Here is a 52,601-nt window from a genome sequence, read left to right as displayed (position 1 = left end):
ACAGGCCTATGCTAAGCCATTCTTGTGTTTTGGTTTTTTTTGGGGGGGGGAGGGGTATCTTTAATTTCAATTTAGTTATAAGGACCCAAAGATGGCACAGGGATCAAAAAGGTTTTACTGAATCTATTAACCTTTTTACATTTTCCCAACACCTATTCTCTGTCTCTTACCAATGTGTTCTGTAATAAGGCAATAATGTTGTACACAGGGCATTTCTATTATTTTCATTATCATGAAATGGGATAAAAATTCCGAAAAGGCAGGATCAATAGCAGTTGATAGCAGGAGGTGGTACATTTATTTAGTCTCACAAAGAAAGGTTGTGACACACGTCTTTACAGAAGAATCTGACCAAGATGGGAAGAGGACTGGAGAGTGGAGGACAAAGCAGAGGTGGAGATAGTTTCCCCCTAATGGGCTGCTTAACGCTGCCCCAAAGCCCAACGTGTCAGTATAGAGAAACATCATTCAAGATAATTCTCCTCCAACTTGTGTTCCAACAAGGGCTGAATCGATAAATGTGGACAATAAAAGACTTTTTTTCCATTAATAACACATATTTCTGAATCAATATTGTCAACCTCCAATATCATAGACATGCAGTTTCATGGAACAGATCTGTATTAACCCTTTCCTCTGGCTTTAAGGAAAGCTTATCTAAATAGGGATATGTATGTGTGTGCTGGTTAATTTGATTATTTCAAACTTTAGCACAAATTACTTATTATAAGTAGCTTCAATCCAAGAAATATTTTTATTTGAGAAAGGCCTCCTCCTCCTCCTCCTCCTCCTCCTCCTCCTCCTCCTCCTCTCTGAATGCTCTTTGTCTGAATTTGTTTCAAAAGTTCTCCCCAGTGAAGGAGAGGAGGACCAGGCCACCCTAATGGGCTCTACCAAGTACTCTATGCAGCATTGATGCAGGATAATAGTACTGCATGTCTCAGATTTAAAAAGAAAATGGTAATTTCTTCAGATTTTTCTGTTCTTTTTTCAGAATTTAATAATTCTGGAAACATGTTCAGCAAAAGCAAATAAATGAAGAACATGTTATTCCGGTATTTGACATTCATTCTATTCAACACAGTATTTCTTCATGGACAAATAATGTTCTGCTTCCAGTGAGCCCAGAAAACATTTTTGTTGATTATAGAACATTTTATTATATTTTGGCTTTTTTTAACTTTCCATTCAGTCCCAATTTTACATAAGAAAAGGCATGACTGAATGTCCAGGTATTGGTGATGACTGAGCTGCGTCTGAGCTTTAGAAATCCTTTTAGGCTGAGTGCCTGTGCCTGAATATAGGGATTAATGCAAGAAATAAGCATCAACGTTAGGAATAAGACCATCTCTGTCCATGAAGCTCCATAATTTTCCATCTAACAGCAATCTCACATCCCCCTTTCCTTGATTCATGCACTCAGGTCTCTTCTGTCTTGCCTATTTCCTTCTTTATTTTGATCATACCATCTTCTAGTGATGACTAAATTATGATTAGATTTAAGGATGTGCAGTGCTTTCATCTGTCTAGTGCATTGTTTAATACTGCCCCCTGTAACCCCTCTCGAACCGCCACCCTGACCCCCCAAACACACACAACACAATAGCCATCTACCTCGACTCACTCACCCTCTATTGAAGAGCAGAGTGGCTGCTTGGTTGCCATGGAAACACTGCGCTTGTATGTGTGTGTTTCAGTAAATGTTTCTCCCTCGCTGAGATTAAGTTGTAAATGCATGCACACAAACAAAAGCGCTTGTTTATTTTTAATATGCAAATAATCTGCAACCTGTGTACAGCTGCATTATAAATCTTTATAGAAACAGAGGTTTAACATGGTCAATATTTAAATCACTTTGACACAACTGGGTGTTATGCTATAGATACTTTTTATGAGAAAGAGAGCTGCTTTTATAACTGCTTAAAGGATAGATTCACACATTTCTTAAGTCTGTCTTCAGGCGGGCAACCATTTTGAACAGTGAAATAGGTTTTGTTTGCTCTAATCATTCCTTCCATTAATAGGCCTACTAGCCATTAAAAGATCCCTTCTTAATGCACTTCCAATGTGGAGGAAAATCTACAATTCTGTGAAAAAGTAGGCTGTACATTCCAAAGTTCATCTGAAGTTAATATGAGCCTTCAGCAGTCAAATCAAGTGGATACCTTCCAAAGTTAAAGTCTTTTATCATAAAAGTCCCTCTTTGTGTTTCCATGTTGCGCTCCAGTGGAGGAATAGTAACATAAAGAGGACATTTTGTGGAAGTGAAGCCTTACGTCAGCTTCAGACAAACTTTGGAATACATTTTTGCACACAATGCCGCTCGATCGCCGACAGAGATTTGAGTGTGTTTTGCTAGTAGCAGCTAATGTAGGGGGACCAGATTTCCCGTAACTATAACTGTGACACTTTGCCCGTGACCGTAGTGCTCGTGCACGCAGACGGTTTTTAACATGAACATGTGCCAGCCCAGGTCAGACATAGACACAGACAGATTAGACACATTTTTGCCAACAGCACACGTAGGCCTACTGCTCAAAACATGATGGGGTATCTCAGTTTAATATTCATGAATTGTATTGGTATGTAGCCTACATATCTAAGAAATAAAATTAAAAGACATTGCGTGAGTTTCGTGGGGGACCAACTTCATTTTTCAGAATTAAAGCATTCTTTTGGAAAATGCACCCACTGAACTTGTGAAGTAATTACTATACAAACATTGAACTGGCACAAATAAAAAAATGGACATTTTGAACTGGTGCTGTTGAACAAAAGTTATCGCAAAATTTATGAAGTTTAAAAATTTGAATTAATTACATGAATATATTATGAATCTATCACTATTTTACCTATATATTAAAATAAATAATTAAATTCAATAACCTGTTTTGCTTTACATCACTTTGATTATTTGGAATGTTTTTATAGGGTGCAACAGATCAAAAACTCACAGTTGGATGGATCACGGTTGTAAAAGTAGCCACAAATGGATCATTTTCGGATCAGGAGCCAAAAAGATATTTAAATGATTTATAAATAATAACAATTACTACTTTAACTATAACTTCACTTCACCATATAAATGTGCGGTTAAACGACAAAAAAAAATGAGAAAAGGGTATTTTACAATAGCTGTGAATGTACCACGAGTTTTACCAGTTTTAAGTAAACGCAACCTTTATTCACGTCTGTGTTGTTTTTCCGACAACAGCAGTGACCAAGTGCTAGCTAGTTTGTGTCTTTTAGCTCATAGCTTCAGCGGCAGACTGTTGTATGTCCCGCTGTTGGAATCTTCTAGCCTGACATGGTCATATTCAGATTCCAGAGCCATAGAGATATTATATACACGTCTTTCTCCGTCAGATTCTAGTCAGAATATGAACTTCCCGACCTCGAATGTTGTGGGGGGGGCTAAGTTCGGCTGGCATCCAGGCTAGGAATCTTCTACATTATACAGTCATACTTTTACACCGTTTAGCTGTCAGCATTTTAACCGTTTAACCGGGACAATTCCATAGTGGTTGGTGTAAACCGGGACATTTTAGCGTCCCGACAGGCTTTTGTCGGGACAAGCAACTTAAAATCGGGACTGTTCCGGTCAAACCGGGACGTCTGGTCACCCGTGTGGACACATTAAGCCAAAGGCCGACTGTTGACAGAAAAGCCAGTCGAGATGATCAGTCGCGTCCCCGAAGTCCAAAAAACTGCCTCGGGACACACTGAGGCGACACCAACTTGAGAAACGTACGTCTTCATAGCAGCAGACGGCGTTACTCTGCCGTTGCCCAAGAAATGAAAACCGGCAGCTGATTGGACGAACGCGTCACATGGGTTTGTTTTCTCCAGAAATTCAAAGCCAGACTGTCATGGCGGCCGTTCAGAATACAATCTCATATTGTACTAAAATAGTTCACTGAAACATGTTTCTGAAAACATTTTAAGTGAGAAATAGGCCATGCAGTTGCTGAATCTGTCTTCATTTCAGCTCAACAAAGGTCAGTTTAAAAGATTTTCGTCAGATTTTGAGAGACTCTAGTCACCTCATCCCGCTCGCCATTTCCGGGTGAGTCCCGACTGCCCTGCCTCCGACTGAACATGTCAGGTCGGCCAAAATGAACGCCAACAGCCCCCCAGACTGACGACGGTCGGGGACACACCGAACAGACTCGAGTCAGACTGTCTAACGGCCGATAATCGGCCTAATGTGTCCACACCTTAAGCTAATGTAGCCACGAACAGCTAGCCTCAAGTAGACACCCTGAGTCGCCTTGGGCCATTTATTTCTTTTATAGACCAGGCTCGGGTCAGCCTCGGGCACATTTAACATGAGCATGATTGTCGGTGGCACTGATAGTTACGTTTGAGGCCTATGGGTAGACTGAGTACAGTTGAGACACTTTTTGCGTTTCGATTTTTCACACAAAAATAGACACTGAAAAGAAGTGAATTTCCACATGGCATCACATGACATTTCATTAGCTTGTAGACTAAGATATTATCAATCAATAATACCCATAAGTAGTTTATATTTTACACAATTAGCTTATAAAAATAAGGTGCTTTTTGTCTCAACTTTGTCTCAACTGTAGGCTATATGTGGTACAGTTGAGACAGTACCATGGTACAGTTGAGACACCCATTTTTAATGATGTAAACAAATGGGCAACAGATTTGTTTATTCATCAATTTAAATTAATTCATTTTATTTAAATTAGCACTGATTAAAATGTATAAAACAGGAATAATACATTTAACAAACAGATATTGCAACAGCACAAATGGAAATCACAAATATCTAATTTTATTTTCATTTGCGTCCTATGCTGGCTAATTACGACATTTAACCTGTTATCATAACACTGAACAACTAAACAGCGTGTGACATAATAGAACTCTATCGCGGGTACAGTTGATACAGCTGTGTCTCAACTGTCCCCCGCTGGCCACCTCGCACATTTCTCTAGATTTTGCAATGACCTTGCATGACACAATATCATGAAATATGCCAGTTTTTAGGGCACAGAATAACGTTTGTGATGATATCAGTTACGTTTAACAGTCACATCAGGATAATAAGCTATTCATTGTGGAGAGTGCATGGTGAAGTGAACGTCGTACCTTAGAAAAAAAACTTTTGCTGTCCGTTGTTCAAATTTCCCACGATCGAAGAGGACACTAATACGCATGTGCACAGCAAAAATCACAACTTGTGCTTGCTGCGCACGCAAGGTGTCTCAACTGTACACGTCTCAACTGTACACAGTCTACCCTAATAAATTAATTTCTAGCTCCACACCCACATATTTTTCCATTTTCAAACTTGTCTTCAGCCCCAACCAATGCTGACTCAAGAGACATCACTGTAGGTAGTACACAGTAGGTAGTCACACAGCTCCCTCTGGAGCTACAAAAGGCTTTATATGACTTTTATTTTTTTAAATATATATATATATATATGCAGTAGTACTCCCCAACACCTGTAAACAGACTTTGATGTGTAACATCGGTGGAGTTCCTCTTTAAGATGTAGTGCATTGAGCGCCTTTGGCCATTGTGCAATCAAGACAGAATGACCTACCTGGAATTTCAGGTGTACAAAACACATTCAAACAGAGCTGTAAACTTTCAGATTGCCACAACAGGTAAGTGAAGGGACAAAGGACAACATGCCAATGCACATACAATAAACCCAGGCTATTCCGCTTATGACAGTCTGACAATGGAGAAAGCACTGCAATTAAACAAAGATCAACCTTTAGAGTGATAGACTGTTAAGCCTGTAAACTAATCTGAACAGGACCAGGTTAATTTAGAGGAATAACTTCATGGTGACTTATTTCAGATTTATTTAAACCTGCTTTAAGGAAGTGAGTTTTCTGCACACAAAAATTGGTCAGTAAGTCTGAAGAATCTTTCTTCATGAAATGTTTGAAATGTTGTTTAAATGTCTCAGTGTGGAGGTGAGCTTTTATAAAATCATCTGAAAACACATTTGTAAAGAATTGTGTTTGAAATGAAAAAAGCAAATTCAGTGTGTACATGTGTGTGTATTTCATTGCTGAACAGCATAATACCAATCTGCGTGTGTGTTCATCCCTGGCACCACACACCTCATTCACACCTAATGATCGGAGCCTCTCACTGGCAGCCATCTCTCCTCCCAGACCAAATCCAATTACCAGGGACAATAGAAACCAGCTCCAGGCTCAAGCCTCCATCAGCTCCTCTGTGCTGCTGCTCCCTGCTCCGAGACTCCTGCTGGACCCCTAATCATGTTGAGGGTCCACAAGGGACACAGAGTACACCTGTAGACACACACACACAAACACACACACACACACACTCAAGTACAAAGAGAAGCACAAATACAAACACATATCAAGCATAGATGCAAACAAATAAAACACACAAACATGTACTGTACAAGTGCAACATCAAACAAAAGAACATATAACCGAAACACAGATGTAACTGATGCCACAAGAAAACACAAATAAAGCATAATAAAGTGACACAAGTAAATATAAACAAATAAAACAACCATGCAAATACAAAGAAAAGCAGATGAAACAACACAAGCACAAATGCAAACACAAATATGCACAAACACAGACATGACACTGAATATAGTTAACTAATTTGCAGTACAACACACACAATTCAGTATTTATCAATAGGCCCTACATATTTACCTGTTCTGTGCAACACACACACACACACACACACACACACACACACACACACACACACACACACACACACACACACACACACACACACACACACACACACTTTACAGCTCACTTTTTCACTTGTCAACGGCTCCACCTAGTGGCACAGACATGAAACAACAATGGTTTGCTCAAAATGGACAAGAATAAATGCAGAAATCCTCCTAAAACACAGTTTAAAAATCACAATGAATATCATGATGTTGAGCAGCTGACAGAACTCACAGGTCTATTTGCTCAGGAGCTTTCAGCATAGGTTCAATAAATTGCAAGTGGTGTCGTATTTACTCAATTATATCTTATAATATATCAACTTGAGAAACACTTTTCCCCCCTGAAAAGACTGATGAAAGAACGTCTCAATGAGATTATTGCATTGAGTTTCAAACTATCCAAACGATGCTGGATACTAGCTACATAGGAAGTTGGAATAAGGGCAGAGAGAGAGGTAAATGTAGGAAAGAAGGTGCAGTGCCAGTTTTATAGGTTAAGATTAGGACATACAGGACTCAATGCTACTGTATACATGATGAAAAGGACAGCGTCAGAAAGGCCTACATGCGATAAACTGCAAGGAAACTGTTGAACATGTGCTGATAGGTTGTAAGAAGGTTATTAAGGTAAAAAGGGGAAAGGAGAAAAACAAGTAGGTTAAAAGGATTTCATTAAAATGAAACAGGTCTAATATCAAGAATATAACTTCTTTATAAAGTTTTAGTTTTTTAATAGTTGGTTACACACTCCAGTACAGTAGGTGGCGGCATATGCACCATAAAAGTTAACGAACATTCACACTCGAACATTCGTCGCTGAGGCAACATGGCGAACGCCGGCAGAGTGACCGTTGACGGAGGAGACATGATGCGATATGCTGAATATACTCCTAAAGCAAACGTTAGGAGCGACGCAGATCTAGACAGACGGCTGGTAAGTAGCCGTTTTCACACTAAAGACCTTTGTGAAGTTAATTAAACTAAACCAGGCTGTGTTTTACCTGCTAACGTGTGCGTTGCGTAACCTCAATGACCGCTAACGGAATCCCACGTACTGTACCTGCTGTCAGGTGGATGAACTAGCTAACAAGCTAAAGTAAACACTGGGTAACTTATTGTTTTACCCTCTACAGTGTGCATTTCACCTATAGCCAGTGGCTTGGTATACGTTATCTTGTAGAACAACGTGGTACACACACACACACACACACACACACACACACACACACACACACACACACACACACACACACACACACACACATTACGCCCTCTTATGAATTTTTTTTTTTTCATCTAAGTATACAATGTATTACTGCATTGCAACTCACCTATTGACGTACTAGCTACTCATTCAAATGTACTCAATTTTACTGGAGCAATTATTGTCCTTTCCGCAGAGTAATCACACACAAATCGCTGGCAAACAGATAATCAAATAGACAGTTTTTTTTTTCCATTGGAGATATGCTTGCTGCTCTTTCTACTCTTCTGTTCTTCAAGTACCTGTGTGATGTATGACTCGTCTAACCCAGCGTGGTCACTACTAGATGTTTTATTTTGGCGACAGGGAGGGACTCTGATTGCAGTCGGTCTCGGTGTGGCTGCTGCAGGTTTTGCAGGTAAAAAAAAGTTGGATACAAGATCAGTAATGGACTAAGATAATAGTATCTGGATGTGCATGTGTATTGTGCAGTATACTTTTCAGGTTTTTGTTTACTATCGCTCAGATTGCTAAATTTGTTACACTGACAGCTGTCACTCTAGTGTTTTTTTTTCTTTTTACAGATTTCTGCTTTGCTATTTGTTGATACCTTCTCATTTAGAAATGTGTTTGGTCTGAAACTGTTTCATGCATGTGTTTGATCAACAGGCCGCTATGCATTCCAGCTGTGGAAGCCTCTTGGACAAGTTTTCTCTGAAACTTTCAAAAAAATGCCCACATCCGTGAGTACATTTTTATTTTTTTTTAACCTCCAGTACATCTGCAGTGATGTCCATATCCATAGTCTTATTCTGCTAAATTGTGCATCTCGTGCTATTTTTGTGTGGAAGGTTGTTAGGGTCAAACTAAAGCTGACTTAGAACCACTGCATACAGCCGGCTTTCTGACAGCTCTTGTCTGCAACTCTCATTCTTCATTAGTGCTTTGTCTTTATGCTGTGTTGTGCTCAGGGGCTTTGTTTTTTGTACATGTTGTAGCTGGTGCAAACAAAACAATTGAGATACAGTACCTCCTGATCAAATATACAGTATAGAGAAAACAATTCCATTGTTTCACATTCTCTGATTATGGGGAAAATACAAAAAAAACACTAACAAATAAAACGAAGCCCGTCCTTACGTTTTTGGGATGTTAGATTCAGACTATTGAGAATCAAAGCTCTAATCCTTTTGTCACCACAGGCTTTCTCAGCATATTACAAAGGAGGTTTTGAGCAGAAGATGTCCAAACGAGAGGCCAGCCTCATTCTTGGCATCAGGTATGTGTCGTAGTTAGTTAAAGTGCTCATTTTATGCTCATTTTTATGTTCATAATTGTATTTAGAGGTTGGACCAGAATAGGTTTACATGGTTAAATTTTCAAAAAACACCATATATTTGTTGTACTGCACATTGCTGCAGCTCCTCTTTTCACCCTGTGTGTTGAGCTCTCTGTTTTAGCTACAGAGTGAGACATCTTACTTCTGTACCATCTTTGTTGGGAGTCGCACATGCGCAGTAAGTACTGTTAGCTTGTCAGTTGCAGAGTATGAGGGAGTGCCACGCTAACAGCTAGGCGAGCATTATAAGGCCGGTTACACACTGGAAGCGCCGCGTGAGCGTGTCAGCTGCGTGGCGTGTCCGTTTATATTTCGGCTCCCATATTAACAGGTTAGAGCTTACACACTGCCGGCATGAGACGCGCGGCTCGAGACGCGCATGAGACGCGTGCCTGCTAGAAATAGAACCGACGCCTATTTTTCATGCGAGACGCGAGTGTGTTGGAAGTGTTTCCAGGCAATTTAGAATAGGAAAAGATGTGTATATGTCATTTAGACACAAAGACATATTAATAAATGACATATTGATGTTTGAAAGTCTAGGTTTTGACATCAATGTAGATATAAATGTAATACAAAATTTCAGAGAAAAGATTTTCAAATATTGCACCTGTCATACAGAACGAAATATTCTGTAACATATTTTGCAGTCAATACTGCCGACGTTGTCTTGCTTTAATCAAATCAGTAGGCTATATATAAATGGTAGGATAGGCTACGATAACAACGTAGTGTGTGTGTGTAAGCCCACTTACCCATTTATCAGTTTGAATCTGTCGGCACTATGTCCCGAGATCAGCCCTCCCTGTACCTAGCAGCAGGAGCAGCACCGCGTCAAACACGCTTCTGGTATGTAGGACACAGAAAAATCCACGCAGCTGAGACGCAACAGAAATGCCACGCTCGCGAGACGCGTGCAGTGTGTAACCAGCCTAACGTTACAAAGTGACGCACGTTCGTCACAGAAGTAGAAAGGCTGGACTAGAACAGAGCTGTTCGGAGCAGTTTGTGAACAGTGTTTTCTCTGGAAGATGGTGGACTTTGGGCTTTTCACTTTGTAAACCTATACTGTGCACAAAAAGATATATAACACAATAAATGAAAGGGGAAAAGCCAAAAAGCATAATATGAGCACTTTAATATTTCTTAAATGTTAATCTGTTAAGTACAGTCCTTCAGTGTATATCTCGCTTACTGCTCAGAGAAAGGGGAACTTTGCTCACATGGATGTTATTTGTTTAATGTCCAGCCCAGCCAGCACTAAGGCCAAGGTACGTGATGCCCATCGGAGGATCATGGTCCTGAACCATCCAGATAAAGGTAAGCTTAAACTCTGACAACAGTGACAATGTCAGATGTCTATAAGACTGCAGGTCGAAAAATGAATTAGATTTTTTGTGTTATGTGTAAATGTCAAAATCACTTAAAATCAAGTTGGTAAAACATGCATTAATTTTAGTAAACAATATCACAGATGAAAGTTGTCTATGTTAGCAGTCTTAAGTCACTACATTCACTTAAACTGTGACATGTACACATTAAAGGTCCCATGGCACAAACATTTCACTTTATGAGTTTTTTTAATATTAATATGAGTTCCCCCAGCCTGTCTATGGTCCCCCAGTGGCTAGAAATGGTGATAGGTGTAAACCGAGCCCTGGGTATCCTGCTCTGCCTTTGAGAAAATGAAAACTCAGATGGGCCAATCTGGAATCTTGCTCCTTATGAGCTCATAAGGAGCAAGGTTACCTCCCGTTTCTCTGCTTTGCCCGCCCAGAGAATTTGGCCCACCCATGAGAGAGAGAATTTCGGGAAAGACACTTCATATACAGTATTAGGGGACCACTAAGGTCTATATAAAAGCATCCAAAGAGCACCATGTCATGGGACCTTTAATGGTCTCACATTCTGCCCTGTCTGTGCTGGAACTGATTATTAAAGTAGATTTTTCATCTGATGGCGACAATTCCAAACTGTACAGGATAGCCTTTAGGCTTTATATATACAGTACATAAGAAATGGAAGGCTTGTATCATGTGGACGCGCCAACAGTTTTGTTGTCATTACTTAGAATTCTTCAAGGGGCGCCCCTTGAAGAATTCTAAGTAATGACAACAAAACTGTTGCACTATAGCTTTAATACCCATAGTGAAATGTGCCAAAAGTTGGGTGAGCATTTCTGTGGGGCCCAGCATTAATGTTAAATGATGTTTAAAAAGCTTGTGGATGGTTGAGTGTTAAAGGAGTCATCACCGAATCACACTTGTTTGTGCAGGTGGGTCACCATATCTCGCAGCGAAGATCAACGAGGCCAAAGACTTTTTGGACAAGGAGATCAGACAATGACCTGCACAGTTAAACACTTTAAAGACCTCCATCATGTGCATGGTCTCAGCTCTGTAGTGCTGCTCCATCGACAAAACCAACATCAAGGCATCCACTCTGGCTCCTGGAAGCAAAAAATTATACTTTCATGACATTTCCCTTCATAACATCGTTATTTAACTGAACTTCAACTTAATTTGTCAACACTGTGAACATACATATGTATGTCAACCAAGAGTGAAAGATTGAATGACTTGACTTGTCATTTTGAAAACTAGTTTGTTTTTCATAGATGGCATGGGTGTGTAAGAAGTTGCCTTCTAGTGGTAGCTGTTCAACAAGAAATAGCTTGTATAAAGTTTTATTATGTACAAATGGAGGTATACCAAGGTATTATGTAATCTATTTAATGAACAAGGGAATAATACATTGAAATATTTCCGTGTTTAAACAGTGGAAGTGGTAAAAAGCTTTTTTAAATAAACTTATTTGAAAACATACAGTAGTTGTGTGTTTATTAGAATGAGTGACTGTGGTTGATTGTGCTGCAGAAAAATAAAAAAAAAACCACCTTAGCAACTTCAAAACGCTTCTTTATTTAGAGGATGATGTCATACTGATGTCATGTGTATATATTATTGGACGAAGAGGACAGAAAGCAAGACAGTATTTAGCCGATACACTTACAGCAGCACGTATTGGTCAAAAATACCAACCCATTATAGCAAGGTTTGCTTGAAAAAAGTCAATTACGGTAAGTAGAAAAATGAATTTGTCCTATTCTGATGTGGCAAATGACTACCAGTGCTCCCAGTTTGTACACTGAATTGATTTCCATCATGAAGGCAGAGGGTTTATTTAGAGCAGCCAAGTGGTCGGAGCCTCTGGATCTTTGAAAGATGTTAAGCTTCAATGTTAGAACTGTGTTGACTACAAGTCCCAAAACTATTTTACCAGGAAACATCCAATCAGTCGAACTGAAATTATTATTTTTTGCTACAAATCAATTTCTCTACTAGTTCTGTGTTTCCACTTGAGTATTTCTGGGTCAAATCTGTAATTGCAAAGATAGAGAACCCGGTAGAAAATAATTTGTGCACTGAATTACATATTACATAGTTTGCAGTTTGTGTGTTCCGAGGCCACTTCCTTAGGTCATCCTCATCCCTCAGTAGTAGAGGGCAGAGGTATGATCACATCACCATGTTTACTTTATAAGGTGGATATCTTACACAGAAATTTAGGAGAATTTAACTTTAAGTTAGACTTTGAAGGAAGACTGAACGTGGGAATTTCCCCAGATGACTTGCAAAAAGGATTTCACTAATTATGTAAATCTTTTACTTGATGCTGATAGGATGAGGTTTCTTGTTTCGCGATGCTCTTTGGGACTTGTAGTTGACTTCTCTCCTCTATACTGATGCAACCAGGAGAGTTTTATGTCCACCCCAGAGTTGAAAAGCTCCCAACAGTCTATGGGAGAAATGTAGAGGACTGTTGGTGCAGAAATACTATCAGGTGGCAGCACACCTGATATACAGTAGCTCCGCCCTTCCTGTACAGGCCATGAAGTTCATCTTCTGTTAGGAGGGAAATAAAAGAAGGCAAGGAAGCAAGAAAGGCGAGAAGTCGGAGGAGGCACAGACAAAAACCTTGGTCACCGTGTTAGCACCATGGAAGCTCCACCCACTTAGGTAAACAAGAGGCATGCAGGGAAAGAGGATGTGGTGTTAGCTGTACATTATAAGTATTCTTATCCAAACTTATTTTACAGTTGATCTTAAACCGAGTATCCAGAGATATGAATATTATTTAATACCAGTATTTTACATTTATGAAATCGTCTGGATCATTTAACGGCAGCAAAACAGTTAGAGGGCGCTGTTGTAGAGCAGACAGACAGTCGTTCTCACAGTTCCTGCTGAACGTTGTGAAAGAATCACATTTAACATTTGTATCCTCTTTTAAAGAAGGGTAAGCTGTGAGGCTGGTGGAAGAAGTAGTCTTAATGAAAAAAAAAAAAAGACCAGCACAGCAGTAAGACCTACTGCTGCAGGCTGCTGCAGGGAGACAGAAGCAACCACTTGGAGGTTTCGGTGAAAATGAATCCGCAGCCCTTCGTTAACGATACTTCCGTAATGCTGCTCAGTTTAACGTAATCAGCGATCCATTAGCAGTCCTGCGTCGCCCTCTCTAAGTCTTCATCCTGCTGCCCCGCCTCCTCTTCCTCCTCATCTTGATCCTCTTTCTCGCTCAGTTCCTCTCCGATCACATCAAGCCGTGTCTCCTGCCCCGAACGCACCTCCTCCTCCTCCTCCTCCTCCTCGTCATTATGAAGCCTCATCTCCTGCAGCTGCAGCCGTCGCTCCTCCACCAGCAGGAGGCGCTCCCTGACGCCCTCCGCTGCCGCCGCTGTGTCACTCGGACTCCCAAAGAACTGCTCGGTCCTGAAACAACAACAATTCCTGTTAGGAGTGTGTATTATATAAAGCGTGTGTCACATTATGGGGACTCACCTTACATGTGGGAATAAAAAGCTAGGAATATTTTTAATTTTAGGGTTAGAAGCAGCTATAACCAATATTTTTTTTCCCCTCAGCTCTACAGAGGATTACAGCATGTGTGTGTGTGTTCAAACAATGAGCAAACACTGTCACTTCGTGTTTAATATGCAACTACTTCCTCTTTTACCTCTTTCTATTTCCTCTTTACCAATCAGAGGAAGGTGTGTGTGTGTGTGTGTGTGTGTGTGTGTGTACGTGTGTGTGTGTGTGTGTGTGTGTGTGCGTACCCATCAGGGAAGATAACAGGCATGGTCAGCCTGTCCAGCAGAGGTTTCCCTGAAGAGTCGACTTCATCCAGAGACTCTGGGTCCACACATTCCTGCTGTAACACCTGAAACACAGTAAAAACACATGTACTGAATGCAAATTTATACTTTCAATCTCTCATGTGGCTGCAATAGTGCACCATGGTCCGTGTGAAGTAGATCTTATCAGCTGCTTCTACTGTACATGCCTGCCAACAATGCCCTAACTGCACACGCCAATTTATTTACTGCTGCTGCAACTCCTGACACATAATAAGACTTTCTGGTCTCTCTCTCAGCCTGTCTCACCCTCTCGGCTGCGGTGTGAAAGTTCAGAGCCAGCTCCAGTCTCTGTTGTCTCTCCTCAGCGCTGACGCTGAACTGTTTCCAGACTCGGTTGAGTCGTGGCAGAGTGTCTCCGGACGAGCGCGTCGTACAGCGCAGAGACTGACAGAGGACAACGGTCGCCTGCAGCAGCTGACGGCCATAATCATAGGTGCTCTGAAGGAAGAGACAGAGACAAACAGTCGTTTTGCTATTGTTTTCAGAATTATTTTTGCCCTTTTTCATCTCTTAAAGTTGAAGGTTTTTTAGCAATGCTAGCTGCATGACTATAAGTAGTCTGGAAGTGTCTCACCTGAGCGACGTCCACAAACTTTCTGTGTTTGTCCAACATGGTCCTGGTCTCCTGAGAGTCGTCACCCAGTCTGACATGAGTCTTCAAAAGGGCGTCCAACAGCTCGCCAAGCCACTCTACTGCCTGAACACACACACACACACCTCATCAATACAGGAAGCACTGACGTGACAATCATTTATGTATGTTTGTGTGTTGTTGTGTGTCCTACCTGTAAAGCGTCTTCTTCACATTTGAACAGTTGGACCATCTGTAGCATCTTCAGCCTCCTCACATCTACCATGTCCTCACACCTGCAACACACACACACACACACACACACACACACACACACACACACACACACACACACACACACACACACACACACACACACACACACACACACACACACACACACACACACTTTTTTAAACTTGTAAGAGTCATGGGAGCTGTAGTTGTTGAATGCTAGCAAAATACGTGGGAGTCTCAAGGTGCTAAATCTGATCATCTAGTTCAGTAGTAGATGCACTTCTTTTTATCTTAGACCTCTATATCATGTTTCCAGCTTTTCAGAAAGAATAAAAGAAACCCCATGTGGCTTCCTGCTGTGAAAACAAGAAGAAGAAGAGCGTTACCTCTGCTTGCGGAGCTGCATCTCCTCCATCACAGCCTGGATGTGCTGAACGTTGTCCTGCTGTTCTCCAGGTGGACTCTCCGTTTCCTCCAGAGGCCATGACGGCTGGGTGCACATCTGCTCCATCAACAGCGCACCCTTCTGACGCAGAGAAGCAAGACCTGCCTCTGCATGGATAGATGTAGATGTACATACTTAACACCACAAAAAAAAAAAAATTATTAACAAGCTTTATCATTCAGAGCACGAACCGACAGTCTGCAGCTTCTCCTCCAACAGTTTGAGGTTTTGTTGAATCGAAGCTCCGTCAGCTGGAGCTACGTCAGCACAGAGCATGCCCAGTAGACCGTCCAACAGCTGGGACAACTGCAGAGACAGACACGGAGCTTTGATTGCTCAGAAAAAAAACAAAATCACATACATTTTTATTTTCTTGCCACTTTCCCAAATGCGGCTGTAATGTTCGGGTTTTAGTTTGTGAACAAATCAAAAGTTGATCCATTACTTTACCTCTTGAAGAGCTGCTAAAAGTCCAAGAAATGGTGTTGTGTATCTTATATTCTTTTCTCTTTTGATGGGCAAGGGCTAGCAGTTTCCCCCTGCCCACAGTATTTGTGCTAAGCTAGGCTAAACACATCCTGGACCTATCTCTGTACTGGACACACAAATATGAACTTGTTTTTTTAACACAGGGCTGTTTCCAGTACGAACAGCCAGTACAAATAACAGCTGATACAGTGTGTGTATGTGTGTGTGTGTGTGTGTGTGTGTGTGTGTGTGTTTGTGTTTGTGTTACCTCCTGTGTGGTGCTGTGGAAGCCCTGCGCCGCCTGCAGGACATTCTGTCGGCCCTCCAGCTGAGCTGCCTGTTGGTAGCAGACATCACTCAATTGCTGCTGCAGCGCCTTTAGCTCCACCACCTCTTCCTCCTCCCCGGCACTGAGCAAGGCAGCGATCTGCTGGTTCAACTCCACATACACCGCAAACCACTCCTGTACAAACACACAGGCAAAATCAGTCCACACGACAGTCCTGCATAGTGTTTTTGGTTTTTCTTGAAACCTTTTTTGAGGTGTTGATTTAACTTTTAGTTTTGTGGTGATGTTGAATTGTATGGCAATACACTGAGAAGAGTTTCTAGTCTACTCTGACTGATCGGTAATAAATCAATCATTAAATAAACCATGACAAGAGAAAAGTTTGATTAAAAAGTTTGTTAATTGGCTTTCTTGCTAAGAAGATTGATACCACTCTCATATTTGCACATCAAATATTAAGCTGGAGTCAGGGCACAGTTAGCTTAGCATAAAGACTAGAAACGGGGCGAAACAGCAGTAATTATCACGCTATATCTTGTTTGTTTAATCCAAGTCTTGACTCCAGGGTGTCACTTCTCCTGGCAAAGAAATGGAAATGGGCCGTTCATTTATTTGTCATCTCAAGTTAAGGGTTGTTATTTCTGTAAATGACTCAAACCACAACATGAAAAGCATCACATGAAATGCATTAAGAGTGAATTTGTTTCTCTGCCATTTTCACCGTCCATCTGCAAACAGCAGAGTGAAAGCATCAAAAGACAAACTCAACTCAGATCTGTATTTGACCCCAAATCTGATTCCTCAGTTTGTGCTCGTCACATGTTGACTGTGTGTGTGTGTGTGTGTGTGTGTGTGTGTGTGTGTGTGTGTGTGTGTGTGTGTGTGTGTGTGTGTGTGTGTGTGTGTGTGTGTGTGTGTGTGTGCGATGTGTTGCATTACACTGTGCTGGCTCTCGATCTCCTCATGTTTCTGCTGCAGGGCCTGAGCGGCTCGCATCGAGTCTCCGATCGCCTGCTGAGTCTTCAATAGCTCGGAACCTGGACCCTGCAGCCAGGTGACCACCTGAGATAAAGAGACAGAGGAAACACAAAACACAGACTTAGTGATCTCCTACAGAGGGAGAAAGTGGGAGGAAGTGGGAACAGATGTTCCCATTCATTTTCCTTCACAATAAACACTTACATGTAAGTTGCATTTATATTAAACTATCATATATATATATGTGTTATATGTTATATATATATATTTATATATATATACTAAATAGATATATATATATATATATATATATATAAGTACTACTCCAGGTGCACCTCAATAAAAATTTCCTTAACTGCCCCAAAATCGCTTTCCGAAAACAGACCCTAAAAATTCCAATTCATTCATTCATCTTCCATTCCTTCCACAATTTTATTATTCCTGTCATTCCATATTCTACTATTATTCGTATTCCTGCTTTCATGTGTCTGTACCACCAGCTATCCATTGGCTCCATTATTTTCAAAAATTGCATTGTTTCCATTTCCTTTCCTTCATCCATCCACCTTCCTTTATAATATTTTCCTCTCTCTATCCAATAAAGTTTCTGTCTATCTTCTCATAACTAGTCTGTCATTCCTATCCTCACATTTTCTTGTGTCTATCCATCTCCTTTACATCCTCAAAAAAAAAAATTCTCTCCACTTCATTTATCCACTAAGCTTCCTGTGTGGGTCTCATTTCCTTCCTCTCATTCATATTCCTCAAAAAAAAAAAAATTATGTTCCTTACATATCTCTTAAAAAAAAAAAAAAAAACACACACACATACATACATACACAAATATATATATATATATATATATATACTCAACATACATATATATATATATATATACACACACATATATATATATATATATATATACACACATACATACATATACATACATACATATATATATATATATATATATATACACATACATATATATATACACACACATATACACATATATATATATATACACACATATACACATACATACATACACATACATACACATATATATATATATATATATATATATATATATATATATATATATCTATATACACACACACATATACATATATATATATATATATATATATATATATATATATATATATATATATACAGTGCCTCTTGAAGTATTCGCGCCCCTATGACGCGTTTCGACCTTTTGCCACATTTCAGGCCTCAAACATAAAGATATAAAACTGTAATTTTTTGTGAAGAATCAACAACAAGTGGGTCCCAGTTATGAAGTGGAACGAAATTCATTGGCTATTTCAAACTTTTTTAACAAATAAAAACTGAAAAAGTGGCGTGCAAAATTATTCAGCCCCTTTACTTTCAGTGCAGCAAACTCTCTCAGAAGTTCAGTGAGGATCTCTGAATGATCCAATGTTGACCTAAATGACTAATGATGATAAATAGAATCCAGCTGTGTGTAATCAAGTCTCCGTATAAATGCACCTGCTCTGTGATAGTCTCAGAGGTCCGTTTAAAGCGCAGAGAGCATCATGAAGAACAAGGAACACACCAGGCAGGTCCGAGATACTGTTGTGGAGAAGTTTAAAGCCGGATTTGGATACAAAAAGATTTCCCCGCTTTAAACATCCCAAGGAGCACTGTGCAAGCGATAATATTGAAATGGAAGGAGTATCAGACCACTACAAATCTAACGGACCCCGGCCGTCCCTCTAAACTTTCAGCTCATACAATGAGAAGACTGATCAGAGATGCAGCTAAGAGGCCCATGATCACTCTGGATGAACTGCAGAGATCTACAGCTGAGCTGGGAGACTCTGTCCATAGGACAACAATCAGTCGATACTGCACAAATCTGGCCTTTATGGAAGGCGCAAGAAGAAAGCCATTTCTTAAAGATATCCATAAAAGTGTCGTTTAAAGTTTGCCAAAAGCCACCTGGGAGACACACCAAACATGTGGAAGAAGGTGCTGTGGTCAGATGAAACCAAAATCGAACTTTTTGGCAACAATGCAAAAGCGTTATGTTTGTTTGGCCAAAAAGCAACACAGCTCATCACCCTGAACACACCATCCCCACTGTCGGCAGCATCATGGTTTGGGCCTGCTTTTCTTCAGCAGGGACAGAGAAGATGGTTAAAATTGATGGTAAGATGGATGGAGCCAAATACAGGACCATTCTGGAAGAAAACCTGATGGAGTCTGCAAAAGACCTGAGACTGGGACGGAGATTTGTCTTCCAACAAGACAATGATCCAAAACATAAAGTAAAATCTACAATGGAATGGTTCACAAATAAACATATCCAGGTGTTAGAATGGCCAAGTCAAAGTCCAGACCTGAATCCAATCGAGAATCTGTGGAAAGAACGTAAAACTGCTGTTCACAAACGCTCTCCATCCAACCTCACTGAGCTCGAGCTGTTTTGCAAGGAGGAATGGGCAAAAATGTCAGTCTCTCGATGTGCAAAACTGATAGAGACATACCCCAAGCGACTTACAGCTGTAATCGCAGCAAAAGGTGGCGCTACAAAGTATTAACTTAAGGGGGCTGAATAATTTTGCACCCAATATTTCAGTTTTTTATTTGTTTAAAAGGTTTGAAATATCCAATAAATTTCGTTCCACTTCATGATTGTGTCCCACTTGTTGTTGATTCTTCACAAAAAATTACAGTTTTATATCTTTATGTTTGAGGCCTGAAATGTGGCAAAAGGTCGAAAAGTTCAAGGGGGCCGAATACTTTCGCAAGGCACTGTATATATATATATATATACACACACACACACACACATATACACATATATATATATATAAATATAAAAAAAGGTAAAAATTGAAGCAGAAGCAGGCAAGCTCCAAAAAAAACAAGAAAATGGATCCTACATTTCCCAAAATGCAACGTTTTGATCTCTGCCTTGTAAATGCCCACATCTTTCAAACTATGTCCCATGTTAGTAGCAACGGTGGACTGTTCATTTTATTTATTTATCTAATAAAAAGTATTTGTATTTTCCACAATATTTAGAATTACAGATTTGTGGAAACTAAGTTTGCCTTGTTGACATTTATATTGTTTAAAAAAAAAAATCCATTAAAAAGGGTGTCTGTGTGTTGGTCTATTACAAAATAAAGTTATGAATGGAAGTTGAAATGTTTCCCAAAGTACTACGCAGGGCAGTAACATCTGGAACGTTCTATCCAGATGTGTGTCAGTATTATGACTCAATTGTATTTATCAGGTCAGTGACGCCTTAAAGAGCTAACACACGCACACACACACACAGTTCAATCCAGAACTAGGCCATCCCCCTCCCCTACCACAAATCCTCCAGACTAGCGACCGACATGTTGCGGTTCCCATGGCAACCCCAGGCTCATCTCCAAGACAGTGGTGTTGCCCATCAGCCCCTGCGGCTGCAGGAGCCCCAGTAACAACAGCAGAGTCTACTTCTACTGAAGTGCTGCTCACTGACACGGTTTTTGAGGGTCAAAGGTCAAAGACTTGAAGAAAAAAGAATCTGGTCGAGAGGCTAATACTGTAGCAGTGGATGGACATATTTAAACATTCGTAAAGTGAACAATATTAAAAGGAATAGTTCGACATTTGGGAAACACACTTTCTTGAGGAGACATGAATGGCTGTCCAGTAAGTCCTTTAAGCTAAGTCAGCCAGCCAGCAGCTGGCTAACTTAGCTTAAAAGGACAATTCTGTTTTTTTTTTCAACCTGGCATATTTCCCATCAATGTCTCTATCGTGGCTTTATGGGTGGTGCTAACTTTGCACTCACCACCTCCACTGTAGACATTCAGGGAAAAGAGGATTCGTGCAAAACAACATACTGTGTGTGTGTGTGTGTGTGTGTGTGTGTGTGTGTGTGTGTGTATATTATTATTATTTTTTTGTATGTATGTATGTATGTATGTATATATGTATATATATATATATATATATATATATATATATATATATATATATATATATATATATATATAGGGAGCAGGTGCATGAGCCTGCTACAGCTTTCAAAATATACATGATTTTTTTTAAACACTTGTCTCTGAATCTAACCGAAAGTTAACAGAATTTAGGCACCTAGGACGGCTATTATGGCTAACTAAATTCGGATCTACATCCAGGGAAAACTTGCACATGGTTTGTCTACTTGTGTGAAACACAGACTAGACACAGGGGGAAACAGCTAATCTGGCTCGGTCTAAAAAAAAAATTTATCCACCTACCATTAATGTCTCAGTCATGTTTTAGTCTTGCTGCATTTTGCAGAAAACAAAACAATCAAAATGATGAATCATCCCCAAGGTTGAAAAAAAACAACCGTGTGTGTGTGTGTGTGTGTGTGTGTGTGTGTGTGTGTGTGTGTGTGTGTGTGTGTGTGTGTGTGTGTGTGTGTGTGTGTGTACTCCTTAATCCCCTGCTGCTCATCAACTTTCCAGCATATACACTTTAGTTGCCAGTTTATCAGGTACACCTAGCTAAAACTAATGTACTCTAATACGACAGTGCTGCAATAAATCTTTCTTGAAGGTTATAATGTTCCGTTTGAACATTTTTAGAGATGTGTTGATTTAACTGTATGGCCATTTTGGAGGATTTAGTTTGTTTTATTGCTTTATTGCCCTTTTGTAAACGTTACTTTTACTTTTTTTTTGTTTTGGGTCCACACTGTGTTATTGAGCTGTTTCTGGTGGCATCTGCACTGTACGTTCATAATTAGACTAGATACTTCTAATTGCAGACTAAAAGATTTGAATGAACATTAAAATCAACTACTGGCCTAACACAAACATGTTCTTCTCATTACCCAGAGTTGTGAGATGTGAGATGTGAGATTGTTTTTTTTTTTTTTTTTTTTTTTTTTTGTGTGTGTGTGTGTGTGTGTGTGTGTGTGTGTGTGTGTGTGTGTGTGTGTGTGTGTGTGTGTGAGAGTTACCTGCATGACCTTGGCATGGATCTCATCCAGCTGGGTGCGTTTGTTTCGCTGCCTGCAGAGCTCCTGGTATCTGGTGTACTGCTCTCTGAGCGAGTCCAGCAGCTTCATCACCTGAGGCTGAGCCAGCAGCTCCTCCTCCATGGGACACCAGGCTGGACCTGGGGGTCAGAGGACAGAGAGAGGTGAGGCCTGTGGGGGTTATAGTCAAGGACGTGCCTTCATCTCTGGTCTAATCGTACAAAACGTTGCCTGCAAAGGTTCCTTTTCATGACGTTAAAATGATTTTTTAAATTTTTTTGTCTGAAAAGAGAAAGCTTCTCTGGAGTGATTAAGACATCTGTCGCTTCTCTCATAAATTAGAAAACGTAATGGTCAGATATATGTGGACACTCAAACATTGCAACCCTACAGTATGTGATTGTTGAACATTCTAAAACCATGTGCATTAATCTGCTGCTATAACAGCATCCACTCTTCTGTTTTTTTAGGCTTTCCACTAGATTTTGGGACCTGGCTGTAGAGATTTGCCCCCATTCAGCCACAAGAGCATTCATGAGGTTGGACACTGATGTTGGGTGATAAGGTCTGGCTCACAGAGTGATGTTGGGTGATAAGGTCTGGCTCACAGAGACACAGACACTGTCACACCATGCTTATACAGAGTTTCTGCAGGTTTCACCAAGTCAAACTTAAGACTTTTTAAGACCACTATGATTGATATTTAAGACCTTTATCACAACATCAACTAAGCCCTAAATTCATTTTTTTTTCAGTATCGCTAAACTTGCACTTCCCTATAGCTGAAGAATAAAATCCATTTTAGGTCTGTGGTACAATCTGAAAAAGACTTGCGCCAATAACATGAAAGCTGATTGTCTGCAATATAACATTTGTAGTCGTAATACAGCAAAATTATATTTGGACTAGCGAAAGAAAGAACTACAACACTACAAAATAAAAAACGGATGTAGAAAAATTAAGACCTGTTTTATTTTATTTAAATTATTTAAGACCTAGAACACAATACTTCAGTGAATTTAAGACTTTTTAAGGCCTAAAATCTTGAAATTTTAGACTTTTTAAGACCCCGCGGAAACCCTGTTATACAGTACCTAGAACTCAAGCGGTCTATGCTGTACCATCATACACTGCGTCACACTGTAGTAATCAGTCTACTTTGGAACAACTGAATGGCAGCATTCAACTGTCCATTTCCAACAACTACAACACAGTTCAGAGAAAGAAAATGGCACAACACAACACAGATGGCATCTATTCATCCATCCCTCCATCCTTCTGTCTGAGCTGGACCCGCACGGGGACACCTGGATGACTGACAGCTGCTTCCTCACCTCCCTGTCCTCCTCCTCCTCCCTCCGAGCCGTTAAAACGACGCTGCTGCAGCTCCGACAGCAGCTCATGACCTGCAGACAGACAGAGAGAGAGCGGGGGGGGGGCGGTTTGAGCTACAAAAGCCGGTTATAAAAGCATTTGAAACAATCATCAGTGTTTGTGTACATGCTGTTATATTATGAAAGGCGCTGGTAGAGGGAGGAGGGTGGTACCACAAACAAAGACTCTTTCACCTCTGCCCAACACACAGACACAGGCTGCTTAGTACAGTGAACACAGCCATCCATCCATCAATCATCCATCCTTAGTGTCTATTTAGCTCGAGGTCTTGGTGGCAGCAGACTAAAGTATCCAAGACCTCCCTCTCTCCACCCACATCCTCCAGGTCAGGGTGAGCCCAGACACCCCGACACGGAGAGTTAGTTAGGCTGCTTGGATCCACGATTCTTTCAGTCACTATTCAAAGTTCATGACCACAAGTTAGAGTAGTTGTGTACACAGTAAGCAAATAATTAAAAAAGTTGAAAATAGAGTGTTGGTTGGGTTATTATTTTGACTGTATGAGTTTTTTTTTTGCACTGCATGAGAGGAATCTACTTAAAAAAATCCTTAAAATCGGCATTTTTAACACTGTTTTTTTTTTCTTTGAGCACAGATTATACTCATTACAATGAACTTTGAGAATAGGTGCACAATCTTTCTGTCCTAAAAAAATAGTCAGGTGCCCATTTGAACATTTTAAAGAGGTTTTTCCTGCTGTAAACACTCCTCATGTTCATACTGGCCATTAAAGGGTTCCTTCCTAATGTGTTTTGCACAAAAATGAATTCAAAAGTTTATCTGAAGCTAAAATGAGGCTTCAACAGTGTAAGTCAGAAACATCAAGTGGATGTCTTCCACAGCTAAAAGCCTTTTTAGTATATAATTCCCTCATTGTGTTTCCTTGTTGCGTTGCAATGGAGGGACAGCTTCTTAAATTGGTCGAAATTGCCATCACATTTACGCAACGACATGCATGTCTGAAAGGGGCTTAAATGAGAGGAGATGATATTTACCGGTCTGAAGGACAGTCTCGGGGTCAAAGGATGGCAAGAGGGCGCAGTCAGCTGATCTGCAGAGGACAGAGAGACACACAGCTCTGGATTTCATCGGTCTACCGTTGGTACACTTCAAAGTGTGTGTGTGTGTGTGTGTCTGCGTGTGTGTGTGCGTGCGCATACTTCTCCTTGTCCATTGCACTGTTCTTGTCACTGTCGTTGATAATGGACAGCTCGTCCAGCAGTGACGTCGACTCCTTGGTGAACTTCTCAAAAACCTGACAACAAATAAAACGAACGTAAACATACAAGCTCAGACCTGGCGTACGGTTACCGCGGCAACGAGCTTCTTCTTTTTTGTTTTTAAGTACACATGAAATAGATAAATTAATTTAAAATAAAATACTAACCAGTCTCTTGTTGAGCCAGTCATTGTGGTCATAGTCCAGACTTCCTCCAAAATCGTCCGTCAGCTGACAGGGTTCAATGTAACGAGTCAACTTATTGGCCGAAACCAGGATCACCTGACAGGAAGCACAGACACCAGCACAGAGTAAGATTTTGACCTTTAGAAGTGAGAGAGATGAGAGCATGCAAGTGTTCATGACATGACAATACAATCACATATTCACAGTTAGTGTAATTCTCATCTATATGAATTAGTAAATATGTATTATATTATCTGAGATGTGAAATACAAGAATTCTGATGAGATTGGTGGACAGTGAAGTACAAAACATTGAAATGATAAACTCATCTGACTCCAAATACATAACCATTTTATGGAAATGTTTGACTTCTAGGTTGATCCCGGTGTTCTATCTTTTGGAAAACACAACTAATGCTTCACATATAAGCATTTGATATGACCGCCACAGATGATTCTCTCAGCAAAGCTGCATATATGGATACTGTTGACATAACTGTGGGTGAAATATCTTTTATAAGCTTTCCTCTGGCATGTTTCAATGTATTAACGCATACAGTATGTAACGTTGGATACAACAAATGATGGGTAGTCATAATCACGACAAAGGTTGCTTTTCATTCTGCAAATTATGCTAAAACACGAAATGTGTCTCGGAGGAGACGAAGAGGGAAGAGAGCGGAATCACAGGTGTATTCTATTATGAAGTTTTTTTAAACTAAAGAAAACACTTTATTAGCATCAATGAAGGCTCTAAAAAAAATTATTAGATTATGAGATGTGTGTGTAATCCAAATCATGAATGAATCATAAAACCAAATCATCATCTGTTCTTCTTTCTCTCTTTTTTTGGTCAAAAGGTTTCTCTTTTCTTAATTTTTGTTCAAAGTTAATCTTGGCTCGTCTAAAACCAGTTGCAGTTATTATGGGTCCAATAACATCAGCCTGATTGTGAAAAGCACAGACTTCATGTACCTGCAAACTTTTACACACTAATTATAGGTTTTATTTATTTACATTTATGAATGAGGTTACTGCTCCATCACATCTGTTCTGTTTTAAAGTAATGAACTACTATCAGTTGTCTATTGGTGTTATTAAGTCAACTTCTGTGATGCTCTAATGCAGTAGCGGTAATATGGATGCCACGTTTTTCTTTTTCTTTACACATGCAGTGCAGTTGAAATGATGTTCGTAATGAGTTACTGCTGATCCTTTACCGGGAGAGAATGAGGAGGGTGAGGAGCCACGTTAGGCAAATGGAAAGTGTGCATGAAGCTGTGATGCAGCTCGGACACGTTACCTCTGGAGCCCTGCTTATTTTAGGAAGACATAATTATAGTCTCCTGTTTTCTTAGGACTTAGGAGTCACTGCAGTCAGCACTGAAGAATCATACTGAGACTTTGGTCTACATTTTACAAACTTTTTGACCCATAAATCAAAGTTTAGGAACATTGTTGAGACATTTTCTTAGACGTTTGATACCAGCTGTGCGCTGATCACAGATTACATTTCTTCCAATGCTTCAGTCTACCAACCCAAAAGAGTTCTGAATCACAAGACAAACTTCTCCTTCAGTTTCCCGGAGCGCTTTCTAAATCTGGAGATAGTGTTCAGTGTTCATTAACAGCCTGCAAGCTACAAAAAGACTAAACAACTTTTACTTTCAAATTTAGACATTCACCAATTTTGTGTCTGTACAAACTGTAGGTTTCATCCTTTCCTAGTATTAATAAAACACTTCTTGAACTGCACTATGAAAGGTTGCTTTACAAATAAACTTGGACAGTCAGACAGCTGGTAGTGAGTCGTTCTTCCAGCTGTCATTGCAGTAGATGCTGTCGGAGAAATTGGACTCAACTCAGTGTGTGTGTGTGTGTGTTGTGTGTGTGTGTGTGTGTGTGTGTGTGTGTGTGTGTGTGTGTGTGTGTGTGTGTTTATTTAACTGTTAGGTCAGACTTCAGAGCAGCTGTATGACACACACCCCACTGTGACATCCAAAGACACACTCCATAGTTGAGATGAGTCACATTTCAACAGTCACTAGAATCTCCCTTTCAGCAGCTCTGTGTGTGTGTGTGTGTGTGTGTGTGTGTGTGTGTGTGTGTGTGTGTGTGTGTGTGTGTGTGTGTGTGTGTGTGTGTGTATGTGTGTGTTTAAATGAAGTGAAGAAGATGAGCTCTCTAACATATTTAAATAAACTAATTCCCCGCACATTAAATATCTAAGCATTTCATCAATCAAAATGTATTTAATATGTGAACAATCTTACAACTCCACAATAAAACTGTTATTGTTCATTAGCCGACTCCTAAATCTTAAATGTCGGACTGTCCTTGAACGCACCAACAGGGACAGTCTCTGCTCTAAGCACACAATGATAACTCCACTTTGACTTAAAAATGAATAAGTTATCGGAATGTTGACTGTGATGGATTATCTTTTAGGCTATCTGCAGCAACTTTCACATTCACACTCACCAACTATCTCCAGTTACCGTGGCAACAACTATAGAGCCAACAAGGCTGCAGAAATCTGGGTCATAGTCACTACTGATCTCTGTCTGTAAAACCATCTGTTGTAATAGAGGAGTAGGTTGGCCGAATATCATTAACACAGACACACACGACACACACAGACACACACAGACACACACAGACACACACAGACACATATCGACCGTGGCTCAGGTTTCCAGCAGCACTCAGGACAGTTTTTGATGCTCAAGGTTTCTCTGTTTAATATCAGCTAACAACACAATTCAAGAGTGCGTGAGTGTTCTTGACCACACTGTCTTCAGAAACTGAAAATACAGATGTTTTTTTTGGTTTGATTTGTCTCTGAAGTTATTACAAAAAGGTAATAATAATAAAAACTGGGTTATTTAAACTGGTTCTCGTTCAGAACAGCTATAAAGACTTTTGTCTTCAGATGTGGCGGGATAACAAGTCAACAATATGGAACTCTTTAATATTTAGGGAAAGGAGAACCAGATAGGCCTAGTTTCTCAGCCACTCACTGACTCACCCATTTTGGGCCGCGAACAGGCTCGCAGCATGCACCTGGATTCAGCCTGAAAGAAACTGAACAATATCAGAACCACTTCCACTTTCCATTGTTGCATGTCCCACAACAGTTTACTTCGTACGTCCAACAACTAAATTCATGGTAATCCATCCAAAATTGAGACGTTTAAAACTGGACCAAAGTGGTGAAGCGTCCAGCGCCCCACATTGCCGTCTCCAGTGCCACGCTGCTGGCATGACTACAAAACATAATTAGTCCTTCTGTTGCCTTTTTAATGACATACTGTATAACCACGTATAGCCAGCCACGTCAGTTTGTAAAACACAGTGGAAACACTAGGAGAACCCTCGCACCAAAGCCTCACAAGGTTCATAAGAGTTCAAGTCATGAAAAGCCCCCAAGTTACAGGTTGTTAAGTTCCCACAGTGGGAAAGGCGACCAAACCCCACACAACGATTTGAGGTTACCTGAGCGCAATAACAGCTTTCACAAAAGACGTACATCGTTCTCTTTTAAAATAGAAAACTCTGGTTGGTCTGAACCAGTTCGGTTAGAACAAGCTGAGTGACTCACCTCGAAGCCCAGGCGGTCTTTCTCCTTCCAGAAACAGAAGTGTGTGACCTTCTTATCCCAGAATTCATCTGGCTTTACCACGCAGACCAGCGACACCTCAGCTGGAATCACATTCTGAAAAAGCACCAATAGCTTCATCATCCTTAGCTTGACAACGTAATGCAGTCATCATACTGTATGTCATTATTACTGAGCCTAGAGGGACGGGTAATGTGTTTGTACCTGCAACATGAGCACCACAGTCTTCACGATGTTCCACTGAGACTTCCGCCCGTCCACAATAACTGTGAAACCCCGAGCCTTACACTTTTCACTGAGAGAGACAGAGAGACAGAGAGAGAGAGAGACAGAGAGAGGGAGCATTTTATAGGACAAAGATATCGTTCAAACCATGAACAACGCACACCAACATTTACATACAGAGTTTCCTGTTCAAGCAGTATTTGGGTTGCCCAACCAAACTGACTTGTAAGTGTAAGTTTGTTGTATGGTGTTTGGGTGGTGCATTCATGTCCAATTACTTAGATTGTATAAAACAGTTTGCGAATCAGAAAGTAGCATTAGAATGCAATGCTGTTTTATAGCGGGCTCTTCTGAACACTAACAGACTTTAAACCACAATGACGATTGAAATGCAATGATGATTGAAATTCATAATTCATCATTCATCTGGCATATGTTTTCTATCAGGTATGATATGCCTTGCTCTCGCCAAGTTGCTACTGTGTTCTTGGATCAATGTTATCATAACCACTACAAACTACATCCAAAACTACAAAAATAAGACCTGAAAATATGGTATTGGCCCTAACATAAGACAATGTGCATGAAATTGGGATTGTATATTAGGGGACTAGACATTAATGTATTCGCTGAATCAGATATTATTTTTCATTGGAGAGTGTAACACGAGCTCCTACGGAGAGAGTGTTGCATCATAAGTTGATTGTAGCCGTGATGTTTAACCTACAGGAATTTCAAACAGCTTGTGTAATGTGTTTTGGAAGAAATAAATTCCTGTCAAGTGATAACGAGTTGAAAGCATCTTTACTGCAGAAATGAAACGGGGACTGAAGCATCTGTCAAGCTGCCAAAAATTACCGCTGTAAGAGAACATCATGATGTGGAGCTCAAAAAAGTATCGGAGAAAATCATTCTGACACAAGACAGTGAGAGTATGCGACTAAAAAAACCAGCTGCGTTCTGTTTTAACGGAAGTATTTCATGTTACACTGCAATATGAGAAAGGTCTTCAAGGATGAGGACTCTCAGAACTAATCCAAAAGTGTTTATATCTTTAAAAACTGTTGGAAAGGGAAGGGTTATTTTATAATCAGGGTCAACTCATATTCGGGCCAATACGATAAGACCCAAGTTGTAATCAACTAGAATCATCTTTTAAGCTTTTTACAGTACAGCTGAACATGCTGGATTCAGACACAGGAGCCAAGATCCAGCAGTACTACCTTCAGGGACGAGTTAACGCCAAACTAGTCTCACTTTGCCAGACCTTCCTCCAAAGCGCTGCGGAGGAGGGTCTGGCGAGTCCACACAGCATTCCGGGATGGGAGAAAAACATGCTCTGATTTATTGGCATTTCTTTAAACCAATCACAATCGTCTTGGGTGGCGCTATGCGCCATACGGAGCAAGGGTGCCTCTGCAAAATAGCCTCGGAAAGGAACTTGTTTTGGTGGAATATGTACGTTCAAAAGTTGTTTTAGTCGTGGAAGAGAAAACTCAGATTGGACAGATAGTCTAGCTAGCCGTCTGGATTTACCCTGCAGAGATCTGATGAGCAGTTAACCTTCGTCCTCAGAAATCCACCGGAGTTAAGAATGCCAACACAAAGGAAGCCCAAAAGGTAACGGACATCCGGCACAAATGACGGACAGTCCCGGAAGTGGAACGTCATGTATATAGACTAACGCCAAACATACCTGGGGATGCTGAGCAGGTAATCCAGTGTGGCGCTGAGCTCCTCCATGCTGGTCTGATCTGAACTGAGAGGGATGGTCAGGATCAGACCACTGCGCCGGTCTTTGCCCCCTAAAGAAAGACAGACGGGTAGATCTAATTACTGACAGCATGTAAACTGAGATTATCCAGTCCTGACATGTAGACATGTTATCTCATGGTTCGTGTGTGCGTGTGTGTTTTTACCTGAAAGAAAGGCCAGTTTCTTCTTGAGGATGGGGAGCATGTTGGTCGCTTCCACGGTAACGTTGGACATCTGTAGACACACATACACACAACACTTAACAGGATAGGTTCACATTTTTTCAAATCTATCTTAAAATGACATTCACATGCTCATATGAACATTAGGGATGGGTACTGAATTCAGTCATTTTTAGATACCAACCAAATTGCCTCTGTATCGAAACATAGCTCATTCAATACCCAATTTCAATACCTAAAGAGTGAATCTCATCCGTGTCAGTCAGCCAATAAGTATGCAGCAGGCTTCTAAAAAGATCTAATTATGCTTATGATTGGCTGTTTAGCATCACAGGTCGTAGAGGCAGGCAGGAAAAACTTTACATTACACACAGAGACAGGGCTCACGTAGTAGGAGCTGAAAAATAAATAAAAACATTTGTGCCGTAATGTTGTAATTTCTTTTCTTTTATAAAATTGGGATCGAAAAAAAGTATCGTTAAGGAACCAGTATCAAAGTCACGGTATTTTTTAACGATACCCAGCCCTAGTGAACATAGTCACTAGTCCACATCTCTCAGTGCTCAGATTACAAACACACTGTAAATCAACACAGGAGTCATATTCCAGTTGATAAAAAAAAACTATTGGGTCACTAAGACAGACTGTAGCAGCACAGACACACTACAGCCCCCCCCCCCCGAAGTGTAATAGGAATATAATATAGACAGCCCAGTGATTTTCCATAAGGATTTTCTCTCCGCTGGCATCCCTCCCAGCAGATTCAGATTCTTGGCTTTACACATTCAGCTCAATCTGTGATTTATTGTATGTTTCATCAGTTTGTTAGCTGTCAGTCAGGAAATCAGTCGCTCAGTTCATATTTCTGTCAATTGGTTGAGATTTAAATTAAATAATAAATAGACTATTTGAAGATGAAAATAATGGTTAGGTGCAGCCCTAGTTTGAATTTCTTAGGCACAAAAATGTTCTTGATCTTATCCTGACACACTTTTGTGCGATAATACGATTCAAATAGTACACGTTCATTTGGAGTAATGTTTTGTCCACGGCATTCATATCGTTTAGTCTTCCCATCATTCTTTGGTGCTCATTTTGTACTATTCAAGGTCCTGAAAACCATAAAATAAAGTTATGCATTTGTTTGTTTTGTTCTGTTGTCTTCTCACTGGCTTGAAGTCACGGAAGAAACAAGATGTCACATATATCAGGATTTAGCAACATTTGAATTAAAATGTGATGACAGTTGGTTTACAAGGGATGTTACTTTATGTTGCCAATTAAATCTGAACAAACTGCACCCCACAGTCACGATGAAGCAGAGGAGTTATTTGATTTGAGTTAGTTTTGTTTTAGCTACTATTACGGTAATAAATAAATTGTTTTCTCCCCAAAGTTTAACTTTAATTGTTGCGTTGATAGTCAGGAATATTTATTGTTATACAGAGAAATACACACACAAAAAAGACACCAAGTTTAACATTCTACCACTATTTTTTTTTATGTTTACTTTTATGCTGTTACTAAACATTTGTATTGTTTTTGTTCGACTGTTCTGCTCAACTTTAATTCCATTATTTGATACAAATGTTATTATCATCATTAGTAGTAGTGGTGACGTTAGTGGTAGTATTTGTTGTGATAACCAAGTCTCGTTAGTTACTGCAGCACCAGTCAGCCCTGCTGCAGGGCTTGTTCTTCCCCCTCCTCAGCCTGCCTGCGGCCTGGCTGCAGTAGCAGGACGGCCCGGCTCGGTTTGTGTCGGCTTGGTTCGGCTCGGCCCACAGACACAATGACCTACATTCAGCAGCTGCAGGCTGCTGCGGCAGCTCTAACCTCCCTCTCCTCAGCCACCATTCACTCAGTATCGACAACTTTGGTAACAATCAGTATTGATAAGGCGGATTTTCTTACCTTTCAGTCAAATCTGCAGCATTATAACGTTAACGTTACTGTCCTTGATTTTTTTTCTCCCTATCCTCCTCCTCTTCTCCTCCCTTGTCTCTCTTTTAGCTCTGCAGCTATTCCTCTTCTTCTCCTCCTCCTATTCCTCCTCACAAGTTGATTTATCCGCAGATATTTGATCTAGCTCCCGTTAAACACTGAAGATCTTAGTTTGCTCTCCGTTAGCTTTGAACAACAGTGAAAACACAGAAAGCAGGCGGTGGAGCTCACTGCTCTGCGCAGCCTCAGTGAAGCCCAATAAATGAACACGACTTCCGGTAAAGCGACATTCTTAATAAAAGCCTGGAGGAACCGAGGAACACGTTTCTCAACCATAGACTGTATATTAGTCTATGTTCTCAACCTTTGCTTCCCAAAGAGAAGTTGTATTCTGTTGGTCTTGTTCAGATAGTTGAGGAATTATTTTGTATCAGAGAGTGTAGTACCTGTCTAAATTGTAATTCAAAACAGTAAAAATGTCATTTAAATTTTGATGTCTGAGTCTAATAAATTGTATTTTATTGTGGCTTTGCTTGTATTGTGCCAGAGTGATTTATGTATTATATACAGTAGGCTATATTGTATGTGTTTCTGTACTGCATGTTTAATTAGTAATCATAGTTAGTTTGTGTATATTAAAGAGGCTATATGTAACTTTCAGCTTGTGTTGATTCTAGCGACCGCTTTGGACAAAAGTGGTAGTGTTTTTACCACACCTGCTGTCGTAAAGGTCTTCTTCTTTACGGTGCAGTATTGCCCACTGTAGATTACTGAGTTAGTGCTACTGGGAGGTCATATTGTCGCGTTGTATATCATGCTCAGACAAAAAATCATTCATTAGAGAATATGTTACAGATGCATCGTTGCATTTCAAGTGTTGCATACGGTAACTTAGCCTATTTTGGATTTATCGTGAGCTAAACCAGGTATCACTGTCACTGTGTCATGAGCCAAAGCATTAAGAGATTGTCATAGCAACCAACATGTCATTTATGATCATCAGATGGAACTTTTTAAGAAACGTGTAAAAGTTACATATAGTCACTTTAAGTCCATATTTCAATTAACATTAATATCCCCTATTTCATTGCTTTGCATGTATTGTTTGTGTCTCTGTGTTGCATGATGAAAATACTACCTGACAATGTATGCTGTTTTTTTAACTAAAATTAATATTGCCTTTTCTTTTTATTATTGTTCTGCATGCTTATAAATGAGCTATATCTATAAAAATAATTAACTATCTAAAAATCATTTAAACTGTAATATTATATTGTGTTTTAGAGTGTCTTTGTAATATCTGTCGAGTGACTACAAATAGCCTAAAGTCAAAAAAATAAATCTTTAGGAACATTTCACAAAACTGTTGTTTTCTGTCCAAATTCGCTACAGTAGGCTGCTAGAAGTTTTTTTTTTTATTTGTTTTGTTAAAAACGTGTATTTTCCATAGAGATTTTATTTATTTGTATTTTGAAAGCCTAGTTGCCTCGTTTCCGGCGAAACCCTGTGTAGCTTAACCTCTTTGGCTTCATGAAGCTGGAGCCGCGTATCCGGGGCGGAGCCACAGCCAGACAGGCCACGCCCTATCCAGTTCAGACCATTGAGGCATTCAGGTGCCCTCAAAAACTGCAGAATCAAAAGTTCAGGATAAGATTAATGTTCAAAATAAAGAATAAACTTTGCGTATGAAAACACCAAGCCTACTAAATAAACAATGAATATAGAGGGTTTGAATTACTTAATTTTGATTTATTAATTTATTCATCACATTAAATATATACACATCCACATGTTTCTTCATTGTGCTGGTAGAAACCAAACATTATTTATATACACAACTTAAAAATTCAAGTTTAAATTACCAATCTGAATCTTGTAATGTAGCATTGCTACTGCTAACACCACTACTGCTACTACTGCTGTTGCTACAGGAGCAAAATACATCTTACCAGTCTGTATAAAATGCACAAAACAACTTTCATCTCAAATTCATCTTCATGATTTATATGACTCTTTCTATATTTATATTTATGCTGAGACTGATTGTCACGTTTTCATGTTTATCATCTCAAGTGCACCATTGATTCAATCCATGAGTGGAAGCACAGTACATCGGATCTACAGCAAGTGAAGTAAGCTGATATGTGATTTTAAACATCCCTTCTTCTAGTTCGGCTAGCTATAAATCTACATTGTGTAATTTGTTTAGTTGATTCTTAGCAAAAATCCCTTTGTTCTTTCACAAATATGTGCTCATTCATGTGTAATTTCTTCCACCAACAAATCAAAGTATTCTCGTAAGCGTAGAATCTGCCATTCAGAATCATTTAGAATACATTCGAGCGAGTTGCTCGAATGACAGCTATAGACAGTAGCCTATATAAGAATGGACCAACAGATCCCGTTGCTCTGGACGGAGACCAGTGAAGGATATTAGAAGCACTTTTCCGGTGAGCGCTGAGTGTTACTGCGCAGCCTCCATCTGAGAGAGACGACGTAGATGTGACGTGAGCAACGTGTCTGAAAGTTGTAAGTCTTCTGGTAGCTGTGCCAAGAGAAATCTCAATCATTCCCAATCTAACAGAGACGGGGAGCGTAGGTATATGTAAGGCGATACCATGGGCACAGGCTAATTATTGCTAACTAAAATGCTAGTTAACATTAGTAATTAAACCTAAACAGCTAATGTAAGTCGAAACTGCCTGCGAGCTTCTCCTGTACTATATGGTAATTCCTCTACTGTGTGACACAATCGTTAGCCTATTTTTATAAAAACGTCTGCTACGGAGCCATAACGTGAGGTACAAGGTAATGGAGCCTTTTATACATTGTCGTGTTTCTTTAGAAATAAACAATGGACAAATAGAGTCTTTAAACGCTTCAGATGTAAAGTTATTCGCCGTCAAAGTGACGTCAAATTGAATGGCAGTCAGTGGAATGCTAACGGGAGGTGATCGTTTTGTAGCATCAAAATGGCGCCATAGGAGGTTCGAGTTCTGAAGCGAAGCTTACCCCCTTGATGACAGCCGCCATGTAGCACCTCCATCTTTAAAATACATTAGCCAAAGAGGGACATACCTCCGCCTTTCGCCCTCTCACACTCAGTGGCTCCGTGACGAATACCAGGAGGAGATTACTCGCCAGGGAAGCGAAAAAGAGAATTAAAACGACAACGCGACAGGCAAAGCAACAAGACCAAAGTTAATATTGGAGTGGCTAGAACAGCTGGGTGTAAACGATGGAGATACTAAGAGCTAATTTTGGGTTCGGCCACCGTAGGAGCTCGGAATGGGAAGGGCTAGAAAGTAATATTCAGTTGGTTGTCATATACAATTTCACCGCTAGAGATGGGAGAAATTCTTTCACAATGTAGCTTTAATAGATGTGATTCCTTATTTTCAGCAAAGCTTTGCAATAGTGTCCTTTTCCATCTCAGTAGTGCACTCTGTCTCTACTGTATGTAAAGACAACAAACTGTTACTATTCATAAGGTGTCAATGAATGCCTCACTCCCAGGGTTCACAAGTCTTATATTTAATTCCTAAAATATAACCTTGTTTTGTTGGCGATGGCAGTTTTAGTGTTGTCCGTTGTCCGTTGTTTTTGTTTTCTTTCATTTTTTTGTGAGTCTTATAGGTGAGTTGTGCAGATGATCTCAGGTGTAGTAGTCTGGTCTTTAACTGATTTCCCATCATCCTCTGACAGAGACATGGAGGCCCATGGCCACCTGAACCTGGAAGCCAGATGAGGAGAGCTGCATTATTCAGGTGGCACATACACAATGATATTTCATTTTACATTGTACAAATCTTGTTCTATATTTTAATATGTATTTGACACCTTTTTGGTTCTTCATTGTCAGCTGCTGTCTCTGTTCTTGTGTCTAAGCATCCATTTAAAACTTAACTTGAGCTGCTATCCTAATGAATTTAAGCATATTTATATATTTTTGTTTTTATCTTTTTTTTATACTCAATTTACTATGTCTGATATGTTGTTTGTATATTTATTTTTTCTATGTCTGGTGAGCCAAAGAAAAATGTCCACCCCGGTGGACAATAAAGATTTATTCTATTTTATTCTATTCTAACCCTAGTGTGTTTCATTCATTCATGCACTGTGCTTATTGTTATGCACTAAATCACCATGCCAAATTCCTTGTATGTGCAAATCTACTGTTTCTGATTATTCTGATATATTGTTGTGTAGATGTGTATGAGAATAGTTTAGTTCATTTCATTTCAAAGATCCACTCTCAGATTCGTAGACTTTTCCTATGCTAAACGACCACTCAAATGTGCTGGCTGACCGATGTGTTAGCGCCATCTGCTGGATGGTGTCAGGCAGCGGCTGTTTGAAGGTCTCTGGCAGGAAGACGCAGACCAGAACACTGAGCACAGACAGAGAACCTACAACGACCCACGGCAGGAACTCATTGAACACAGCTGGAGACAAAACCAGACCAGATCAGTGAGTTCATACTTTGTCCGACACATACCCTTATAAGCATTACATTCATCTAAATTCCCCAAAAATTGGATAAATGTCTTGAAACCCCACTAGATCAAACCAAAAATATACTCAAACTGTATGTAAGCTGTATCGTCAGATTTAAAGCTCTAGTGCGTAGTTTATGTCTCCCCCGTGAGGAATTCTAAGTAATGACAACAATTCTGTCGGTGCATCCACATTGATACAAGCCTTCCGTGATCACGCTTCACCCTCTTCCACACGGTTGCTATGTAGCCAAGGAGGACACAGAGGATTACAAAAACATGATGGACTCTTCAGAAGAGGTAATTATCTTTACTCAAGTTTCTGCGCGCAAAAGTTGCCGTACTATACCAATTTCTAAACACAGCCATGCTGAGAAATACAGAGTGAGTTTTGTGGAGCCGATATTCTTAATTAGCTTTGTGTCAACTCATTTGGCAATGGCTTGAATGTAACGGACATTCTATATTATTAAAAAGTTACGCACTAAAGATTTAACTGAGGGCACTGAGAAGAGTTTGTTTTTTTGTCATTTGGGTGAACTAACTTTTTAAAAGCCCAGACTAAATGCATCACAATAGCAGCCTCACAGCTACTACCTCAGCTGGTATTGACGGTACCACTACTACAACAATTATTTTGTTGTAATAAGTTATTGCAGTATATATACTCTATATACTCCACAGTTTAATGTTTGAAGTGAAAGGTCTCACCCAGCTGCAGCAGGTACGGGGAAACAGAGGACCCAACTCTGGAGAACATGGCACAAGAGGACATTGCTGTGTTCCTGATGACTGTGGGAGAAAGCTCACCAGTGAACATGTACAACACCCCGGCACCAGCCAGAAGGCCAAATTTACCGAGCAGCACCAGGGTCAGGGTGAGAGTTGGATAACCTGCAGGGAGGAGGAGGGCTGTAAGTTAACGATGGGGAAAAGGAACCATTTCTGAAGCAGTGAACCACTATGAAGCAATTGACAGCTCACTAAACCCCCTCCCCGAGTAGCGATCGCGCAATCATACCATAACTAAGCCTGGCAGGCATGTCAAGCTTTGTATTTCTTGATATGTGTTGAATGCCTGTTGCTGCAATAAGAGAGATATTTTGTATATAAAGAGTTATGAGGTGACGTCTTGTTTTTAATCTTTCCTAAACCAACCCAGCAAAATTGTAAGGAATAGACTAAACTTTGTGTTTATCTGTTCTAATATGAACTGCAATCGTTAGCATGCATGGCCACCAAGGTCATAATTTACAGCAGGAACCTAGCATTAGTTCCAAAGCTGAAGAGCAGTATACAAACTCTATTATCTTGTTGGATGCAGGTCACTTACGCTTTTATTTATAATACTGTAATCGTAGTGCATACAGGCAATACTCTGCAATTCAAGAACAATGCTGCTCCTTTCTTCTATGTCTTCTTCACAGATTATCAACCAGTTACTGACTTTAGCCTCAGTCTGTTAGCATAATAGTATGAATGCAGCCTTCAAATGCACATTTAAAGGTTCCCTGTGCAGTTTTTGACCACTAGTAGAGTGGGGGTTATGAGTGGGTCCCCAACGCAATCCAACTATAGTATTTTCACACTATTGCACTGATCTACAGATGGTGTTGACGTGCCAGTATATGCAGCAATGCACCAGCAAAGCCAGGGAAGACTGCAATTTGGTAAACTTGCATGCAAGCGAAGCTGATAAAAGAAAACAATACACTTTGCGAATGTTTTTTGAGGAAGGAAATGCATTCAACACTTTGTCACACCTCAAGGAGAATCGTGTTGGTGAGTAACAACACTGAATGTAGACATCATTTTGTTTGTGTATTTATCTGGTATTGTTTTCTTTTCTTCTTTACAACATACTTAATTGTTCGAGATAAATAAAAAAATAAAATTGACTCTTAGTTAGCGCTAGCTAATTACCCAACACTAGCTAACTACAGCTGATGAAAAGTACTTGCAACAATAATTGTTTCAGCCGGCAGAATTAACGACCCCTGGCTAGAAATGAGAAGCTGCTTTTGTCTACCTCTGTCTGAAATCAAGAATCCATTGATTCCAAAATTAGTAAGAATTCCGATGATAAATCTGCATCCGTTATCGTTGCAAACTGCATATGTGGTGTGCAAGAACGAGAGTCCCTGACAGGCGTAGCAGCGGTAACTAAAGGGAATGGGGCTTAGTGAACAATAGATTTTGCAGAAAATGGTTAATTGTTTTGATTTTATTCAAAAACATGAATATAATTCACAAAGAAATAAAGCGGTGGAGGAGTGCAGCTAGCTTGTGCTAATCTTACTCACTGTACAAAGTGATTTGGATGAGGAGCAGAGCTAGCGCCCCCAGCAGGGTGAAGCTGATATACGACAGGCGGCGAGGAAGACTGCGTGCCGCCAGCCAACTGGCAGCGTACGCTGGGAGCTCAACAGCCGTCACCAGGAAGTAGTTCAGGAAAGGGTTGCCATAGAGACCAGACATGTTGAATGACAGTCCAAAGTAGCTTATACTCAAAGAAAACCTGCAAACAAGAATTAAATGTTAGCGCCCGGTAAGACTATAGCAACACTATGAGCTTAAATGTAATGTAAATGTAAACTAAAGGGTTCATCCTCTGGAGAGCCGGAATGTGAAACTGAACATTAGATGCTGATATTATTGTGGTAAGAATGGAAGATTTGTCCTGATGGTGGTGCTAGAGGGTCCCCATATTATTAGTAATCATCCTCTGGACCGACCAGTAAAGTTCCTGAAATTCAGGGGAAATTCTTGCAATGAAAACGTGTTTTAACTCACCACATGAGCCAAAGAATAAATGTAATCTGTCGAATGTTTGCTGTCCTCAGCAGGTCCAGGAAATTGGGGGACTCTGTCGTCTCACTTTTTGCTTTTTCAACCTGTGGAGAGACAGAAACTGCAGTACAATGTACACCATGCTTTAGCCCCTATGAGGTCCTCAGAGTTACTGCAGGGGGGCCACCAAATTGGCCTAACATAAATTCAACATATTATTAGCGAATGTAAATCTGCCAATTTGATAATAGTTTTACTGGCCCATAGGTAAGGTAGTCACTAAGGCCATCCGCAGTTAATTAAAAAGATTTAATGTGCTACATGTATGTTTAACATAAAAAATGACTTATGAAATTATGCCAACAATTAATATTTGAATAGCTTAGTATTGTATGCAAAAAATTTATCTATAAAGGCTTTAGGCTGCCCTACAGGTTATTTTAGGCCCAGGTTAATTTTATACATTTAGGGGGTGCCTACTCCGTCTCTCTTTCAGTTAAGGGGTCCTTGGCTTAAAAAACGTTGAAGACCCCTGCTTTAGTGTGTGAAACAAGGCTGAAGTTTGAGGCTCTTACGTTGGCTGAGAGGAAGATGACATGTGGAGCTTCCACTCGGTTCTCCAGAGCCGCTGACCTCAGCAGGAGTTCTGCTTCCTGAAAACGGCCTCGAGACACCAACCAGCGAGGAGACTCTGGGATCAGCCTGGTGGACACACAGTTGAAACCCTGGTTCATCCATCTGTGTTATATACAGACTCTTTCTCATTCGTCAAGCTATGGTGGGAATAACTAAGGAGTCTGTCCGCCTAGGTCGGAAATTATCAGACAAGCATGGCGAACGTTCGTGAAAAAATGTATTCCACGCTCGAAAATACAAGACACCTTGTGCCTCTGGCTTTGGTTTAAATGTATTTTCAGAATATGTGCACGGGGCGTGTTCAAGCTTAAACAGGGTGCTTAGTTGCACTTTACACATAACATGCAGTAGGGCGTTCCTTGAGTGGGGTGTTCCCAAGTGGCTGTGTGGGCAGGAAAGGCCAGTTTGAGTCATAGATCCATGAGTCGGAAGGCTTATCAGATGGCAAACGGTTTATAATACACAGAGACAGGTGTTTAGAACTGTGGAACGTTATCACATCAACTAATATTTTATTGTAAGGTAGAGAGTACACATACAGTGTTTATGTAACAGTAATCTACCAGGAATGTGCACTTGCATGTATTTGATCCAGATGGCATTGCATTTAATTTTGGCAAGAATTGAGCCAGGTTAAAAAAAATTTGCTGAATAACCCTGTGTTTATTTTGTGAAGACCACCCTCAACAAGTGATTCCATTCAAATGAAAGCAAGGGTTTAGTTTTTTTGTCTGTCTGAATGAAGTCTTTTGTTTGTAGTACATTCAAGGTACAAAATCAGGTTACCAGTTGGACAAGTTGGACACATTCATTAACTGGACCCTGACAAATGTCATCTTGTCCTTTATGTCATATAAAAATATCACCTGCAAACTAATTAATCAATTAGTACAAAAGATGCAGATATATCTTGATAGTGTTCTGAGGTCATCTTACCACCAGAGGGGGATACAGGCCAGGCCTGGCACAGCCATGGTCAGTGACAGGTGTCTCCAGCTCCTAACCAGGTAAGCAGTGACAGGCAGCACCATCATACCGAACACGTAGACCCAAGGCAAACACAGGTTGGAGAAGAGAACTCTAGTCGAACCAATCAGGATCTCTGAACCTGTGGAGGAAACGTTTAAAAAGTGTTAGCAAATGATACTAACTTCTCTAATGGACCTTTTAGTTGTTTCTATTGTCAGTGCACAAGGATAAAATAATGATGATGTTGTAAGTAGAAATATATTAGTGAAAGTTTGATGACTCAGTCTCTGAACAATACTGGTGTTTTCATATTTGTTGTGAAGATTCATTTTGGGGGTTTAAAGCACTGGCTTTGTATGTATAATAAATAAATTGAAAAAGCCATACCCAGAACAAACGCAACTATGTAGCTGGTGATCTGACCCAGGCCCAGCAAAAAGAAGAGCATGGTGAAGACGGGCCAGGACGGAGCAAAGGCCACAGCACTGCTGAAGATGCTCAGCGCAGTGATGGCACCGAACAGTACAGGCTTCCTGCCAAATCTGAAATAGAAATACAACAGATTTAAATATTAATGTCAAAGAAGAGAGACTGAAGTAGTAAGATATTGTTGGAAGTGTGATGGTCGTCCAAGTTTAACGCAAACCATGAAAGCTCAATGTTTTTTTTAATTTGCAGGCTATGTACATGGTGTAGGTCTCTACATTTTAGGACTGTCAGCTATCCAAATTATTGTACATTTTCTTTTTCCATAAATTGTAGAAGACCTTCATCTCTTTGGGTCAATGCTTGGTTAGCTCACAGCTAACTAACTTTACCTCTGCTAACTCTAGCAGCTGAGAGCAGCAGTAAAAAGGGAAGCAGTTTCAACTGAAACTGAAAAGTACCGGTCAGAAATCTGCCCAGAGATGAAGCATCCGAACAGTCCTCCCAGGAAGTAGACGACAGAGGTCAGAGGCTGTTTCCATTGGTCCCTGCACACGAGGTTAAACTGGAAGAGAAGGGATATTTGGGAATTCTGTAGCAGACATTAACATATTAACTGGAATAATTCTGCAAACTATAAAGCAAACATGAGAATGCAACCAGGATTAACACAACAAACAGACATTAAAAGCATGAACTGGAAAAACACCCAAAAGACCAGTCCCCCTGGTCACCAGCAGTCACGTATGTCTGGGAACAGAGCCTTTTGACCTGATCTATCTGTGCTTGAGTTCCTGTTCCTGTAATGGTTTATCCTGAGTCTGTATGTCCTGAGTCTCTGTTCCTTTCAGTCTTCTGCACAAGCTTTTGAACCCCTATTTCCTGCTTGAACCCACTGGTTCTTCTCTGAGCACTGTCCTCTAGCATCCAACTACTTTAAGCCTAGTCTTCCAGTGTCCTTCAGTGTCAGTTTCTTTAGAAATGGTTCTTAAATGTCCTGCTGCTTTGAGCACACTCCAGCATAATCCATCTCTTGTCTGCTTGGTCCTCCAGCATCAAACTCCTCAGAGCGAGGTCCTCCATCGTGTAACTCCTGTGAGCTCAGTCCTGCTTCTCAGAACCTATACTTCGGTATCCATAATCTTAGAGATGGTCCTACAGTGTCCGGTCCCTCCAAGCCTGATAATTCAGTGTCCAGCTCTTCAGAGGCCTGTCCTCCAGGCTCCAGTTCCTTCCTGTCCTGACTGCTGGTTTCAACACCATCCATTTTGCTTGGTTTTGGTGGGGCTGTGACATTGCCTTGTCTATGGCCTGGCTTTGTCGACTCCTCTGGGCCATCCTCCTGAGCTTTTCTACCTCCCTGTGCCAAAGGTTTGGTTGCCCAACCAACATATGCCTCAGCCTCACAAATGGCACCAAGCTGAGATGAACTTTACAGAGTTGCCTCACAGCAGTACATGGCATACATCACTTTATGGTGAGGGATTTGATTGTGTTGCTTTCACTGTTTCTGCCTCATTTTCTATATTGCCAAGTTGCTGTGGTATTTGAGCCCTCCTGGTTTTCTTGGCTACCTGTTTACTGGTTGCCCTGTAGTAAGTCTCGTATCGCCAGAGCGCTACAGCACTACCTACTTGGTGATGCCCTGTCTGCCTTTCAATTCTGTGCTTTTAATCTTACACTCTACCTCACACAGTCTTAGTGCGCTTATGTATTTTAGAGTACACTGTTTTGGCAGTTAATGTACACGATATTGATGCACTTTACTATTTCATACAAACAAGAAATGAGACAAAACGTACGCCAAAAGATGTAACTTTGAAAAGCGACATGACATCATGACTTCGCGTAAAAATACACGCCCACTTTCTTAAGGCAAGTGGCTTGTTATTTGTATGCTGTATCCAGTGGACGTAAACATACACGGCACTTGGCGTGTTACCGCCACTTGGCGTGTTATCGAGAGAAGAAAGCTACGGTTGGGTTTAGGAAAAGAAGAACCAGTCGGGTTTAGGAAAGGAAGAACAGGGTTGGATTTAGTAAAAGAAGAAAGCGACAGTTGAGTTTAGGGAAATGTGACACGCGGGACACGAAGGAAACATGACACACAGGACACAATCCCTGGTCTCCTGGGTGAAAGTCCTGTGTTTTACCCATCCACCAACCTCCCTACGTGGATTTTCGCCCTTTCATACTACTCGCTACAACGTAAATTCACAAACAATCGCAAGGTAATGTAAGTCAATGGAGGCCAAACGGCGTTGATAAACACGCTAAAAAACAAGTATGCGTCTTGATAACACGCCAATAATGGCATACAAATTGGCGTGTCATACATATGCCATTTCATGAGATCAGTCTGTGAAAAGCTTTGGAAACTTAAAGTATATTTAATTTGATCACTTTTCCTCAGTGAACTCAAAAGGTCAAAACCCTGTCAGAAATAGTTTGCACTATGTAAATGGAAAACAGATTAGAATAGCACAACATAAATTAATATACAGCTGTTTTTCTTTGTAGTTGCACATAAAAATAACCTGACTAAAAGATTCATTAACAAACACAAACATAAATTTAGCCACTGTAGCTGTTGTACAGTAGCCTAGAAGTTGTGGCATTACACCACACAGATTTATGACACATGCAGAAGACACCATCCAGTCATTTCCAGTTTTATCAAGGTAAGTCAATGATTGGTAGCCACTAAGAGAGGTCATGATGCATCAGTGTTTTACAGGCAGAAGCTGTTCTGACCAGACCGGATTCTTATATAACAATCTGGAGTCTAAACAGTAACCAACATAGACGGAGGAAGGTGGGGGGTCACTAATGGGAACAGTAAAAGTAAAATGTAGTGTTTTTGTACTTGCAGTAGTAAATTCCATAGTAACAACAGACTCAGTACCTCAGTGACTACAGTAGACTCGTAGTGCTCAGTACTGTAGGTCCATCCATCTTTACAGCCCTCCTGCTTCAGGCTAGAGAGAAGGAACACTGGACCTGACAGGTTGTGGATCAGGTCCAGGCTGGGTCTGGTTCCCAGTGCAGACAGGTTCTGCACCAGTTCCATCTCGTACCGGCTACAACTGCTCCTCTCAAGCCGCCCGGCCATCTGCTGACCAGGAAAACAAGATCCTTATTATTTCCAACTTGCTGCAACAACAAGAGGTGCACCCGAGCAGACCACATCAGTTCTGCATAAAGATCACTTCCCTAATCCAAAGATCAGAGTCAATGTTCAACTGCAGCTGCAAACTTCAGGGGAGTCAGGGCCAGCCTAACAAGTCTTTTATTTTAATTTTATTGAAAAGGAAAATTGTGTGTCTTAAGTTCAATATGCACTCTATTTAAGCTCTGTTTTTGGTCTCCACCATCTCCTGAGATAAAATATCTGGTACTTTAGCTGCTAAATCCTCCACTTTGTTCAGCAGCAATAGTTCAGTTCTTTATTATCCCAGATGAAAAACCTCATTTGCAGTCAGGAGAATAAGCTAAAAAAGAACAAATAAACAAAAACAAAAAAACAATACAAAAACAAAAAGTACAAAATTGTTTCCTTTACATACAATATGCAGAAAACAATTATACACAATACTACAGCAGCAATCTCTAAAAAAAATCTAAAGTAAATGCACAAAGTAAGATGAGTTACTGCACAGGAAGCAAAGGAGTTTTTACTCCTATTGCTCTTGAACTGGGGTACTCTGACTCAAAGTGAAGGGGGTGTTTTGTGCAGTCAAATATAGACCTGGCCTTGCAGAGTACTTGCAGGTCAAAGATAGCTGTCAAGAGGATCTGTGGGATACCTATCACCTTACCAGCGACCGTCACAACATGGCTTAGGTGTTTTTTGTCCCTGATGTTCAGACCATACCAAGCAATCCTGGTAAAAGTAAGAACAGATTGAATAAAAGACTTATGAAACAGAGTAGTTGCTAACTGTGTCTGTCTGCTGTTTGGTGCTGAGCAGGTAGTGTACAGTGAGTTTATAGCTGAAAACAGCAGCCTGCTACGAAACAAACAACAACGCTGTAATACAATACACCCTCATACATAAACAACATTATAAGTAGATTTCCAAAAACTCCCAAAACAACACATACTAACGCTCTATTTACCGCTGCACGGTGGTGGTTTAATCATGTGACCTTTTTAATGTAATGGCCGCAGTTTTAAACACATAATAAACGTGAAACAGAACTAGTAAAGTTTAGGCACAAAAATACTACAACGGATTTGCTTAAAATGTGTCACATAAAACTACTGAAATTAGGACGTGACGTGATGTCATCGCGACACATACTAAGGTCCGTAAAGGTCATGGATGAAATTTCAAAATGACAACTGATTTTTGGTTTCACATGGCACATAAATCCAAGTATCCTGAGTGAAAATCCTGTGTATGTTTGACTCATCCACCACCCCAACTTATTTCAAACCAAACACGGTTTGCGCTGCTGCTGCGTTGAGGAGAGCACACGAAACGCGGACGTGGCCCGGCGCAAGTGATTGGAAACAATGGGTTTCAGAGCGCAGTGGTGCCGGTGCCGCTTGTGGTCTGATAGGTCCTTTACGCAGAACTTGATCTCGCGATAATTACTTCATCCACAAAAGATCGCTCGCTAACAAGAAACGTAATAGTCGGTCGTTATGAGCTGCTTGCTTAATCGACCCATATGGTTGTTTTCTGGGTGAGGACGGACTGCTGGAATAATAGAGTGTAAACTTAAACCGTAAGGTTATGGGCCAGAAAACCAAAACAATAAGACGCTAAAACAATAGGATGCTAAAAAACTTTGTAGCGCTGAGAGGAAATTCAGAGTTAATTGAATTTTGGGGAGATATTCTCTTCTGGTGTTTTATTAACCATGACAATGAAGGTCCCCTAACTTTAAGTTAGGGTCACCTAGCCCTAACCCTTAGTTAAGGAGGGTTAGGGGTTAAGGCGATTGTAATTAAAACCGAAACAAAGATCTTTTCCTAAACCGAACCAAGTCCTGTTTGTGCCTAAACCGTAACCATAACATTGTCACATCATAAAACAAAGATTTGTAACACATACAAATGATGCATGCCACTGATGAAGGGTTCAGATGCAAAAACACTTAAATGTGTTGATATGCACAAATAAATATTTTGATTGCATTTAAAAATAGTTAAATAATTGATTAAAGGCTGATGATGAAATACAAGTCTTAATGTATTAATTACTTCATTCACTAGTCATTCAGTTTTGAACAGGCTTGAAACCCATTCTGACTGGTTCTGACCTGTACTGGGATGCTGGTCTGGATCCAGTCCTGGCTTAGGTTGCTATTGTCGGGGATGTAGCATTGGTGCGGGGGCGTTGCCAGCAGGAAGATGACAGCCAGGAGGTTGTATCCACTTGGGATGGTGGTGAGACAGAGCAGGAAGAAGGTTCTCTTCTGAAATGGGCCCCAGGTCCCCAGGAACGACACTGACTCCTCATAGTCCTGCATTTTACTGGACTCTACTTATACTCTATTCTGTACGACTCAGATTTTTACTTTACACCTGCAGTCTATACTTTTCATCAGTTCATTCATTAAGTGCTATTATGTCTACTGAAATAACTAACAATCATTGCACAAAGATATATCTTAAAACTACAAATACTTTTAAAACTACATGTAGAAATATCTCTATGACAAAGTAATATTATTACAACAAGTTCAAAAGCTACCAATATATACGCAATACCACGAAAATAAGTACCCTCTGTTACTACAAGTACAACAACAACAAATGCAATTCTCCCACATATAAGTACCACAATAAGTGGAAATTGTTTCTCTCTGAATACAAATACTGTTAATAATCCTGTTGCAGCAGTTGTCAGCTTCTCTCTGGATCTCTCTGAGGCTTCACACTTATCCCAGACAAGACACAAAAACTCCACCTCTCCTCATCCTCCCCCTCTCCTCCTCCTCTCAAAAGTCTGGGCTTATTGTGCAACTACTTGTTGCAACTCCTCATGTTGGGAACATCTACACTTCATATCAGAAATAGACAGAGAGGGTGAGAGCAGGCTGGAGACTCCCCACCCTGCTCTCTCTTTCTGTCTCCCCACTGGGAAAAAACATTGTGTCCATTTTAAAAGGTAAACATGAAGATAATTGGGACTAAATGAAAAAATAGCTAGGAAGAGAAAGTTTGATTTAATAAGGTTGAGGCTATAAAATGTTTTTAGACGTTTTGTGCATAATTTCATAGACGACATATTTTTCATACTTTAAATTTAATGTTTGTGTATTTATGGAGTAAAGGTAGAATATGTAATGAGTGCAATGAGTATCAGCTTACTGTTTGTAAACACACAGTGTTCAAAGTTGATCCCTTCTTTCATGGCTCAGAGCCAGAGAGAGAGAGAGAGAGAGAGAGAGAGAGAGAGAGAGACCTCTTTCACACCAATGACCAGGGTGGGACTGAGTTATCTGACCTCTGTTCAACCCTTCTTATGGCAATTCAAACCAAGCCAGTCAACAAGAGTTGAAGCCTGGTCACGACAAGTCAGATACGGCCTGTGTCACAACCATAGACTGTATATAAACAAACAACCGGAGAGCCATGCATCAAATGACCTCACGTGCTGGAAATTGGCATGGTAGTTTACACGTCATAGAACAGCTAATTGTCGCATACTCCAGTCTAGCTGTACACAACCAGAACTAGTGCTATGTAGCATCTTGTAGCTGGCATTGTACAGTAGGCTCTCTGCAGCGCTACAAGCTTGGTTACGTCCTAAAACACAAATAAAAAACTATTAAATACTCAACAGATTTTGTGGAGACAGAAGCTCTTTTCTCTTACTCTGCATTTATTCATTATGCAGTTGCAGCAGTAAACAAGGAAGCACTATAGTATCGATTAATAACCATTTTAAGAGCATTTTGTCTTTGTTTTAAGATAATTTTGTCTTTGTTTGATATCAATTACAAGTAAAGCTAGGCAGTGCTGTCGGCTTCCTGACTCATTTTAAAAAATACAGGGGGAAAAAGACACACTGAACTGCAGGCTGAAAACTAGTGGCTCGGGTGATAGAGAGAGAGAGAGATTAAATTAAATTTTCATACATTTGCGTTCTAATGAGAAAAGCACTGCATATTATACTTTTAAAACCCACTCAATTAATTAACTTCAGCCAATTGTACTGTCTAAAGCTATCTCTCAGGGAAATAGCCTAATTAACATCACTAACATATTCCTTGATGTCCTGCCCTAAATTGACTTTTCACAGTAATCTGGTTTGTTGCCGCCATGTAAACGTCTCACAGAAGGTCAGTTATTGTGTGCCTGTAAACTGTGTGTATAAGGTGTTGTCATGGCATTTACAGGCTCATGATAAGTGCAAGCTGGACGACACAAGTGAAAACTCATCACCTTTTAACTGGCCCGATCATGTATTTCCACAAAGCAGGAGCTACCGAGTGAACAGTAAATGATTAAACCAGTTGAAAGCTTCCTGTCCAGTCGAGTCCAGTCCAGTCCAGTCCAGTCCAGTTCTCTCTCTCTCTCTCTCTCTCTCTTTGTCTCTCCTTCCTGTCCAATGACCTCAGATGGACTGGTTTGTTCAGGCCTTTCTACTGAAGAGGAAAAGGTCTGACGTTTCAGTCTCAGCAGCTCTTGTCCCCATGTTCAAACCAGTTTTAGAGACAACTGTTTTCCTTCTAATGGTATTTATAAGTCAACATGTGCCTGCTAGTGGACACAGATGAGAGTTACTATAGTAACATATTATAGTTATATTTTAGGGCATATTGGAGTCGTTGAGGTTTCAAACAGTGGTGTAACACACTTAACTCACATTTTTAATTGAGTAAAAGTAGCAATGTAAATACTATATTTCAACTAAAAGTCCTGCATTTAATATAGGAAAAGTGCACAAGTATTAGCATCAAAATATACTACCAAAATACTCAAGTAAAGTACTGTAAAACCTCTAAATTGTACTTAGTCACATTGATTTCACAAGACTCACTAATGTCACATCTGGGTCTTTTAGGTCTCATGAAATCTATTTGATGTATTTTTGTTGATGACTCAAATCAAGCAGGGGCTGATATGATAGGGACTTAAACAAGACTACGAATCCGACAAAGCATTCAGTGCTTGCTTAGTTTTTCAATCAGTAAAAAGTACTGAGGTCAATGCCTCAGAGCTGTATCAAAATCAAGTCAGAGAATAACTTTATTTAAAAAGAATGCAGGACTGATGTATGTCAGCATTTTTTAATGTTTACAAATAAATCAAAGTTACAGAAATAAAATGATAAGGAGAGAAATGTTACATTATCTCAACCTGACAAGATTGTGTTTGCATATTTGCATCATCATCATAAAAAAACAAGCTCAGAGAATAAATACTGTACATAAAGAAGTGGACGGAGGTTCCCTGGAGCAGGAAGTGTCGCTTTTTAACACGTCAGAGGACGACTGAATGCTGCTGTTCTGAGTTAAATCTAAAAGAAATATCTGTCTTTCTTAAATTCTTCCCATTAAGTCAATTTGCCAGTTTCCATTCAAAATCATTTCTGAAAAGTTTTAATGGTGAGGATGGATGTGCAGAGTCTCAGAAAACTGTTACCACTAATCTAGTGTGTCACCACAGTTTAAACGACAGAATCTGAAGTAGAGTGAGACCTCTTCTTGCAGCTCTCCCCCTCGCCTCTCTGTCGCAGGAGCATATGCATGCACGGAACAGCCAATAGGAACACACTCTCTCTCTAAAATGACCTGTGATTGGCCAAAGTCTCCCGTCACAGGCTAAATTATCTTATAGTGCGTTCCATTTACCTCAGAACTCAGAAGCCGAAGCTGGGAATGGCGTCACACCTGAGTTGAATGCGTTCCATTTACAAGTCGGATTTTCATTGTTTTTGTTAGCTCTAGCCAGGTTAGCCGTTGTTAGCAATGCCAGTTTATAACAACGCATTACACAGTTTTTTGTGCTTACAAACAGCGTAACAACATGCCCACAGATATATGGACAGCGCTGTGTGTACAACTAGACACAAATAACACAGAAGTGCTTATAACTGTATATTACTACAGCTTTCACTTCTGTTGATGCATGGAGCATCCACGTTGGATCTCAGGGTACTTGGTGGTTGTCCAAGTTCCAGGCTCGGAAATCCGAGGTCAGGGGGCGTGTTTCCAACTTTCCGGAAAATCCAACTTCCGATAACAAATGGAACACACTATAAAGCCTGAAAACAGAGCCAAGAGGAGGTACAGAAGTCTAGTGTTCTCTCAGACCACTTCAATTACAACATGCTGAAAGATTATTATGACATTCTTGCCCAACAATGCCAAAAATAAATTGCCTAGCACAGCTTTTAACTTAGATTTTGAAAATCTAGATTTATTCTTTTTAAATATATTTAGTGAGGGGAAAACACACACAAAGATTTGGTGCAAATACATTTCCATCTAAACAATAATCAATAATCAATAACAATCAGATGTGTTAAAAACAACTCCTGTCTGGTTTAGAGTGGGGCCCTGTGTGCAGCTGTGTGGGTGAACTGCTCCTTTGAACACTTAAATTTGCATGCCCTCACACTCACACACTCACAATCTCAGTTTTCAGCAAAAACATTTTGACAGTTTCAACGAAAAGGAAAAGTTTATATCATGTCAACTAGAAATAACTCTTCAATTCAAACAGTGCATACCTCTTTGTTTCATTCCAGTATTGCAACTCGGCCCCAGTATCGGCCCTTGGCCCAGTATCAAGACTCGCATCCAGTATCAAGACTCTCAGGCCTCAGTATTACTGATAAGATAGCAGAGCAAATAGAAAAGCAGCAGCTGATATGTACATTATTGCATCATGATGACATCGTCGGACAGAGAAGGAAGTTCAGCTAAAGAGTTCAGAGCTTCATTTTTAAGTTCAGCAACATTTGAATTGACACTTTGTCTTCTTTTTACATTTTGTATGTTGATGTGATGGATAAGAGATACCGCACCATGAGACCAAAATACTGCATAGATAAACACACAAACACATAATGTCCTTAAATCTGTTTGTTCATAATTGGAAGACTGAGATGCTTCAAGTTCTTCAGGAGGAGGCAGGAAGACAGACAGGAAAATATTGACCATTACCATTTAAAAAAAAACCACACTTTCATTATACAAAGATTTCTGCTTGTATTATGATTTCCAATTTCTCTGATCCAGTCTTTAAAGTCTGGTCCACACATTGTTCCTTAAACTGTCTTTTCATCGGCATGGCTTTGACGTTCATTAGCACTCATTTCTGAAGTATCAAACCA

At 40.2% G+C, this 52,601-nt stretch overlaps 3 protein-coding genes across 5 annotated transcripts; 1 reads left to right on the top strand and 2 right to left on the bottom strand.

Annotated features, from left to right (window-relative positions):
• Positions 1 to 7,522: 7,522 nt before the first annotated feature.
• Positions 7,523 to 12,093, top strand: dnajc15 (DnaJ (Hsp40) homolog, subfamily C, member 15). The gene is made up of 6 exons (XM_039817940.1): positions 7,523 to 7,661; positions 8,298 to 8,349; positions 8,601 to 8,674; positions 9,134 to 9,210; positions 10,520 to 10,590; positions 11,546 to 12,093. Exons 1-6 carry the CDS (start codon positions 7,554 to 7,556, stop codon positions 11,614 to 11,616), a joined length of 453 nt encoding a protein of 150 aa, XP_039673874.1. The 5' UTR covers positions 7,523 to 7,553; the 3' UTR covers positions 11,617 to 12,093.
• Positions 12,094 to 12,170: 77 nt separating this feature from the next.
• Positions 12,171 to 33,232, bottom strand: sestd1 (SEC14 and spectrin domains 1). Its single transcript, XM_039817939.1, has 19 exons — positions 32,955 to 33,232; positions 31,023 to 31,092; positions 30,800 to 30,908; positions 29,083 to 29,173; positions 28,861 to 28,974; positions 25,243 to 25,356; positions 25,016 to 25,110; positions 24,851 to 24,906; positions 23,795 to 23,866; positions 22,443 to 22,600; positions 17,417 to 17,539; positions 16,457 to 16,651; positions 15,912 to 16,026; positions 15,662 to 15,827; positions 15,253 to 15,334; positions 15,042 to 15,164; positions 14,714 to 14,905; positions 14,387 to 14,490; positions 12,171 to 14,042 (listed from the first exon to the last, which is right to left on the bottom strand). The coding sequence occupies exons 2-19, from the start codon at positions 31,090 to 31,092 to the stop codon at positions 13,766 to 13,768; spliced, it is 2,256 nt and encodes a 751-aa protein (XP_039673873.1). The 5' UTR covers positions 32,955 to 33,232; the 3' UTR covers positions 12,171 to 13,765.
• Positions 33,233 to 36,246: 3,014 nt separating this feature from the next.
• Positions 36,247 to 48,202, bottom strand: LOC120569821 (solute carrier family 22 member 4-like). Of its 3 annotated transcripts, none has more exons than XM_039817936.1 (11): positions 47,572 to 48,202; positions 45,207 to 45,416; positions 42,763 to 42,866; positions 42,263 to 42,417; positions 41,843 to 42,014; positions 40,846 to 40,972; positions 40,274 to 40,374; positions 39,784 to 39,998; positions 38,192 to 38,374; positions 37,294 to 37,429; positions 36,247 to 36,717 (listed from the first exon to the last, which is right to left on the bottom strand). In XM_039817936.1, exons 1-11 carry the CDS (start codon positions 47,779 to 47,781, stop codon positions 36,615 to 36,617), a joined length of 1,716 nt encoding a protein of 571 aa, XP_039673870.1. In that variant the 5' UTR covers positions 47,782 to 48,202; the 3' UTR covers positions 36,247 to 36,614. The 3 variants fall into 3 exon arrangements, with proteins under 3 accessions (XP_039673870.1, XP_039673872.1, XP_039673871.1); XM_039817937.1 differs by having other exon boundaries at positions 36,248 to 36,717; positions 45,207 to 45,413; positions 47,572 to 48,201; XM_039817938.1 differs by lacking the exon at positions 45,207 to 45,416.
• Positions 48,203 to 52,601: the final 4,399 nt, after the last annotated feature.

This window comes from Perca fluviatilis, chromosome 12, assembly GCF_010015445.1.
Source record: "Perca fluviatilis chromosome 12, GENO_Pfluv_1.0, whole genome shotgun sequence".
Classification (NCBI taxonomy): Eukaryota; Metazoa; Chordata; class Actinopteri; order Perciformes; family Percidae; genus Perca; species Perca fluviatilis.
This window is presented reverse-complemented; position numbering and strand designations above follow the sequence as displayed.

Excerpts from the sequence above, each read along its gene's own strand:
- LOC120569821 (XM_039817936.1), bottom strand. The coding sequence starts at position 47,781 with ATGCAGGACTATGAGGAGTCAGTGTCGTTCCTGGGGACCTGGGGCCCA. Across the intron at positions 45,417-47,571 it reads AGACCAGCATCCCAGTACAG|CAGATGGCCGGGCGGCTTGA; the intron begins GTCAGAACCAGT and ends TTTCCTGGTCAG. Across the intron at positions 42,867-45,206 it reads AGTCTACTGTAGTCACTGAG|TTTAACCTCGTGTGCAGGGA; the intron begins GTACTGAGTCTG and ends CTTCTCTTCCAG.
- dnajc15 (XM_039817940.1), top strand. The coding sequence starts at position 7,554 with ATGGCGAACGCCGGCAGAGTGACCGTTGACGGAGGAGACATGATGCGA. Across the intron at positions 7,662-8,297 it reads CAGATCTAGACAGACGGCTG|GGAGGGACTCTGATTGCAGT; the intron begins GTAAGTAGCCGT and ends TTTTGGCGACAG. Across the intron at positions 8,675-9,133 it reads TCAAAAAAATGCCCACATCC|GCTTTCTCAGCATATTACAA; the intron begins GTGAGTACATTT and ends TTGTCACCACAG.
- sestd1 (XM_039817939.1), bottom strand. The coding sequence starts at position 31,092 with ATGTCCAACGTTACCGTGGAAGCGACCAACATGCTCCCCATCCTCAAG. Across the intron at positions 29,174-30,799 it reads TACCTGCTCAGCATCCCCAG|TGAAAAGTGTAAGGCTCGGG; the intron begins GTATGTTTGGCG and ends TGTCTCTCTCAG. Across the intron at positions 24,907-25,015 it reads AGTGCAATGGACAAGGAGAA|ATCAGCTGACTGCGCCCTCT; the intron begins GTATGCGCACGC and ends TGTCCTCTGCAG.